A 72089-nucleotide genomic window follows, 5' to 3' on the forward strand; every position below is an offset into this window, starting at 1 on the left:
TATTGCGAATTAGCATCCTATCACCTTCAAGCTAATGGATAGGCTAAGAGCACAAACAAAATCTTATGCATAGTGCTCATAGTGAAAGAATTTCAAGATCAACATGTGATTAATAAGGAGTTGAAAAGGGGAGACTATGTGTTTCATCAAGGCAAGTGTGCATCACAGTGCATGTGCAGCAAGGCAAGGTTTGAGCACACATTTGTGACGATAAGGACAATTGAAGCATGTCTTGCATGGAAGATGATGTAAGCAATGAGCACGGCAGCTTTGCGAGGCACTCAACAACTTTATTTAAAGTTGACTTCTGTAAGAATGCGGTTCCCACCACCAAGACATACAAATACACGAAGTAACATACACACATCCCTAAAGATAGAGGGGTGATTAAGTGAGCTAATGAGCTCCAAAAAATCAGGGTTTAGAAGTTAAAAAATAAGCCCAAGAACAAAGAATTTAGATACATAATTGAGGGGTCAAATTTTGCAGTCGAGAGGTCTATGAAACGCCCTCAAGAAGTGCTTCGCACACACAAATTTCACAAGGCAATGATGCTTGCAATCAGATCGATTGTGTCGTAAACAAAGATGAAAAATGGACACAAAAGGATGTACACAAATTGAAAAATTGCACAGAAGGTCAATGCTAAATACGAGTTTTTCATCACCTAATCATCAAAAGGTAGTAGAGCATGCTCTTGCCCAAGTGGTGATTCACATAGACCTACCAAAATGGAGGGCCGCTGAAATTGAAAGGCCCTCTCTTGAAAACTAGACCAGTCCCATAGGCCAACCTTTAGCAAGTTGGTGGGTGGGCCAATTGTTTAAATAACAGAAAATGACAAAGTGAAACTTTTGATTGTAGGTGGAAAGGGATAGTTGACTTGCACTAGCAAGTCACTTCCCATTTAGAGGGCCTTCTAAAATGTAGAGGATGGTTCAAGAGCCCTCTACATTGGAGGTGCTTCTAAGATGTGCATCACATTTAATGTTGTGTGGAAGGTCAATGAGAACACATTTTTTAGTTAGGAAGGCCCTATAAAACCACCACTATCGGGTATATGTGGCTACTCTCTTGAGTGCATAAGTGAAGGGTGACATTAGGAAATGAAAAGACCCATGAAAGTGGAAAGTCAATACTTTTTGTGTCCATATAAAAGAGATGGTCGAGTGCATAATGATACATTTGTGTTTTTCTTTTGCTTATTTTTCCCTATAGCGTTTTCTTGGTGTCCTTGCACTACATACATTGCATAAGTAGTGATTTTTTCTTTTAAAGCCATTAGGAATACCTTACATTATAAAATTATACAGACCTCTTATTGCATTTCCCACTTAATGCTTTGTAGAGCTTACCATCAATTTAGTGTACTGAATAAGATGAAATAATTCGATGCCCTTATCTTGATTGTGTGCTCTCTTGGGTCTAGAGTGCACGCTTGCGAAAGCTCCGAGGACGATAATAAAATCTCTCATCGTTTTTTTACTTATATGTCTAAAGAAGAAGATACGCCTTTTCAAATTAACTTCTGGAGAACACCGCTATTTTGCCAGCCACATCATGATGTAAATTAACTCAACATGTCATTTGGACAGGCAAATCTTGCTCAAAAGAGCAAGCGAGTCAAGGTAGCCTTCTTTTTGTATCATGGTGATATGCTCTATGAATGGTTTGTCCATTTGATGCACTTAGATATATGTTTGTACTACAAATGCCATCAATACTCCTCTCAAGACTTTGAGAAGGTTCAAAGCTTTGGGGTGATCAAAGACCACTTTTATCCACAAAACACAAAATGTACTGCTATTAAACACCAATCATAGTTTACAGCCTCGAAGTGTTTCCAATTAAAGCAATTAAACGGATATTGACGGTATATATTTATATTGACACAAAATACAAGTGCATATTTCTTTATATAAGTGGCCAAAATTTTATTTATTGGTTCCTTGGAGATAATGGTGTACAATTGCAATAGGGTCTGTAGTAGCACGTTTATTAATCTTAAAAGAATTTATCTCCATCCTCCTAAAGTTCCACGAGCATTTTAAATTATAGGATTCATGCTACTCCACAGTCAGTGGAGATGAGGGGAGGAACCCACTGTATGAAAGGAAAAGCTCATCTACAGTGAACTTCATGACAATCTCCATAGAAATTTGCACAAAATGCTTGCAAAAAATACCAGTATAGTGTCATTTGGTTGGTCATAATGATAGTTTCCAAGCTTGCCTTACAGTAAAATCTGAAAGGTTTGATGGTTTTTTGCACGCTTTAAAGAAAAAACCGTAAACCTATTTCTTTAAAGTTGAGGTAGATAAAGTTGAGGTAGATATGAAATACCAAAGGAAAGGGGCAGAGAGAGAGAGAGAGAGAGAGAGAGAGAGAGAGAGAGAGAGAGAGTCCTAAATTAGCAAGTAGGCTCTAGCGCGGGGTAGCTTCAAAGGATAGTGCAAAGGTCTTGCATGAATGAGGAGTATAAGGTGAGTGAGAAGGGGATGATACGGTTTGCACACCCACAGTATACGATTGCCAATTCGCTTCTTCAAGTGATAAACCTACATCAATATTGCAAACACTCTCCTCAACGACAAAGGGTGCTAGCTCAGCTATCTCCCAATTTGACAATCTTAACAATTGCGGTCAACTTCATACAACACTCTTTGCCAACGACAAAGAAATGTTCCACCCATCCAAGAGTGATGACCTTACTCTAAATGCTGCTTTGTGGATTTTGATTACAGAATACAAATAACAAACTCTTTGCCAATACACATTTTTCTCATGCTCATGACAATAACCACAAGTCTGATTACTCTGTTTCCACTATTATACAAAGAGGCTTTCCTCCAAGTTTTTCCCTTCCCTGCAAGAAATAGGAGAGAGCAATAATTACAAGCCGAGACCAGTCACAAATGCAACATAATCAGCAAGCAAGCCTCTTGTCACAAATGCAAGATTATCAGCAAGTAAGCCTCTTCTCTGAACCTACCTTCAGTTCAGGAATTTCAACAATGCAAGCACATTCAACCACCTCTGCTCCAGCCCTCTCTACATAACAGGGGGGCAAAATATCATGACAGGAGAAAACCCCTTTTCACATCCTTCCTCAAAAAATAATATTTCCAACAGTTATCAAACAGAAAACCCATTCTGGCATCTTTCCTCGAGCAATATTTACTACAGTTATCAAACAAAACAGCAACCAACAAGACGAGAACAAGTGTAGTTCGACATACCAAGCAGGCTGATAGCAGCACAAAGAGTGCCACCAGTTGCAATAAGATCGTCCACAACAAGGGCCCGGTCACCCGCTTCCACTGCCCCTACATGCATCTCCATACGATTTGTACCGTATTCAAGTACATACTCCTCAAAGATCACTTCACCTATGCTCATGAAAGACGACCCTTGTAACTATCCACCTGAGTCAAGCTGGGAGAAAAGAAAAATTCACCACTCTACATACATGGCAGCATGCTTGGTTTCCTCATTGGGACAAACTTGGCACCAATTGCCAAGGCAATGGGTGGTCCAAAAATGAAGCCCCGGGCTTCAATACCTGTTAGCCTAAGGGCGTTAAATCATAACACTCCCACATGGTAGCATCAAGCGAACCATATACACTCATAAGCTCCAAAAAAATCTATCATACACAAAATTAAAAATGAAAAAAGAAAACAGAGCAAGAACGCAACCTCTACAACGTGTGCTGTTAACAAACATGTGCAGTTAGGAGATGACCACATGTATGAAAAACTCACGACGTTGCATATCAGCTACAAAAATGCTAAATGGCAGGACAAAACTAAATTAGACAAGAACTTCAATCACCAGCAAACACCCAAGTTTGAATTCACATCAAAAGCCTTACACCAGGGCATATGCAAAAGTGAAGAATCCTTTTCCAGATTTTACACAATCCTTTTCCAGGCAGCAAAACTGAAAAAACAAAAGAAACAGGGACTGATTTGCACTAAGGAAGGGCAAGGCTACGGCCTAGACATTGCTCCCTATTGAAAGAGAGAGGCAAATATCAAAAATCAAGATAGGTAGGTTACACAGATTCTTGTGTACCAAAGCTACGGCATTTACATGTCAAGTATTCATGTCGCCAACAAATTGGAACCCTGTGTAATATGCATAAAGGCATATTACACAGAGAGCAAAAAGACTTAATTATGCAGCACTATGTGCCTAAATACTTAACTCCACATCTGATAAAGTTTAAATTTAGTTTATGGCAAGTTTAAAGTTCTATTCCTCAGCTTAGCTAACATACATGATAACCAGACAAGGTACCTAAATGAGATCATTACTTGCCTACGCCTACAAACAGGTAAAATTTGTAAGAAACTTAATAACGAGTAGCTATCTGCAGAGTCATCCCTTCATGGTTGGTTGGGCACAAAAAAGAAGCCATTTTGATTGTAGAGAAAAGAGTGGCATTAGCAAAGATTTCTCACATAAAATAGAAATTAGAGTGGCATTAACAAAGATTTCTCACGTAAGATACGAATTAGAGTGCACCTGCCACCACAGTGATGTTTTTATCCTTGAATCTCTCCACAAAAATGTCAATGCTGTCCTGAAAGGCCTTGTGATCCAGCAGAAGAGTTGTGATATCCTGAAATAAAATCCCTGGATGCCAAGTACAAAGAAGAGTAACAAAGTTTTCCTCTACACATACGGGACCCACATACATACACATGCCCTAATGATTGCATTCTGTTTTGGGGCAACTATGCCAAACACAACAGAGAGTATATTACTTAATGTGCAATGGAAAGATGGATAGCCCTAGAATGATGGGCGTATATACAATGCACGGGGGGGAAAACCTCCTAGGACGGAAAAAAATGCCTTGGCGGTCCCGAGTGTGTTCACACACATCACTACCACATGTGTATGGTAACAAATCCCCCCTGGAGTGATGCGGTGAACCAGAGCTGGCACATAGAGTAAAGGGAAGTGCCATGCCCAGAGGACATGATCAGTCCACAAAGGGGAGTAAGCCCAAAGCTTTGCGGAAAGCTTCGAACTTCTCACGAGACAATGCCTTTGTGAAAAGATCTGCAAGGTTGTCCTGTGTTGGCACATAAGCCAAGTTGATCTCCCCCGCTGAGAGCCTCTCCCTTACATAGTGGCTGCACCTCAATGTGCTTTGTGCGAGTATAAAAAACTAGGTTCCTCGCAACTGCCAATGCGCTCTGACTGGCAGTGTAGATAGTGTTGGCAGTGTTCAATCCAACACCCAAATCAGCCATAAGACGTCTGTACTCAACCTCACAATTGGAAGTGTCCACAGTAGGTTGCTTCTTGCTCAACCATAATATACATGAACTGCCAAGCATGAAACAAAAACCACTTGTGGACACTCACGTGTCAAAACAACCAGCCCAATCTGAGTCCGAAAAAGCATGTAAGTCTGGCGGCAATGATCCCCCCTTGGGATAAAGCAAGCCAAGATGTAAAGTGCCACTCAAGTAGCGGAAAATCCTGTTGACAGCTTGCCAATGCTTAGACCCTAGGCTATGCATAAATCTCTTGACCTGCGAGACTGCAAACTGAATATATGGCCTCGTGTTGCATACATATCACCAGCATCATGAAGACTCAATTTCAAACCTGTTTCCATGGTGGCAATAGGTTTGCAATCCTCAAGTCCAAACTTACATAGCAATGTCTCTATGTAACTTTTCTGACACAAGGCAATACCACCATCACACTGCTTAAACTGTATACCCAAGTAATGATGCAAGAGCCCTAAATCTTTCACCTTGAAAGTGACATTCAAATCAGCCTTAAATTCAGCAATATGTCTCTCACTTGATCGAGTGATCAACAAATCATCTACATAAAGAACCACAATGAGAAGTACATCACCCCCACGCTTTACATACAATGTGCTTTCTATTGGACTGTTACGAAAGCCTCGTTTGACCAAATGAGTGTCAGCCTTCGCATACCAAGCACGAGGAGATACAAAGCTTTCTTACATCTGCACACTTTATCCTCTTGTCCTTTCTTGACAAAACCGCGAGACTACGTGAAACGAACGAGGAGATGGATCTCCCGGCTACACAGACCGCCTACAGATACGAACCACCCGACCATAGCCCCCATCCAACAGCTCCCCCGTGCTCGGACCAACGTCCGAGGACGTAGGCGCGCACCTGTAAGACCGAGCGTCGCATGGCACCCGGCCTCACCTCCTCGAGGTGACCTCGTGCACCCCTAGCCTCGCGGGCTACCCACTGGCACTCTACCAGTGGGGGTCGATATGTCACAAAACATGCTCACGAGCACTTAGAAATCTGAAAAATAAAATACTTTGCAAATGTGAGAGAAGGGAGAAGATCGACACAGTATTGGGGACCAGAAGATGGGCTCGTCCACCCCCCCCCCCCCCCCGTCAAGAGTATTCTTTATTCAGGGAGAATTCGTATACAAGCACGAGAACCCGAGGAAACCCCTCCGTTTTGTAATCTTAGACCCGAAGGTCGTCTTTCCCGTAAAGGACTTGGGCACAAGGCCGTTCTTTCCCGTAAGGGACTTAGGCGTGAAGCCGTACTTTCCCGTAAGGGACTTAGGCATGAAGCCATACTTCCCGTGAGGGACTTTCCCGTAAGAAGGGAGATTCCTGCAAAACAAACCACACAAAGCAACAACTCACAATGCGTATCAACAAATTATACCTGTCGCTCCTTGCTCGGAAAGGCGACCTCCGTACTAAGTCGTCACACGAACACTTGCAGATTCCCGTCACCAGCACTTGCTCCAGAATCCCCAGCGCTTCAGACTTCTGTTGCTCCTTGCCTTCTTCCAAAAACTGAACGCTGGCTGCCTTTTTATAGGCCCGTGCACCCGGCGGAAATAGGGCATAAAAGCAGAAGCTCTGGCGCTTCTAAAGAGAGGAGAGAGAGAGAGCTCGCTGTTTTCAGCCCATCCGTACAGCTTGCGTGGGTTTTTTTTTACGTAAGCTTTTGGGGATGCTTTATTTTATTAATAAAAGGGACCGGTCACTTAAAAGTGGCCGGCCACTTTATAAAATAAAGTGTGAACTTGTTTAAACTTTAAAAACTCACTCAGTTAGTTAAAACAATGCTACACGAACACATTCCAGGCGTCCCCGGGTGCAGAACACGGCACAGATGCAATGCAGACATAGCTTCCTCGCGGGAAAGCATCTGCCCTCCCGCGAAAGTTCCTGCTTTTCGTAAAAAGCTTCTTTGAAGCCATCTTTATTCTTGTGCTTGCGTTCTTACGCGTATTTTCTTGCTCAGTTCGGATTTCCTCCTCAGCCTACGGAATGTCCCCTTTTTGATGCACCCGTCACCCATCATGTGACGCATCAGGGGCACTCGTAACCCGGCCCTTTCCACCGAACTTACGGAAACTTCCTTCGCGATGTTTACCGTCACCCATCAAATAACACATCAGAGTTGTCCGTTCTTGATGGCACTTCCTGTAGCTACAATCTTTTAACAGTTCTTAGTGTACACAATAAAATATCCTAGAGAAAGAAATTAATCATTAAAAATAAGAAAATAGTCCAATTAGCAACATCCCTCTGGCTTCTAAACAGTTGACCTCAACTGTAGTGCTTGAACATATACCTCCAGTATCTCGGGATAAGCTGCTAATTCCTCCTGCGTCATCCACTGAGCATCTAGATTCGAATAGTTCTTAAACTTAACCAAATACTTCCGTGTTATTTTTCCGATCTTGAGGGGTCGCTCCTGATGACTTACTATCTGCTCCGGTTGGAGTATTTCTTATGTTTCCTCAACCTCAGGAGGTTCCTCAGCACTAGGCTGACTCGGAGGCGGTCCCACATACGGCCGGAGTAAACTGACATGGAAAGCATTATGGATCCTCCAATTAGGAGGTAGCTCTAATCGGAATGTGACATCATTCACTTGCTTAGTGATCTTAAACGGCCCATAATAACGGGTAGAAAGTTTTACCACCTTCCCCTTATGAGACGCTTGTTTCTTAAGTCTTGCCTTCTCAAACTTGAGTAAGACTAACTGTCCGACTATTAAGTCTAGATTCCTCCTGTGCTTGTCTGCAGCTTTCTTATGCTTTTCCTGAGAGCGTAGAATAACTCTCCTAACTTGCTCGTAGGCTGTGCCCAAATCCCGGACAAATTCATCTGCTGCAAAGATCTTATCCTTAGTTAAAAGGATCGGTGGAAGCAAAGGCTTACCATAGAGAATCTCAAAAGGTGCTTTCCCCGTCGATGAGTGTATGGTAATGTTGTACGCATACTCAACAAGAGGCAAATAGTTCTCCCAGTCAGATTGCCGGTCTGACACATAAGCTTTTAACATATCCAATACTGTGGAGTTGGCTATCTCACTTTGCCCGTCCATTTGAGGATGGTAGGCAGATGAAAAATTCAACTTCGTACCAAGATTATCCATCAAGGCACGCCAAAAATTTCCTTTCATGCGAGGATCTCGATCACTCACAATAGACTTAGGCATTCCATGATGCTTAAAGATCTGTGCCAGAAAAACCCTAGCCATATGATCTTCTTTGATCGTTTTCTTGACTGGTATAAAGTGTGCTTGCTTGCTAAACCTGTCCACAATGGTCTAGATCGCGTCATTTCCAGTCTGAGTTCTAGGGAGGTCCATGATGAAGTCCATGGCAATACTTTCCCAAGGTTCATTAGGCACAGGCAATGGTTGTAGCAACCCAAGCGTCTTATGCCGATCATACTTCACTTTTTGGCAAACCAAGCAATCCCTTGACATACTTATCAATGTCTGCTTTAAGGCTAGGCCAAAAGAAATATCTTTCCATTGCTAAAGTCGTAGGGAGAATACCCCGATGACCTGCATAAGGCGAAGCGTGTGCTTCATCCATGATCTTCTTTCTTAATGGTTCCGCCACACATATGGCCTGATGGTGGTAGAGATAACCGTCCCGAATGGAATAGGGAAACTCATTCTCTCCACAATGTAGCTTTCCCCAAACAGTGGAGAAGTCTGGATCATTCGGATACAAATCCGGTAGTGCTTCTAATTTTTGGTGATACACCGAAGTGATAGCGTTCACCCTTGGCCGCCTAGACAAGGCGTCCGCGACCACATTCTTACTCCCAGTCGTGTGAAGGATCTGGAAGTGAAACATAGACAAAAAGTTTGCCCATCTGATCTGCTTCTCAGATAGTTTCCTTTGCGTAAGAAAATACCGCAAACTCTGGTGATCAGTATTGATCACAAAATCCGCTCCTAAAAGATAGTGCTTCCAGTTGGATAAGGCGTGAATCACAACCGTAAGTTCCTTTTCGTAGATTGATGCATGCAACTTTGCATCCTTAAGCTATCTGCTTTCGTAGGCCACTGCATGGCCTTCTTGGTTTAACACTGCTCCGATGCAATCGCCTGAAGCATCGCAGTGAACCTCAAATGGTTTCCTTAAGTCAGGCACTATCAAAATAGGTCCATGGCTTAGCAAGTACTTGAGCCGATCAAAAGCTCCTTGTTGTCTCGATCCCCATCTGAAAGGAATCTTCTTCTTCTATCTGTTGTCCATAAAAACGCTATGGCTGAAAATCTGGGGCTGATTCGGGTGGCTGAAAATGCCTGTTTTGGCTGCGTTTTGAGAGGCTGAAAATGACTATCTTCTGCAAGTATCTAGGGCTGAGTCTGCTGCTGTCTTGAATGCTGAAATCGCCGGTACAATTGTTCATCGAAGGCTGAAAATGAAAACGCTGGCAGCCCCTTGTAGCGTTAGTGAAAACGCTAGGTATCTGGGTATGTTGGCGATGATTGCAAGGCTGAAAACGCCAGCTTGGGAGAGGTGATGGCGATGACCAAAAATGCTAGTGCAATGAGAAGGAAAACGCCAAGGCTATGGTGCTCTTGATGGTTCTTGCTGAGAAGGTGCCTGTCGAGCGGTGGAGCTCCTGCTGCCTCTTCTGCCATTTAGTGCTAACTTGGGTTCGCTTATACACAAACTTAGCAAAATTGCCCTACCTACTTTTGTTGGAAAGTCACTTAAATTAATAAGTGAAAAATGTCAAAAATAGAGAAAATAGGCTAAAATCACTGGAAAATTCCCCTGACTGATTCGGATGGATTCTGATGGGAATGCTTATCATCATGCTGTGTGCAACCAGAGGATATGCATTTATACTAAGTGACTGGGCATGCACGGTCTACGAATAGACTCACAAAAGTGCCAGATCACTTCTAAATCTAGGTTGACTGGACTGAATGAACCCTGATCATGCTGTAGCTTGTCCACGGACACATAGGGTTGGATGTGTCACGTAACATCCCTTCCTTTTCAAAGTGAGGTACTGGTACCGAACTGTATGGCGTCGAGGGAGATCGCCAATAGCATCCGAAATCTTGGAAGGGACTCTTCGCCGGCCCACTCTGATGTGTGGGTCGTGCGGTACTTGAACTTCATAAAGGTCTGCAATGCCTTCTTCTTTGGGCCGCGCCGAAAGCGACACAAAGTCTTCTGTGGCTCCATCGATGCGTCAACTTCGACTAGAGTCATGCTTCTTTCTTCTTCAAGAATCTCCATGGCTGAAAATTCTTGAAACCATTTCCAACACAAAAACATGAACATACCCATTCCATGTAAAGTGAGTGGAAAAAATCTTGTCTTCTTCAAAGACTGTGCATGCAATGTAGATGAACTGTCACGTGACACATCCCAACCCTATGTGTCCGTGGACAAGCTACACCACAGCAGGGTTCAGTCAATCCAGTAGAGTTTAGATTAGCAGTGATCTGGCACTTTTGTGAGTCTATTCGTAGACCGTGCATGCCCAGTCACTTAGCATAGATGCATATCCTCCGGTTGCACACTGCATGATCATCGGAATTCCCATCAGAATCCATTAGCATCAATTAGGGGAATTTTCCAGTGCATTTAGCCTATTTTCCTATTTATTGGGATTTTCACTTATTATTTTTAAGTGACTTTCCAACAAAAGTAGGTAGGGCAATTTTGCTAAGTTTCTATATAAGTAAACCCAAGTTAGCACTAAATGGCAGAAGAGGCAGCAGGAGCTTCCCGCTCAACAGGCAGCTTCTCAGTAGTACCCCCCAACACCCCCAGCGTTTTGGATTCCATCCTCGCCGGGCCACTTCCCACCCTTGGCGTTTTTAGCTTTGCCGACATCGCCATAGATCCAGATCCCTCATCCCTTGCAGGATCGCCCCCCTAGCAGAATTCAGCCTTGGCGTTTTTCCCTCAGCAAACCAGATCAGCCAGCGTTTTTCCCCAGATCAGCATGGGCGTTTTTGCAAGGATCATAGCGTTTTTGATTTGCAACTCCAGATCAGCACCAGCATTTTGCTAAGCAGCCAAAAGCCTCAGCGTTTTTGATTCTCAGCCATACCGCAGCAGAAAACGTAGATTTTCAGCCTTACGAACAGTAGCAGATTCCACAAGTTGGTTGCAGATGTTTCCCCATTTTCAGCCATAAAAACGCAGCCAAAAGTCATTTTCAGCCACCGAAACAGTCCCGAAATTCAGCGATTAGAAGATCCCAGATTTCAGCCATCAAGTCACCGTCGTCATCATCGTCGTCGTCATCGGCATAGTCCAACTTTCATCAGTCCATTGCATACGCCTTGTACACCTTTGTGCAATCAAAGTAGACCACTCTCGCCGACGAAAGTGGGGCCTTCGGAGGAGGGTTTTACAACCTCTCGGGTGTCGTATCTCTTCTCTTTCCTTCTCTCAGTCTCATTCACTTGCACGCAATATCCACTCACTTTGTTCGTGATCATAGCATTCTCCATCAGACGGAAAGCTCTCTCTTTCCCTAAGAACTAAAAGGAACCTTGAGCAACAAAGATCACTAATCTTGAGAAAATACAACATTCATTCCACTGCACCTAACATTGGTATCAGAGCTTTGGAAGTGTTCTGCATTACTCAAGGAAAGAACCACAAGAATTTTTTTTTGCTTGTTGTGATTGCACGAACCCAAGTTCGCTTGGGCGTGGCGATTCCTAATCGTGTTTTGTTGAAGAGTGACAGGAATCCCAAGAAATAAGGGCTTGTCCAGCCTCCCCTTGTGTCTCTTTTCACTCATTGAGAGCGGACCGTGCACTTAACGGCCGACCAATCGACGTGAGGTGGGAAAAAGAAACTTTGGTGTGAGCGCAAGGCCGCCAAGGGGTGCGCCCGCAGAAAAGGGTAGAACTCGGGTGAAGAGAAGATCCTTCTCCAACGCGATTTGCAAGCGAAAGAAAACCTCAAGAACCCAAGACCCTCAAGACTCAAGACCCGCAAGAACCCAAGTTCCTCATGGACTTAAGAACCCAAGAACCCAAGAACCCACAAGAACCCACGATTGCAGAATGGTCATCACTCGAAGCGGAATGGATACTTCGCTTGGAGGTGATGAGCATGAGAGAGGCGAAGAAGAATTTTCCCCACCAGGAGGTTTTTCCGACCCTCCCCCTTTTCCATCTACGACAAGGATTGCGCTAACTCTTAGGAAGGAGTGGAACAAGAAAGAGAAGCAGACAGAAAAGCCTACGAAGAAGACATGGCAGCCATCGAGCTTAAGTACCAAGAAAGAATGGCAGCCATAGAGTGCGAGAGCAAAGCAAGACAAGCAGATTTTGATCGCAAGATCAAAGCACAAAAAGAAAAGAGCGACCAACACATGAAAGAGTTCTTGCGACTCTTTTCTATTGTGCAGGCGCAGTTCGCACAAGATCAGGAAAAGGAGACTCTCTCAGTCTCTACTTCTCCACAGCATGACACACAGGATTTGCATGATTGTGTGAAGCATGATGAATTGAATGACTCTTTGCGTTCATCATCCGACTTGCGTAATTGGGTACCTAGCTGCAAAACACGATTAGAAAAAGACATAATCGGCATACCATTTTGCTTGAGAGCGCGCCAATCGTTCTCCAATCGTGCAAGGTACTGAGGTGGCATAAACCGCGCCTTGAGCTTGTCTTGAAAGTCAGCCCAATTGAAGGAAAGGGGCGTGAATTCATCGGCCTCCTCTAGGTGCGCAGCTAGCTGTGCCTCTTGCCATGCGTGGTACCAATTGATGGCATCACCGGCAAGGTACATAGCTGCCGTCAAAACTTTGCTATTTCCTGTCTTCTTAGTTGTTGCAAAATAAGCATTAAATTGATGCAACCAAGAATGAATAACCGTAGCATCCATCTTACCATCATACTTCCTGAAAGTCAACTTCTCAGTGGCTGGGTTGTTGGAATCCGCATAGTGGCTTACACCACTTGAGGAACTCCCACGATCTTTGGGCGGTTCGGACTTCGAGGCTAGCACTTGTTGAAGCAATTCTTGAGTGCGTAGCTCTCTTTGAACTTCACGTTCGGCCTCCCTTTCTGCTTTTTGTTCATTTCGTTCATCGCGCTCGCATTCGAAAGCAAGACGATTTGTTTCTTGTTGTGCCAACGCAACTCGATTCGCTTCTTGTTGTATTGCATTTCTTTCATTGCGTTCCAAATTAATGCGAGTCGCTTCTTGTTGTGCCAGCATCATGGCCATCATTGACTTGACCATCATCTCCATAGGAGTTAGTACAACTCGTGGCCTAGATGGCGAAGGGGGAGGGTCAAAAAAATCTCCTGGTGGGGAAAATTCTTCGTCGTCTCTCTCATGCTCATCACCTGTATGCGAAGTATCCATTCCGCTTCGGGTGACGACCATGCACTATGATCTTTTGTTCTTAAGTTCACGAGGAACTTGGGTTCTTGAGGGTCTTGAGTTCTTGAGGTTTTCCTTCGCTTGCAAATCGCGTTTGAGAAGGATCTTCTCTTCACCCGAGTTCTACTCTTTTGCGCAGGCGCACCCCTTGACAGCCTTGCGCTCACACCAAGGTTGCTTTTTCCCACCTCACGTCGATTGGCCGGCCGCTAAGTGCACGGTCTGCTCTCAATGAGTGAAAAGAGACACAAGTGGAGGTTGGACAAGCCCTTCTTTCTTGGGATTCCTGTCACTCTTTAAAAACACGATTAGGAATCGACACGCCCAAGTGAACTTGGGTTCGTGCGACCGCAACAAGCAAAAAAATTCTTGTGGTTCTTTCCTTGAGTGATACAGAACACTGCCAAAACTCTGATACCAATGTTAGGTGCAACGGAATGATCGTTTGAGCAAAGCCATTTGCAACAGTAAGCACAATCTTTCTAACTCCCTGAGCCGGATAAGAGGCATTGTTGGCACAAGTAACCGAATTCCCATGAGGGACCGACTCAAGGGAGGTGAATAAATTATGATGTGAGGTAATGTGCTTTGTAGCACCAGTGTCAAAATACCACATATGTGAATCTACAGCAATTGACATGCATGCATCATGGACATCAGGATTATAGGTACACTCTGCACTAAAAGCCCATTCTGCATCAACATCAGCATCACAATCTCCTTTCACAGAAGACTCAACAATGGCTGCATTTGTAGTGGAACCAACATTTGCAGTGGAACCACCCTCTTTCTTCTTAGCCTCTTTGGCCTTCAACTTAGGACACTGCTTGATCATGTGATCATTAGCTTTACAATAATGGCAACGCGTCTTCTTTGTGCCCTTATCACCAAAATTTCCAGACGAATTGCTGCCTGCAGAAGCATTAGGAACAAGTGATTTTCCACTCACAAAAAAACCATACGAAGTGGCTGCATTGCTGTCACCACCTTTTCCTTGAGCAACAATAAAGGCCTGTTCAATTGCATGTTGTCTAACCCTGTTTTTTCTGGAAAGCGACTCTTGCAACAGCAATTTGCATAATGCATCAAACTTGACAACTTCAAGATTTTCTTGGGTCATAAAGAAAAAGTCTAGTAAGAATCTGACAAGGCATCAAGAACAGTCTGCAAAAAGGGACTTTCTGAGATGACTTCACCTACAGAAATAAGTTGCTCATTGATATCCTTGACACCAGCAAGGAAAGTGTCCATATCATCTTCCTCATGCATAATCTTCGACTCCAGCTCTTTACGCAGCAATGCAAATTTTGCCTCATTGCGACTTGCATAAAGACGAGCCAAAATATCACAAGCTTGTTTTGGAGATTTTGCTGAACGAATGTGAGGAGTAATAGTGCGAGTCACAGACAACGCAATCAATGCATGAGCCTATGCATCTTTTACAACCACATACCTTGCAACTTGTGGATAGCGATGTTTGTGGGCCCATGCAAACTCCGTCCTTGGGCAATTACCTTTAATTCGTGACTTTCATTGATAATTAGTCCAGGCATGCATGGGTATTTCTGCCTTAAGCGAAGTTTGAGGTTTTTATGCGCTTCAAACTATTTTTGGCTATGGCTGAAAATGTCTCGAAATGTACTATGGGCACCCTCCGTTCCGATCGAGGGGGGGAGTATATGTCTCATGAATTTAATGCATTTCTGGCTAGTCGTGGGATAAAACACTAATGTACATTGCCTTATACGCCTCAGCAAAATGGTGTTGCCAAGAGGGAAAACATGCTACTTATAGAAATGGCACGATATATGGTCAAAAGTCAAGCTTTGCCGCATTCGTTTTGGCTTGAGGCCATCATGTGTGCCACTTATGTACTTAACAGGTGTCCTACGAAAGCTTTGTAATCTATTACTCCATATGAAGCATGGCATGATAGAAGCCTTCTATTGAGCACATGCTTGGTTTTGGTTGTTTGGCATATGCTTTGGTGCCACAAACACAGCGCAGAAAATTGGATGAGAAGCTTGTCAAATGTATTTTTGTCGGTTATAGTGCTGAAAGCAAAGGTTACAGGTTGTATCATCCGCAAACAAAGCGTATCTTAGTCTCACGGGATGTTGTGTTTGTGGAAGATTTTGTTCAGCCCTTGCTGTCATGATTTGTTGCCTCTAAGTTCAAATGTAACTTCCAATGAGGCAAATGTATAGCCTATGGGGGTTTCTGAAAATGTTGCAGATCAGCCTATTACTGATGCAGATATACATGATGTACTTGATGAGGAAAGGGCTGAGAATGAGCAGGTTAGAGGTATCCGTAAACGACTGGTGCATACTTTGCGTGACAGTAAATTGGATGCACCTTTGCCTAGTCGTACTCGTTCAAGTTCTTGCCATGCATCTTATGCATCAGATTGTTATGCTTTGGCTGTGTCTAGCTTACATGATGTTGAGGAACCTCTATCTTTTGATGAAGCACAAAATTCAGAAAATTGGATGGCTGCCATGCAATTTAAATATGATGCACTTATAGAAAATGACACATAGATTTTATGTGATTTGCCTCCTGGCAAAAAGGCCATTGGTACAAAGTGGGTTTACAAGTTGAAACGCAAGCCGGATAGTAAGGCTCGACTTGTTGCAAAAGAAAATACACAGCAAAAAGGCATAGATTATGAAGAAACTTTTGCTTCCATTTGTCGTATGACTAATATGTGTTTTCTATGCGCATTGGCAGCTCATTTTGGTTGGGATGTACATCAATCTGACATTGTTACTGCTTTCTTGAATGGTGACATATTTGATGTAACGTAGTGTTATGTCCCGCTCACAGGAGAGGGGATCTAGCCTAGATACCGTCGGGATGGGCGTCCAGTGTCCGAGTATTTGAGGAAGTTTATGTAACGTAGTGTTATGTCCCACTCCAAGAGAGGGGAGAGGGGATCTAGCCCAGATACCGTCGGGATGGGCGTCCAATGTCCGAGCGGACGTAGTGTGAACCCGGCCAATGTGGCCGGCCATTATTATAAAAGGGAGGCTAAGGCCTCATTTGCAGTTATCGACCCCCACTGGCAGAGTGCCAGTGGGTAGCCCGCGAGGCTAGGAGTGCGCGAGGTCACCTGGAGGAGGTGAGGCCGGGTGGTATGGGACGCTCGGTCTTACAGGTGCACGCATACGTCCTCGGACGCTGGCCCAAGCACGGGGGAGCTTCCGGATGGTGGCTATGGTCGGGTGGTTCGTCCGACGCGTATCTGTAGGCAGTCTGTGTAGCCGGGAGATCCATCTCCTCGTTCGTTTCATGGTATCAGAGCCGGCTTGGCTGCACGAAGGACTGTGTGCACACCTACAGACTGATTTAAGTCGGATAGTCTTTATTTCATGCAATTTTCGATGATAAATTGTTTAATTGACTATTTTCTTCTCATGAGTATGTTTGCAGGTGTAAAGGTGGGTGAAACTGTTGAAATTGGAGGGTTACTCATTGATTTTACTGGTTTTCACTGAAAATCAGTATATTACTTATTAATTGCTGATTTCGGATTAAATTCAGCATACAGTAAGTTTTTTTTTTTCAAAAAAAACCCTCTCCGTAATCTCCTTATCTGTGCGAAGCATAGAGAGAGAGAGAGAGAGAGAGAGAGAGAGAGAGAGAGAGAGAGAGAGATTGAATTATCGTCCACGGAGGTCAAATATGACCCATGGGACCAAAAACAAAACATTACAACCAGTTCTTCTAAGTGCGGGCAATCGATACATATCAGTTAAGGACTGAGGGTCCATCAAAAGAAAAATAAAAGCCTAAGGAGAGGTCCTATGGGGTAGGGGCCAGTTTAGGCGTTCGAAACTCCTGAATGATGGCCTTCCCTCCGCGGTATACTGCCCACTTGCCTTTGGCTCGTGCTTCACGCACTTTTTTCAACTCTTCACCTTTGTGCTTGACTTGTGTCGGGGTGAGTTCTTCAGCGATCCAAAATCCGGTGTCTCTAAGGAGACGCGATTGCTGGAGTAATCGGAGCCGTTCCTCCTTGTCTTTGAACTCAAGAATGGCATGTCCACTAGGTGTGCGCTTGGTGTTGAACTTGTTGACGATACATTCCATCGGATCGTAGTCAATATGGACCGGTTTAAGAGTTTCGTTGAGGAGGTCGATTAACTTGCAGAAGTCTTGTTGGCACTCATCCCATGCTTGGGGCAGCCCTCCAATGCGAAGCTTGAGGGCATTCTCTTCTTGAGGCTGACGTTCCCGCAATTCTGTCTTCACACAAGTTTCCACTTTGGCGAGTGCAATCGTATGAGCTTGAGTGACCTTTTCTTCGACTTCCTTCACCTTGTCTGTTGTGAGGCCGATCATGGAGTCAAATCGTGCCTCGAGCGTGCTAAGGGGCGCTTTGAGGTCGCGGTTTTCTTCCATGACCATGTCGAGAGCAGCTTGCAATTGTCCGATGCGGTCTGTCTTGCTAGGAGCTGCGAGGACAGCGGCAAAGCTAGCCCGTGCTCTCCCCGATGTTTTGGGGCTGTTGGTGGCCATCTTCTTGCTTGCTGGAGGCTTTGGCGAGAACATGTTCTCAGAGCTCTTGAAAACTTGAAACAAGTTCACCTTCTTGTTGAGGGTGTGAGTCGAAAACTGTTCGAAAACAGAGACCTAACTCGAAAACCAGAGACCTGAGGGGTGCTCTGTGTAGGCGGGAACAGAGGCTTTTTAATTTAAGTTGAAGCCTTAGGGTCGGCAGCAAATGTGCTTGCTGTATAGTCGGCAGAGAAGCGCTCTGTGTAGTCGGCAGTTGTATAGTCGCGTCAGCAACAGCAAATCTATGTTGTATGCAGAGAAGCCTCAGGCGCAGTTGAATTCGACAGGAGGGCGCAGTTGAAGTCCCTTTGTGGCGGGTCGGCAGCAGCAGGCAGCGGGCTTGTATTGAGCTTGGGTTTTCGAGCTAGGTCTCTGTGAGCTCTGCTGGGTGCATTGAAGCGAGAGAGAGAGTGTCACAAAAATACGGAAGCGTAAACTGACGTTTAATTGCACTTCAAATACTCAAGAGAATTAGAGGGAGCGAGAAAACTTGACACTTCATTGGGGACCAGAAGATGGGCTGGTCCCCCCCCATAAAGAGAATATCTTTATTACTAAGGGAGAATCTTTACAAGCACAGGAACGGGGCATACGCCCGTCCTCTATTCTTTCTTCTGTTCTGTTCTGACTACTGACTGAGAAAGTGTTTCCACTTTCTTACTGCTTAGGGGATTTCCCCTCTTCTGCGAGACTGGTTGGAAGCTCTCGAAAAGAGAGTCTATCTTCCGAAACAGCTCATCGGAAGCTCTCACAGAGGAGAGTCCATCTTCCGTTATGTGTTGCCTTCATGCTCATTCATTCATGCATCGAACACAAAAGAGAAACAAGCAAAATGCACACGCACATGCTTGCTGTAATTTTCTGCACATAACCTGAAATTCTTACCTGTGCACACCCCTACGCCGAAACAGAGGTCTTCTTCGCGATGGAATCGCGCCAAACTTGATATGGACTTAGGATAAGGAGAGAGAAGAGATTTTCTATGGCTGATCTGCTGAAAACAGCCCTAATCGAGGTGATTAGGGGCTGAAAACAGAGAATTACAGCAGCCACACTCTGCTAAGAGAGCGTCTACGGCAGCTTCTCGCGATGAAACTTCACCAAAAGGTGTCTATGACTGTGAGATCCCTTGTTCTTGACAATGGGAGCACAAGGCTACCACATATGTCGCAAGGGGCTGCTCTCAAGCTTCAATGGAGGGCTCCACCGCGTAGAGCACGCTCACATTGGGGGGGGTAGGTGCACTGCAAGCCCTGAAAATGGGGGAGGGGGGGCTCCTAAATAGCCATCAGGGAGAGGGGGCGCTAGGAAGAGAGAGAGGGTGAGAGTGAGTGAGAGAGAGTTCATTTGCATTGGTAAGTGTGCCACTTGGCACACTTACTTTAAAAACCATTCAACTTTTGACTTTAAAAACTTCTAGCTCATTAATTAAAAATGTGCAACTAACTAACAAATGCTACCAATGATTCTTTTATGAGAACACCAAAGGTCTGCCGGCGCAATGCCGTACTGGCACTGCACCGCCTTTACCTGTTCACACTTGTCCGGCCGCATGCCCGGGCACGGACCGTTAAATATAATTTAACGAAACTTACCCTAAGGCTTTATTAGCCTTAGGGTCACTGTTCTAAGGACCCCATCTCATTTATGTGCTTATACTGACGCGCGTATTTTTCTGAGCCTAAAATCTGAGGCTACTGCTTACCCCTTTCTGAAGACCCGATTTCCCAATCACTAGGGCTTCAGGGTAATTTCTGCTAAGGTCCCTCTGAGGTGTTCTAGCCCGCATTTAGGCTCACCTGAGGCCTTAGAACTGCTAGGTCTATTCTGGTGTGCACACAACTAATTAGATAATTCTTTTCTCGTAAATAAATTAATTATTTACAAAGTCTGACTTAGTTACAGAGAGAATCCTTGCGCAAGGGATTTGCCATTGTGGATACCCATTCTTGCCGACGTGGGTGTTGAATTGGAGGTTGGGCGCGTGTGTGGCACGGGTGAGCGCAGGCAGTGCCCCCTCCCAACAACGCGCGTGCCATGCTTTTCTCTCAGCGCACGCGGCATCTGTAAAGCAGGCTAGCGTTCGATTTCTTTTATGCTGCCTTGTTTTAAAACATGACCAGGGATTTTTTTTTTTTAAGTGACTTGGTCACTTCAGGTTTTTTTTTAAGGTATGGTCTGGACACTTTAAATTTTTTAAGTTAAGTGTGAACCCTGCATATTATCATTAAGTCATTTACAGAGACTTAAAAAGTCTGCAGAGATCTCTCTTTTGACTCCTTTGCTCGTCACCTAAGCTCTCCCTCTCTCACCTGCTCGCGCTCCCGCCATCACCTGCTCGCCTTCAGACGCTCACGCCGACGCGTGGAGCTCTTCGAACTTCAACTTTTTGCGATCGAAAAGTGCAAAAAAGGTCCAGTTTCGCGTGAAATTTCCAATTTTTCACGCACTTTGCCATGGATTCCTCTAGCTCCGATGTGCAGCGTGACGACGCGCCAGGTAATATCCAAATTCCATTCACACATGCTCTCTACACATGGATTACAAGTACTTTCCAGAGTTTCGACCAACATGTTACCGCTCTGGAAAACACGAATGTTCAGACGAACCTTCGCTTGGCCTCTCTCGAAAATATGGCTCAGTTCTCGACTCTCTACTCTCGAAAATATGGCTCAGTCGACGACTGCGCGTATTTCCGAGGGCGAAACCCATCTCCAACAATTGCGGATACAAATTGCTGCTTTTGGGCGTTCACAGGGTGGTTCGACTACCACGATTCCGTACAAAACTACGAATTTCTAAGGCAAAGAGAAGGAATGGATGGAACTGGCCGTAAATAACTGGCTGCACCAATGGACCACATACTTTGATCTCCATGGGGAGCATGATGAACGGAGGATTCAGACGATTCCTCTCTATCTGCGCAGTAAGGCGCTTACCTGGTGGCACGACATGACAGAGAAGCCTACGACGTGGGCTGACTTTTGTGTGAAATTCAAGAGGGATTTCGCCAAAATGGACCCTTTGAAAGCTTATGCCAAACTGCAGAGTCTTTCGATGAAAACTGTCTTTTGATAAATATACGACAGCTTTCAAAGAGGCGCTCACCTTCTGCAAGGTCCAGATTCTACGCACGCTGTGCACATGTATCTACTGGGATTGCATGAGGATTACTGTTGGGCCTTAATCAAAGACAAAGCCTCGACTGATGTCAAGGATGCAGTGGCAAAGGCCAGGTTGTTCCATTTAATAAATGGAGAAAATTATGAGAAGAAAAGAACCGCAGACCATCAATCCGGTGAGGGTGCTTCGAGGAAGCGACCCCGATTCCAGCATAAGTCCAAATCACCGTCGAGATCTTCTCAGGAGAAGAAGAAAGCCAGAAATGCTTCAGTTGCTGATGCAGTGAAGAAGAGGCTTGTTTCGGATGTGGCTAGACGGGTCACCAAATCAAGGATTACCCCAAGAAGAAGAAGACGCAAAAACAGCAAGGTCGTCCTTCGGTTCAGATTCACGAGATCTCAGGTAACTCTGATATCATTCAAGTTGAAATCCATCATTTAGTGCACAGTTCATGCACTAATTGTACTTTTAGTACCAAAGTGTTTGGTAAGCACGATCTTCTCCGTTTCCTCGGGAAGATCAATGGTTACGATGTGACCGTACTCCTTGATAATGGGAGCTCACACAATTTTCTGGATGCAAAATTGGTGCAAAAACTGAGCCTACGGACGCAGGACAGTGACCATGAGTATCGCGTGAAGATGGTTCGTGGAGTGGATACGGATGTATGGAATCAGATGGTTCCAAACTTGTCGCTCGAGCTGGCTGATTACAAAGAGAACCTGGATTTCCACATCATGCGCCTGGACAGAGCAGATGTTATTTTAGGAATTCCATGGTTTTATGATAAACAAGACTCATTGTATATTGTTAGGTGCAGGGGAATGATTGTTTGCGCTTTGCTCAAGATGAGTGCTACGAACTGTGCTCAAGGTTCCTTTTGTTCTTATGGAAGGTAGAGCCTTCCGTTCTTAATGAGAGAATGCTATGATCACAAACAAAGTGAATGGACACTGTGTGTACAAGTGTATGAGATTGTGAGAGAGAGAGAGAGAGAGAGAGAGAGAGAGAGAGAGAGAGAAGAGAGATACGACACCAGAGACGTTGTAAAACCCTCCTCCGAAGGCCCCACTCTCGTCGGCGAGAGTGGTCTACTATTGATTGCACAAAGTGCTACAATGATGATACTGATGCAACTTGGGACTATGTCGGTGATGACGACGGGGACGACGACGATGACCTAGGGGCTGAAATCTACGGTCTTCTATCTGCTGTCCATAAAAACGATATGGCTGAAAATCTGGGGCTGATTCGGGTGGCTGAAAACGCTGGTTTTGGCTGCGTTTTGAGAGGCTGAAAATGACGATCTTCTGCAAGTATCTCGATGAGCACCACGCATGGGCATTTCCATTGTAATTTGGCACAGTTGATTGATTTCGATCAAACAGAAAAGATCCATTGTTTGCATGTGCTTGATGAACGGGTTGTCACTCCGTCTCTATGTTCATCTACATTGCATACACAGTCTTTAGAGAACACAAGATTTTTTTCCTTCACTTTACATGGAATGGGTATGTTCATAGTTTTGTGTTGGAGATGGTTTCAGGAATTTTCAACCATGGAGATTCTTGAAGACGAAAGAAGCATATCTCTAGACGAAGTTGAAGCAAGGAAGGAGATTCAAAAGACTTTGTCGCTTTCGGCGCGGCCCAAAGAAGCAAGCGTTGCAAACCTTTATGAAGGTCAAGTACCGCACGACCCACACATCAGAGTGGGCCGGCAAAGAGTCCCTTCCAGGATTCCGGATGCTATTGGCGATCTCCCTCGACGCCATACAGTTCGGTACCAGTACCTCAGTTTGAAAAGGAAGGGATGTCACGTGACACATCCCAACCCTATGTGTCCGTGGACAAGCTACACCACAGCAGGGTTCAATCAGTCCAGTCAAGTTTAGATTAGCAGTGATCTGGCACTTTTGTGAGTCTATTCGTAGACCGTGCATGCCCAGTCACTTAGCAGAGATGCATATCCTCCGGTTGCACACAACATGATCATCGGAATTCCCATCAGAATCCATTAGCATCAGTTAGGGGAATTTTCCAATGCATTTAGCCTATTTTCCTGTTTATTGGGATTTTCACTTATTATTTTTACGTGACTTTCCAACAAAAGTAGGTAGGGCAATTTTGCTAAGTTTCTATATAAGTAAACCCAAGTTAGCACTAAATGGCAGAAGAGGCAGCAGGAGCTTCCCACTCAACAGGCAACTTCTCAGCAGTACCCCCCAGCACCCCCAGCGTTTTGGATTCCATCCTCGTCGGGCCAGTTCCCACCCTTGGCGTTTTCAGCTTTGCCGACATCGCCATAGATCCAGATCCCTCATCCCTTGCAGGATCGCCCCCCTAGCAGAATTCATCCCTGGCGTTTTTCCCTCAGCAAACCAGATCAGAAAGGGTTTTTCCCCAGATCAGCATGGGCGTTTTTGCAAGGATCATAGCGTTTTTGATTTGCAACTCCAGATCAGCACCAGCGTTTTGCTAAGCAGCCAGAAGCCTCAGCGTTTTTGATTCTCAGCCATACCGCAGCAGAAAACGCAGATTTTCAGCCTTACGAACAGTAGCAGATTCCCCCAAGTTGGTTGCAGATGTTTCCCCATTTTCAGCCATAAAAACGCAGCCAAAACAGTCATTTTCAGCCACCGAAACAGTCCCGAAATTCAGCGATTAGAAGATCCCAGATTTCAGCCATCAAGTCGTCGTCGTCGTCATCGGCATAGTCCAACTTGCATCAGTCCATTGCATACGCCTTGTACACCTTTGTGCAATCAAAGTAGACCACTCTTGCTGACGAGAGTGGGGCCTTCGGAGGAGGGTTTTACAACCTCTCGGGTGTCGTATCTCTTCTCTCTCCTTCTCTCAGTCTCATTCACTTGCACGCAATATCCACTCACTTTGTTCGTGATCATGGCATTCTCCATCAGACGGAAAGCTCTCTTTCCCTAAGAACTAAAAGGAACCTTGAGCAATAAAGATCACTAATCTTGAGAAAATACAACATTCATTCCGCTGCACCTAACATGAACCAATAGACGGAGTGCTAAACCGTTCATCAAACACATGCAAACAATGAGATCGAATCTCTCTTATGATCTAGAGCAATTGACTGTGGCAAAACACAATGGAAATGCCCACGCTTGGTGCTCATACTTTCATGTGCTCGTTCGGAAACTATGTCATGCCAAGGAAGAGATATGGAATGTGAATTCCTTACATACATACTTTTCAGCTTTTCATGAAATATCCGCATACATTCGTGCTCATCCATGAGAGAAACGTGCTCAATATACAATATGTCATGCCTAAGAAAAGGGATCACATAAAGATGCTGACTAGAATACAGGAAACGATCACGAATGAAACATTCGAACAATGGGTGCGTATCAATCATGCGAACACGTAATACTTCCTGTGAGGGTTCTTTGGACCTAGGCTCGAGAGCCAAGATCGATCCTTCCTGAATGATCGAGTCGTCTTGTGGTGGTTCTTTGGACCTCGACTCGAAAGCCAAGATCGGTTCTTCGTGAGTGATCGAAGCTACAACGATGTTAGCTTCGCTAGCAAAAGCATCATCTAGCACATCATCCTTGTGAACAATCACATCTTCTTCATGCAACTCATCATGCTTGTGAGAAATCACATCTTGATCATGCAAATCATCATGCTTGTCTTTATCATCCAAATCATCATGCTTATCATTGTCAATCAAATCATCATGTTGCTCACAATCATACAAATCCTGTGTGTCATGCTTTGGAGAAAAAGAGACTGAGAGAGTCTTCTTCTCCTGAATCCGTTCAAGCTTGTCCTGCATATTAGCAATGAGAGATGGAGAATGAACAATGTCCTCTCCATGAATGACAATGGGAGAATCACTTTTGGCATTGAGAGTGAAAGAGTTAGCCTCCCAATCAATGAGAGGGTTAGCATCACGAAACCATCGAATGTCTAAAATCATATCACATCCTGAGAGAGGAGAAACAACAAATCTTCTAGTGAAGGCAGCTTTTTGAATTGCAAACACATCAAGGCACTCCTCTGTGATGAGAGCGTCCATACCGCGAAGAAAGCCAGAGACCTCAATAGGAGATCTCTGACTAACTTCGAGGCGGGCTCTCTCAACAAGAGAGGGACTGATCACATCATGTATACTAACTGGGTCAAACAATATGACAAAACCCTGCCCCGACGTACGACCATAACATTTAATGAGAGAATCATCAATGGGAGGGTCATGAGAAACTTGGGGCACACTCGTGTTATCATTAATTGCATTGACACAGGAAGTGGGTTCTGTGGAGTCTTTAGATTCATTCAATTCAAGCGTAGGACATGTTCTTTTTATGTGACCCTTAATGTGACAATGAAAACAACGACCTTCCTTAGAATAAGTGCTTTGCTCTTCCGACGTGATGTATCTTCCTACAATTCCTTGTGCTACCTTTTCATCTGGAGTAAGCTTAGGTTTAGCAATTGTGTTAGCCTTACCCTTAGATTCATTGGAAGAATTCTTTTATGAGAGACTGGTGTAAGATTGGTTAGAAGAGTTACCATTCTTACTATTCTTACCGTTCTTAGGGTTCTGAGAAGTCTACGAGGTATTTGTGGAAGTCTTGTTCTCCTTAGGCTTTTCCTTGTTGTGCTTCATCTCCTGTGCGAGAGCAATCACTACCGCCTTGTTGAGATCGATTGGATCGAGCACCCTGACATCGTACTTGATATACTCGTCCAATCCAAAAAGGAATGCCTCTGAGCTGATCCTAAGTGATTGCTAGCTCGCTACTGCTGCCCGCTCCCCCCCCCCGCTGCGCCATCGCTGCCCCCTCCTCCCCCCCCCCGCGCCCTCGCGCTTCCTCCAGCCCCCGCACTGCCCCCCCCTCCCCTTCGCGCTGCCTCCTGCCACCCCGCGCTGCCCCCCCCTCGCCCTCACGCTGCCTCCCTCACCCTCGCGCTGCCTAGCCCAACCCACCCCCCACCCCCCCCTTGTGCGTTGCTGCCAGCCCCCCCTGCCCGTCCGCTGCCTTCCCCCCTTCCCTCCAGCCCGTCCGTTGCCCTCCCCCCCTCCCTGGCCGCTTCTCCCCCACCCCGCCTACAGCCTCTTGTCTCTCGCTCGCCGCTCTCTCCCCCCCCCCCCCCGTCGTCCTCACTGTTCCCGAAGGTCTTCTACACCTGGCTCTGCAGCATTTCTTCTTCGGACGAGTGCTCGGCGTACTCGGTTGCAGACTTCCTTCACCGTCCGCTTCTTCGACTCAACAGTAGACACAGATGGAGGCTCCAGCTCCGCCACAGAGGGACTCACCTGAAGCCCCCTCGCCCGACCCAGCTGAGCCCACCATTCGACTTGCTCTTTCGCCGACAGAGCAAGCGAGCCTTGCCGCAGAGGTAGAGCGCTTGCAGGCGACTTCTGTCATCTGCAAGGTTCTCGGCACCCGTCCTAGCAGAGGAGAGCTGCGAGACCTTCTCCAGGCCCGCCTTCTCGCAGAGGTGGGCAAGATCTTGGATGTCCAGATTCTCGGACGGGGGTACTACCAAATCGAGTTTGAGACTTCCGAGGTGGCCTCCAAGGTCATAGCTATGAGTCCACTGGCCATCCGAGCATCACGCGCCCACTTTCGACAGTGGCGACATGGTTTTGACCCGACTTCGGATGTGCTCGTAGAGGAGGCAGACATCCCCATCTCAGTTTGCTTTCCGGGTTTACGGAGGGAGTACCTTCCACTTATCTCCAGGATTGGCTCCGCCATCGGGACTGTCCTGGAGACACCTCGTACGGCAGCATCAGTAGCTGCCAAGGCGGCTGGCATCCCTTCAGTTCGAGTTTTGGTCAGAGATACCCACACGCTCCAGAAGGTCATCCTTCTGCCTATGACCTTCTGCCTCGGGTGAGTGGGGGTTGGTTTAGACAGGGTGTGGAGTACTCGGGTCTCCCGAACCAGTGCTTCATTTGCAGACAGATGGGCCACCTAGCGAAGCCCTATCCACGCAGGATGCCACGACCTGCACCTCAGCCTCAGCCTCAGCCTCAGCCCCAGCCTGCCAAGGCTGGGCCGCAGCCACAGCCAGCGGCACAGCGCACAAATTCAGAGCCATCCTCCGAGCCTGGGGCTCCAGCGGAGGAGGGGTGGCAGCAGGCTCGTGGCCGTCGACGCCAGGAGCCACAGCGACAGCCTGGCACTCAGAGTGGCCCTCAGGTGCCTACTCAGCAGCAGCGGGTTCCCACGGGGAACCGCTTTGGTCCTCTTGAGCAGGAGGAGCCCCCTACACCAGCCTCCACCTCAGCTTCACCCTCGCCAGCCGCCCCACCTTCAGATTTCCCCTCCTTCTCCACATCCCCTCCCCCGCCCTCTGCTCCCGCCTACTCCCCTCCTCGCCCTCCTGTCTCTGTCGCCCCACCCCGCTTCTCTTCTCCTCCGCCCCCCCCCCCCCCCCCAGCTCCTTCTCCCCCTCCTCCTACTCCAGTACCACAGTCGACTCAGGAGACTGGTCCCTCGCCAGAGGCTAGGAGATCTCTTGGCAGCGCCTTTGCCACAAGTCACCTAGCGAGAGAGGGTCAGCCCTTCTTGCGGCCCCCTCTGCAGATTCAGACATCTTCCCTTGCAGCTATCCCTCGTGGTCTGACGAGCATTGACCTCCGACGCCGCTGGGATTTCTTCGAGTACGGGTTCACTCGCTTCCTCGGCGATTCCGCAGCAGACCACGAGGCAGCCTACTTCAGGGTCCACGCTTTGTTCCTACCCGCTAGGGGAACAGAGGCCTTGGACTCAGCAGTTGGTTTCTCCTTCCCCCTCTGTGGGAGGACCGAGACAGAGTGGTCCCTAGACTCAGTGGTGGGATGGTTGCATACACAGGTTCTCGAGTTCTCTCTCCACATGGGAGAACTTGGAGTTACAGATTTGCTGCAGACTTTGTGGCCATTGGCTAAGTTTGCGGTGACACCCCCAGACTCAACAGGATGTAGGCACATTGTGGTGTACTTTTTTGCTGATACGCAGTGTTTGCCTTGCTTTGTATACATTCATGAGGACTCCTGGACAGAGGAGGTTGACCGTTGCTTTACGCACGGCTCGCTCTGCTTGGGCTTGGGCTTGGGCCAGGCACTCACTGCAATCTCGCCTATCTAGAGGACGCTCGGATGCGGATTACTCCCCATCCAAGCCAGCCTCGAAGATAGCCCGTCTTGCTGCTGCGGCAGCATCTGTTCTCTATCGCTCCCCATGAGGATCGTCTCGTGGAACGTGCAAGGACTAGGTGGGCCCTAGTTTCAGCGACAGCGGGGCCGATTGCATCAGGAGCTTCAGCGTTGCCTTGTGGGAGGAGAGATTGATCTCCGTATGCTTCAAGAGCACCATTTGTCTGAGAGCCGCATTCGGCGATGTGGTCAGATTTTGCGTGGACGGTATGATACCTTTTGGTCAACTGCTTTTGGACCTGGAGGCATCCAGGGTGGGGTATGTATGACTATTGCGGACTCATTGCAGCAGGCCATTGTGGGCAGAGGGATTATTGTGCCAGGCAGGGCTCAGTGGATTACTATGCAGCTTCAGGGTGGCCTTGTGGGCTTCCTGAACATCTATGCGCCCAATGTGGCGAGTGCTCGTGCAGAGTTTTGGTCACAGATTGTCGAGTCTTTGCCACAGGTTGACCATTGGTGTGTAGGAGGGGACTTCAACATGTTGGAGGACCCTTCTGACAGGATCGGAGGCAGCCATGCTACTATGCATGGAGTCGAGTTAGCAGCTTGGGAGAGGTTGTGTATGACTTTGAGGGTCTCGGATACATGGCAGCATTCTGGCTTTGTGAGGCCTCCAGAGAGTCTTGCCTTCTCTAGATCGGACCGCAGAGTGGGAGGAGTGAATCTATCGCGGATAGATCGCTTCTACACTAGTGACCACTTCAGTGACTTGGGGGGCTCAGTGGGCATCCTGGCAGGGACATCCTTCTCGGACCATGCACCAGTGATCCTCACAATGGCAGACAGGCAGAGGAGTGGGAGCACGATGCTTCGCATCCTAGAGCGGGTCTTGTTGGACTCAGCACTCAGAGAGAGGGTAGAGGCTCTCTAGACAGAGGGCATGGACAGCCAGGCTCTACCTGCAGACAGAGTGGCCTTAGGCCTAGCTCAGCTTAGCCACTTTTTTCTACAGGAGTCTCTGGCTCGACGGGCTGCAGCGAGAGAGGAGGAGCAGCATCTCAGACGAGGCATTGCTTCACTACAGATATGCAGGAGCAGCATCCAGACAGTCCATGGTTGGAGGAGCAGTTACAGCAGGCTCGACAAGAGCTTGCTTGCACAGAGGAGAGGCGCCATGAGTTTGCCTTTCACCGACAGGCATCTCAGTGGACTCAGGTGGGTGACAGAGTGGCAGGTGTTTTTTTTGAGACAGTGGGACCTCGGCACTCGCATGCCAAGGTCAATCAGTTAAGGAGACCAGATGGGTCAGTTGTTTGTGAGCCCGAGGATATGCATGCCGTTGCTACTGACTTTTACCGTGAGTTATTGTCGGCCGAGCCCCAGTCAGAGAGACAGGATGCATGCAGGGAGCAGGTTTGGGCACAGATGCCTTGTCTTGTGACTGAGGAGATGCGCCAGAGGCTAGAGATACCTCTTCAGCTTGAGGAGCTGCGCACGGCTCTTAGGGCCCTCCCTCGTGGTAGCTGTCCAGGTCAGGATGGGCTGACTCCCAGTTTCTTCTTGGAGTACTGGGACCTGCTTGGCCCAGATCTGTGTAGTGCCTTTCAGTACATTCTGCTCACAGGAGTGATGCCGGATAGCATGAGTGAGGGCCTGATTTACCTCATTCCAAAGGAGGGTGGCTCCTTGGATGAGATTCGACAGTGGCACCCCATCACCATCCTAAACTCAGCCTACAAAATACTTGCCAAGGCTCTGAGTTTGAGGATTCAGCCACTTTTGGAGAGCCTTATACATGGGACTCAAACAGGTTTTGTCAAGGAACGCAGTATCCTTGACAACGTCTTCACCTTCTGGGAGGCTTCTGCCCTGGCACGACTCCGAGGGGAGGACCTTGTGATTCTTCTTCTCGATTTTGAGAAGGCATACGACAGAGTTGACTGGGACTTTCTAGAGGGCACGCTACGCAGGATGGGCTTCTCAGATGCTTGGATCAGAGGGGTGTCAGCTTTGTACAGACAGGCTCACAGTCAGGTTCTTTTGGCAGGCGGTAGAGGTGAGCGCTTCATGCTCACACGATCGGTCAAACAGGGTTGTCCTCTTGCCCCCTTTCTCTTTCTATTTTATGCGGAGGCGATGAGCAGATTTTTGGTGTCACAGCAGGTTGGTCTGAGGGGCTTAGCACTCCCTATACGGGGAGATGAGCTTCTGGACGCTGAGTTTGCCGATGACTCGGCCTTGTACTTAGAGGGCCAGGAGGCCAATTTACACAGATGTGAGTAGGCTTTGGAGACCTTCTGCTGTGCATCGGGCACACTGATCAACTGGAGAAAGACAGTGGCTTTCTCGGTTGGCAGTGCTCCTATGCCAGATTGGATGCCAGGAGAGGGTTTCAGGTGGATTCCTCCAGGGACTGCAGTTCGGTACTTGGGTTGTCAGATTGGTTTGAACTTGTCCCCCGAGCAGCAGATTGCTCCTCTTCTCCTGTCCATCAGGAGAAAGCTGTTGCATTGGAGCTCAGCACGACTTTCGCTGGCTGGTAGAGTAGTAGTTGCCAACCAGGTGTTGTTGGCGACTATGTGGTACATCACTTCTTGCTGGATCTTCTCGAGTTCTTGTATCAGCCAGGTAGAGAGGCTGATCAGGAACTTCCTTTGGTCAAGTCACGACACTCAGATTGCCCGAGCCAAGGTGGCTTGGTCGGTCATCACACTTCCTTGTTCTCAGGGAGGGCTTGGGATCATTGATCCAACACAGCAGAGCAGAGCCCTTCTTGGGAAGTTCGTCGTCAGAGGACTTCTTCCAGGCGAGGAGCCCTGGAAGGAGTTCTTGCTGCAAAGGCTTCGTGCCAGGGTGCCTCAGTCAGGAGGCCCTTGGCAACCTTCGACCAGATGGATCTTTACAGAGCTGCGCCGAGTTGGTTTGAGCAGGAGACTGGAGGACCGATTTGTTGTGAGTTTGCTTCGATCTTTGGAGCTCTTACGGCGTGGCCTAGAGCAGAGACCGCCGACGTGCACGGAGGAGCGCCTACGGCAGCCCCTCGTCTGGAACCCCACGGTTAGCACTCAGAGAGGCCACTTGGTTGGGAGTCGGCCTCATGTTTCTTGGGGTCCCATGGCAGCTGGTCCAACGCGCTCTCTAGGTGACTGGCTAGAGTTCACGGGTTTGTCGGAGGAGGTGCAGGCTGTCCAGCTACAGGGCATGAGAGGGGTGCAGAGCATGTGTCAGGACATCTCAGAGTCAGTTCCAGCTGAGTGGCTCACGCCTCTCAAGCCAGTAGCACCCCGGTGGATGGGAGCCTTCACACAACTGGAGGTTCTCATTTCAGTCAGGGCTTACTCAGAGACTGTCCCAGCCTGTTCTTCGAGCTTCAGGGTGGGGGACGCTTACAGCCAGTTGCAGTAGAGGCCCCACAGGTAGCCGAGTGCTGTTTCCAGAGGATCTGAGTTGTGGGCATCTGTGGGAGGACTTGCGTCTTAGACCCTCACCCAACAGCTCTTGAGACAGGACACTGGAGGCTATGGGCTTGGGAGTGCTGTCCACTGGCACGAGTACAGTGGGATCCTGGTGAGTGGCTATGGAGGGACCCCTTCTCTTCTACAGACCGCCCAGGAGTCCCCTTCTTTCAGTACACTGTTCGGCTTGGACGTCATATACTTGCAGCACAGAGAGAGGCCCGCCCCGCTGCAGCACGTCATTGGCAGGAGGAGAGCCTCACAAACGAGTTCTTGGCAGCTTTTTGGTAGAGGCTATGGGACTCCAGACAGCCGAGGCGAGTCACCTTGTTTCAGTGGCTGGTCGCACATAGAGCCACAGCAGTAGGGAGCTGGCTTGTGCATAGTGGTCTCTCGGCCACATGTGCAGCTTGTGACCATTTGGTGGAGATTCAGCGTCACTGTCTTTGGGACTGTCCCTCGGCCCAGCAGGTGTGGCTACGAGTTCTTCGGCTGATGCCTGCTCTCTCCACGGCTCGACAGTACACTTGAGGGGCAGCGGCTTGGTCCACCCTCACAGGCCCGGCACTTCGGTTTGAGCTATCTTCCACCAGCAGGATGATAGTGATACAGGGGGGGCGACCTACACTTCAGCCTGCTACAGAGCTTACTCCACTGGAGTGGTGCAGTGAGAGAGAGGAGTGTTGGGAGCTCATCAGTGGCCTGACACTTTGGTTCATTTGGCGGGCCCGTTGTTTCCACATCTTTGAGGCTCGCCCTGTGCCACCAGCAGAGACTGTTCGTGACATTTGGCTAGAGCTGATCCATACTCTCAGAGAACAGCTTGAGGGACTACAGGGTAGCTCCGACCGCATGCGGGAGCGCCGCGAGGCTTTCCTTCGACTCTGGCGCCCCGGGCCTTTCTACACCATAGTCCAGGGGGTGCTCACATGGCACTACTGTCCACCTGTGTGGCTTTTCCCTCCTCCCATCTCTTGATTTAGCCCCATTGTATATATGCTGTTTTTTCATTGGGAGAGTCTCCCCATCATGCTTGTTGTAGCCCTCTCTTGCAGAGGTGGTTGTAGCCCTATGGGCAGTTTTCATTAACTAATAGAAGGATCTTTTTCTCGGGGGGAAAAAAAAAAAAGGAATGCCTCTTTGCTCCGACTTGCGTAATTGGGTACCTAGCTGCAAAACACGATTAGTAAAAGACATAATCGGCATACCATTTTGCTTGAGAGCGCGCCAATCGTTCTCCAATCGTGCAAGGTACTGAGGTGGCATAAACCGCGCCTTTAACTTGTCTTGGAAGTCAGCCCAATTGAAGGAAAGGGGCGTGAATTCGTCGGCTTCCTCTAGGTGCGCGGCTAGCTATGCCTCTTGCCATGCGTGGTACCAATTGATGGCATCACCGGCAAGGTACATAGCTGTCGTCAAAACTTTGCTATTTCCTGTCTTCTTAGTTGTCGCAAAATAAGCATTAAATTGATGCAACCAAGAATGAATAACCGTAGCATCCATCTTACCACCATACTTACTGAAAGTCAACTTCTCGGTGATTGGGTTGTTGGAATCCGCATCGTGGCTTGCACCACTTGAGGAACTCCCACGATCTTTGGGTGGTTCGGACTTCGAGGCTAGCACTTGTCGAAGCAATTCTTGAGTGCGTAGCTCTCTTTGAGCTTCACGCTCGGCCTCCCTTTCTGCTTTTCGGTCATTTCATTCATCGCGCTCGCGTTCGAAAGCAAGACGATTTGTTTCTTGTTGTGCCAACGCAACTCGATTCGCTTCTTGTTGTTGTTTCATTGCGTTCCAAAGTAATGCGAGTCGCTTCTTGTTGTGCCAGCATCATGGCCATCATTGACTTGACCATCATCTCCATAGGAGTTAGTACAACTCGTGGCGTAGATGGCGAAGGGGGAGGGTCGAAAAAATCTCCTGGTGGGGAAAATTCTTCGTCGCCTCTCTCATGCTCATCACCTGTATGCGAAGTATCCATTCCGCTTCGGGTGACGACCATGCACTATGATCTTTGGTTCTTAAGTTCACGAGGAACTTGGGTTCTTGAGGTTTTCTTTCGCTTGCAAATCGCGTTTGAGAAGGATCTTCTCTTCATCCAAGTTCTACTCTTTTCCGCGGGCACACCCCTTGGCGGCCTTGCGCTCACACCAAGGTTGCTTTTTCCCACCTCACGTCGATTGGCCGGCCGCTAAGTGCACGGTCCGCTCTCAATGAGTGAAAAGAGACACAAGGGGAGTCCGGACAAGCCCTTTTTTCTTGGGATTCCTTTCACTCTTCAAAAACACGATTAGGAATCGACACGCCTAAGCGAACTTGGGTTCGTGCGACCGCAACAAGCAAAAAAAATTCTTGTGATTCTTGTGGTTCTTTCCTTGAGTGATACAGAACACTGCCAAAGCTCTGATACCAATGTTAGGTGCATCATGATTGTTTGCGCTTTGCTCAAGATGAGTGCTCCGAACTGTGCTCAAGGTTCCTTTTGTTCTTATGGAAGGTAGAGCCTTCCGTTCTTAATGAGAGAATGCTATGGTCACAAACAAATTGAATCGACACTGTGCATGCAAGTGTATGAGACTGAGAGATAGAGAGAGAAGAGAGATACGACACCAGAGACGTTGTAAAACCCTCCTCCGAAGGACCCACTCGTCGACGAGAGTGGTCTACTATTGATTGCACAAAGTGGTACAACGATGATGCATGGAAACTGATGCAACTTGGGACTATGTCGGTGACGACGACGGGGACCACGACGATGACCTAAGGGGTGAAATCTGCGGTCTTCTATTTGCTGTCCATAAAAACGCTATGGCTGAAAATCTGGGGCTGATTCGGGTGGCTGAAAACGCTGGTTTTGGCTGCGTTTTGAGAGGCTGAAAATGACGATCTTCTGCAAGTATCCAGGGCTGAATCTGCTGCTGTCTTGAATGCTGAAATCGCTGGTACAGTTGCTTCATCGAAGGCTGAAAATGAAAACGCTGGCAGCCCCTTGTAGCGTTAGTGAAAACGCTAGGTATCTGGGTATGTTGGCGATGATTGCAAGGTTGAAAACGCCAGCTTGGGGGAGGTGATGGCGATGACCAAAAACGCTAGTGCAATGAGAGGGAAAACGCCAAGGCTATGGTGCTCTTGATGGTTCTTGCTGAGAAGGTGCCTGTCGAGCGGTGGAGCTCCTGCTGCCTCTTCTGCCATTTAGTGCTAACTTGGGTTTGCTTATATACAAACTTAGCAAAATTGCCCTACCTACTGTGAAAAATGTCAAAAATAGGAAAAATAGGCTAAAATCATTGGAAAATTTCCCTAACTGATTCGGATTGATTATGATGGGAATGCTTATGATCATGCTGTGTGCAACCAGAGGATATGCATCTATACTAAGTGACTGGGCATACACGGTCTACGAATAGACTCACAAAAGTGCCAGATCACTTCTAAATCTAGGCTGACTGGACTAACTGAACCCTGATCATGTTGTAGCTTGTCCACGGACACATAGGGTTGGATGTGTCAAGTGACATATATAGACTATGTACATCACTCTCTTGTTTTTGTTAAGCAGAACATGCCTCATGTATCTGTGTTGCTTTGTAATCAGAAGTCTGTAAATAATGGTTTTGCAATACTAGTTGTTACTGCTTTGGAAATGTATAAAGAAATAAAGTCTTCTGATGTTGACTTTTATCAATGTGTACAATCTGCTTGGTTTGATTCACTAGTGCTTGGTACTTCTGTCACTGAATTTCGTAAAAATGTTTCATGTTCTTCTGTTGAACTTTGGGATTCCGACGAATCGAACCTTGTCCGAGGAATCATGACGGATTTCGAGGATGTTTTTCCTGATGATCTACCTCCTGGCTTGCCGCCTTCGAGAGGAGTAGATCATGGCATTGAGTTGGTGGCTGGTAGCCAACCCTTCTCAAAGCAACCCTATCGGTTTAGTAAAACCGAAGAGGACAAGATTCAGCGGCAGCTGAAAGATTATCTCGACAGGGGTTTTGTTCGACCAAGTAAGTCCCCATGGGGAGCGCCAGTGTTAGTTTCTCGAGAGAAGAATAACACTATGCGCTTCTGCGTGGATTACAAGGGGTTGAATAAGCTCACTGTCAAGAACAAATATCCGCTCCCGCGCATGGACGATCTGATAGATCGGCTCCATGGAGCGTTGTATTTTACGAAGATAGACCTGCGATTAGGCTATCATCAGATACGGATCAAACTGGAAGATATATATACCTAAGACAGGCTTCCATACGCGTTATGGTCACTACGAGTTTTTGGTCTTGCCTTTTGGTTTGACCAATGCTCCGGCTACGTTTCAACAGATGATGAATGATCTGCTGAGACCATTTTTAGGCAACTTCGTTGTTGTATTTCTTGATGATATCTTGATCTATAGCCGAAGTTTGCATGAGCACCTAGCGCATATACGCACTGTTCTCGAAGTACTGAGAACTGAGAAGCTTTACGCTAAGGCTTCTAAGTGTGAATTCTTTAAGAAAGAGCTTCTGTACTTGGGTCACATCATTACTTGTGATGGAATTCGCGTTGACCCTGAAAAATTGGATAAAGTGCGAAATTGGCCCATTTTGAAGAATGTACGCCGAGTAAAGTCCTTTTTAGGCTTTACTAGATTCTTTCGCAAGTTTATCAAGGATTACTCTAAATTTGATGCTCCGCTTACGCAACTTTTAAAAGGAGGGGTGAAAGGGCCGAAGACTTCGGGTCCTCATTCCCCCTGTTGTCTGGAATGAGCGTCTCGATGAGAGCTTTCAGACACTAAAGCACTTGGTGACTACTGCGCCAATATTGCACATTGTGGATCCTAGCAAACCGTTTGTGGTTGCAACGGATGATAGTGATTATGCTATTGTGCGGCATTATACCAGGATGGACGTCCTATTGCGTTTGAAAGTAAGAAGCTTTCTGACGCTAAGATGCGTTATCCAACAAATGAGAAGGAGCTTGACGCCGTAGTCCACGCCCTAAGGAAATGGCGGCACTACTTGTATGTCTCTACGTTTGTTGCATGGACAGATCATTACTCCTTGCTCTATATCTGTGATCAGGGTGATCTCACAGGCCAGAAGGTTAGATGGGTTGAGCTTATGCAAGAGTTTGACTTTGAGATCCGTTATAGAAAAGGATCCAGCAATCAAGTTGCCGATGCGCTCAACAGGATTCTTGAGGTCAATGACTTGTCTATGGCTGAAATCTCGACGGATTTCTCTCTCGCTCTTCGAGGGCTATGTCATTCAGATGGTCATTTTGGCAAGATATGGAACGAGGTCGAAGCGGGGCATGACTCGTATACAGGCTTGGGTGGTCTGGAGACCCAAGTGAGTCGTGCTGGAGAGACGAGACAGCGACAATATTCCATTAGAGGTGGACTATTGTTCAGAAATGGTAAAGTCTGCGTGCCGGAAATCGATGAGATTCGACAAAGGATTTTGTGCGAATGCCACGATGTTCCTAGCGCTAGGCACCGAGGCATCCAGAGAAGTTTGGCTTGGTCAAGCGATATTTCTATTGGCCAAGAATGCGCTCTTACATAGAGCTAAGTGAAGAGATGCGCTCAGTGTCCGGTCAATAAGGCAGAGCGCCTTAGAAAAGCTGGCTTGCTACACCCATTGGAAATCCCAAACGCCAAGTGGCGGACATAGTGTGAACCACGCCAGTGTGGCCGGCCATTATTATAAAAGGGAGGCCAAGGCCTCATTTGCAGTTATCGTGTTGCTAATTGGACTATTTTCTTATTTTTAATGATTAATTTCTTTCTCTAGGATATTTTATTGTGTACACTAAGAACTGTTAAAAGATTGTAGCTACAGGAAGTGCCATCAAGAACGGACAACTCTGATGTGTCATTTGATGGGTGACGGTAAACATCGCGAAGGAGTTTTCGTAAGTTCGGTGGAAAGAGCCGGGTTACGAGTGCCCCTAATGCGTCACATGATGGGTGACGGGTGCATCAGAAAGGGGGCATTCTGTAGGCTGAGAAGGAAATCCAAACTGAGTAAGAAAATACGCGTAAGAACGCAAGCACAAGAATAAAGATGGCTTCAAAGAAACTTTTTACGAAAAGCAGGAACTTTCGCGGGAGAGCAGATGCTTTCCCGCGAGGAAGCTATGTCTGCATTCCATCTGTGCCGTGTTCTGCACCCGGGGACGCCTGGAATGTGTTCGTGTAGCATTGTTTTAACTAACTGAGTGAGTTTTTAAAGTTTAAACAAGTTCACACTTTATTTTATAAAGTGGCCGGCCACTTTTAAGTGACCGGTCCCTTTTATTAATAAAATAAAGCATCCCCAAAAGCTTACGTTAAAAAAAAACCCACGCAAGCTGTACGGATGGGCTGAAAACAGCGAGCTCTCTCTCTCCTCTCTCTAGAAGCGCCAGAGCTTCTGCTTTTATGCCCTATTTCCGCCAGGTGCACGGGCCTATAAAAAGGCAGCCAGCGTTCAGTTTTTGGAAGAAGGCAAGGAGCAGCAGAAGTCTGAAGCACTGGGGATTCTGGAGCAAGTGTTGGCGACGGGAATCTGCAAGTGTTCGTGTGACGACTGAGTACGGAGGTCGCCTTTCCGAGCAAGGAGCGACAGGTATAATTTGTTGATACGCATTGCGAGTTGTTGCTTTGTGTGGTTTGTTTTGCAGGAATCTCCCTTCTTACGGGAAAGTCCCTCACGAGAAGTACGGCTTCACACCTAGGTCCCTTACGAGAAAGTACGGCTTCACGCCTAAGTCCCTTACGAGAAAGAACGGCCTTGTGCCCAAGTCCTTTACGAGAAAGACGACCTTCGGGTCTAAGATTACAGAACGGAGGGGTTTCCTCGGGTTCTCGTGCTTGTATATGAATTCTCCCTGAATAAAGAATACTCTTGACCGGGGGGGGGGACCGGCCCATCTTCTGGTCCCCAATATTGTGTCGATCTTCTCCCTTCTCTCACATTTGCAAAGTATTTTATTTTTCAGATTTCTAAGTGCTCATGTACGCTCCCGTTTTGTGACAGTGGTATCAGAGCTCGGACTCCTCTCTTTCTCTGCGTAGAAGGACAATTCCAGGAAGAACGGGAAGGACCATGTCGAGCCAAGGGAGAAGTGTTGAAGAGGAGCTTCAACAAGTGCGAGCTCAGCTTGCGGATTTGCAACAAATCTTACTATTGCCAGATGTCCAAAAGCTTTTGGGCGGAATAAAGAGAACGAATGGACCGATGCAGCCGAGCATCCAGACCACACTATCGGCGTGAGACCACAGGAAGAAAGAGAAGAAGAACGTGCCGAGGTGCACAAAGGATCTTCAGATCGGAATGAACGGCCTACTCCAAGGAAAGGCCAGGAAAAAGCGCTCTCTTTGCTGGACGAGAGCAAGGACATCTCTATCTCATCTCCATCTTACTCTCCTAATTATACTTCTACTTCTCAATCGTCTCGCCAGAAGAAGGAAGCCGCTACTACTACTACCCTACATCAACCTAAAGATAAGCCTCGATTCAAGAAGCATGGTCGCAAGTCTCAACATCGCATGAGAGTCTTCAAATCAGGCGACAAGGACATCAAGTTCGAAACCTACAACGGACGGAGAGATATCTCCAAAGCACTGTCCTTCATCAGACAGTTTGAAGTCGCCTTTACCAATGGGCACTTCACAGAAAGATCCAAATTGCGCCATGTGGGAATGCACCTCAAGGAAACGGCAAGTAATTGGTGGTTAGCCAAGATTCTGGAAGTTTCTCAGGCCAGAACTTGGGAGAGATTCAAATCTGAATTTTATGAACAATTTCTTCCGCCTGACTTCGAGCAAGACATACAGAGGAATGGGACTGGCTCGCCCAAAAGGAACATGAGAGAGTCACGAAGTATGTGGACAAGTATTGGTCGGTTCTTCTGAAGGTCACTCCCTTCATGAAGATTGCCGACGAGGAAAAGAAACGAAAGTTCGAAGCTGGTCTCCAACCGCCCGCAACTACGAAAGAGTATGAAAGTGTATCCGCATGACACTCTTCAGAGGATGATGGAGTCAGCAATTATTGCTGAGGATTTGCACTCAACTGGGACGCCCAGAAAAATGGAGCATAGCACCTACCGTGCGAGACAAAGAGGTGTCTACAATGACCAAGGGGGCCAAGGAAGAAAACGTCCTCCATCTAGGGGCCATGATCATTCTAAGAAGCCAGAGGGCAATGGCAAGCGAACTAAGTATCTCTCTCCTCAACTCCAAACCTTCAGTGAGGAAGGAAGATGCTTCTACTGTGGAGAGAAAGGACATATGAAGCCGGACTGCCCTCTAAAGCAGCAACGGCAAGAACAAGCCTCTACGAGGCAAGATAAGCAAGGAAGGAACCCGCTCCACCAAGCTCAAACTCAATTCCACATGTTCAAGGAAACATAGAAACGGAGAAAGGGAAGCACTGTCCTTCATCAGACAGTTTGAAGTCGCCTTTACCAATGGGCACGGACGGAGAGATATCTCCAAAGCACTGTCCTTCATCAGACAGTTTGAAGTCGCCTTTACCAATGGGCACTTCACAGAAAGATCCAAATTGCGCCATGTGGGAATGCACCTCAAGGAAACGGCAAGTAATTGGTGGTTAGCCAAGATTCTGGAAGTTTCTCAGGCCAGAACTTGGGAGAGATTCAAATCTGAATTTTATGAACAATTTCTTCCGCCTGACTTCGAGCAAGACATACAGAGGAATGGGACTGGCTCGCCCAAAAGGAACATGAGAGAGTCACGAAGTATGTGGACAAGTATTGGTCGGTTCTTCTGAAGGTCACTCCCTTCATGAAGATTGCCGACGAGGAAAAGAAACGAAAGTTCGAAGCTGGTCTCCAACCGCCCGCAACTACGAAAGAGTATGAAAGTGTATCCGCATGACACTCTTCAGAGGATGATGGAGTCAGCAATTATTGCTGAGGATTTGCACTCAACTGGGACGCCCAGAAAAATGGAGCATAGCACCTACCGTGCGAGACAAAGAGGTGTCTACAATGACCAAGGGGGCCAAGGAAGAAAACGTCCTCCATCTAGGGGCCATGATCATTCTAAGAAGCCAGAGGGCAATGGCAAGCGAACTAAGTATCTCTCTCCTCAACTCCAAACCTTCAGTGAGGAAGGAAGATGCTTCTACTGTGGAGAGAAAGGACATATGAAGCCGGACTGCCCTCTAAAGCAGCAACGGCAAGAACAAGCCTCTACGAGGCAAGATAAGCAAGGAAGGAACCCGCTCCACCAAGCTCAAACTCAATTCCACATGTTCAAGGAAACATAGAAACGGAGAAAGGGAAGCGTCAACTTCTGAAGGGCTGGGGGCCTCTGAACAACCAACGAGTACGGATTCTTTATGAGGTGAAATGGCGGCCCGACTTGGAATTACGCCCGATAGAATGGAGCCACAGGTAGAGGAAGTTCTAGCGACACCCGAACGGGATGTTTCCATTACATCTATCATTGGCAAACTCCGTTTGCATTGTCAGAGGTATTTAGGGCACAAGGACTTTTACATCATGTCTTGGGAAGGGTGTGACGTCCTCCTAGGAATCCCTTTGTTCCATAAGAACAACGCCGTGGTTGATTATCAAGCCAGTAAAGTGTCATAGATCTTGTCGCGGAAGTACAATTGGGTACCCGAGTTTACTTTCCCCCGTTGCGATATGTTTACATGTCAAAATTCAAAGAAGACGTCCACGTTCCACATACGTAGGGGGGGCAATGGGGTTAGGACACGTGGCTCTCATCCCCCAAGTTGTGGGTTCAGTCCTCCAAGGTGGGAGGGGAGGCAAGGGGGACGAAGTTCAGGTACCCAAGTTTACTTTGGCCAAAATCTACAGTGCTCAATCATCCCACCGTAGATCCCATCCCCTCCCATGCCCTTGTGAGATATAGCTGAGGCTAGAGACTCGTAGGAGCCAAGACTCAAGTAACAGCCTGCAATGATTGGCATCCCATATTTGAGTCCGTAAGGCCAACCTACAGAAACTTCCATGGTTAATAGCCACATGCATCAATGCAAGTATACATGTATACAGTAAATAGGTATGTGCATTAGTTAAGATGTAATTAGTTGTGCAAAGAGACAAACAAAGTGTTTCTGTTGGCCAAAAATCAACTTTGTAGCTGCTCACTAATCAATATTTATATAGAAATAGAAAAGAATTTTGGAAACGGAAAGAAAACGTGAGTTTAGTTAAATACAAAAGATGAAAGGTGCAAGTGTATGCAGAAAATTCTAAGAGGTGTGCATATCTATGACAATGTAAGCATAGGTCATCGGGACTATTAGAAGCAAAGAAAGAAAAGCTAAGTTTGTTGGGCAGGGCGAAACAAGGCTCCTTGACAGCAGGCCAAATGGTCTGCTTATGAGGTCAAGGTAACGCAAAGACATCATAATGAGAGTCACGTACCTGGCTTGGGAAAATCCGGCACGACTCGAATAGTCGAAGCAATCCTCTTCACACGGGGATCTCCTTCACAGCTTGCAGACATTTCCATCTGCTTCCTGCTTTCAAGGCAATCTGCCTTGCAAAGGAACCGGGACAGCACGGGTCGGCTGTGGTTAAATGACAAAAGTGGTATGCCACATGCAACGGGTAAGATGGGCCTGTGAACATGCTTGAAGGAGGGGGTGGTCATATCTGTGAGGCCAAATTTACAGAAGATCATAGCGCAGGATTCAGAAGAGAAGCCTCTTACAAGTCGTATCTCACAATTTAAGGAAGAAGATGGCGCAGACTTCAAAAGAGAACCCTTTTACAATCCTATTCCCTCTTGTTGTTTGTCCCTCAAAGGGTGCGTACATGAGGACGTCCTCAGTCCATCGGCCTCTACCCCTGCAGCTTCGGACCCTGCCGCCAAAGCTGTCGAACGCACAAAGACGCAAAAGCTTCTCTCTCACCATGGTCCCTGTGCTGTTGCCGCATCAGTCAACTGTGTCCTACCGTCACGCAAAAGCGACGGCTCATTTTCTACTCCATGTGCCGCGTGCGAAGTGACCCAGTGCGGAAAGATTTATCGAAAGTAGGTTTTAATAAGTGTTATAGTTGTATTGTTTTAATAAGTGTTATAGTTGTATTGTTTTAATATAAAATTGTATCGTTCACATACACATAATTACAAACTATGTCCAATCAGATTGAGAGATTAGTGCTCTGGTTGACCATGGGAGGTCGATACACTCTTGAAAAAAGTGTGTCGTTGAGGTAGACAACCAAATGAGCTGTGGAGACATGGGCAACGATCGATTGACAGGTGACTCCGTCGACAGAGCAATTGATTGCCCCAATGTGACACGAGTTCCAAGGGGGGTGTCAAATAGTCCTGAGGGGTACCTTGTGAAAGGGTTTGCTGTTCGGGAAAAATTAATTTCCCAGAAATACAAAATTCATTTCTTTTTTTTCTATTTTAGGGCGGAAATTTTCCTTTTACCCTTGCCCTCAAACGGCATTTTTGGCATGTGGAAGGCCATAGGGTTCATTGTGCAAGGTTGTTGCAACACCAAGGCCGTTGGATTATTTGGCTGGATGAGCGCCACATAGCAAGGGTCTTTGTAAAATAACTTTGTTGTCTCTTCAATTGTTTCCTTACACCCTCTTTGAGAGACAAGTGTCCCTAAGGGATTCAAAAGTTTTGTGAATAGAAAGTTAAAAATTTAATATAGAAAGCTATTCTCCACGGTAGCATTTACTTTGGCTGCATGCTTGAAAATGACTTTAGAGATCAAAACATTAAACAAAATATTCATAGGAGTTTGACTTTATAATGCAGTCTTCGAGAAAGTCTTTTTGTCTAAGCGGCAAGTTTCCTCCTTATACAAATACAAACTAGAAATACTATTAGAAATTTTCAAAATATTCGAACTATTTTCTAGTATATTTTATCGAGTTTTTTTTCCTTTACCATCCTTTGCAACCGGCTAATCTCGATTTTCAATCTGCTTAAGCCTAAGCTCAGACACACCTTTCTCAAACACTGAGGTATTGATAAACGATTCTCTCATTTGAGGTAAACGGTCTTGCAAAGAAGCCCGCAACGATGGCATGAAGCATGGACTGTCCTTGATCGAAAGGCATTAGGAACAATCCGGCTAAGCTTGGCGTCAACGGTGGCCTTCAACGTTTCAGAGATGAAGACCACGGAGGACTTGATGAAGTCACTTGACAGCCTCTACGAGAAACCATCGGCATCCAATAAAGTATTTCTCATGAAGCGCTTGTTCAATCTAAAAATAGTAGAGAATGGTTCATTTGTAGAACACCTAAACAACTTTAACACCGACATAAGTCAACTTCGATCATTGAAGGTCAATTTCAACGATGAAGTGAGAGCCCTCCTTATACTATCATTTATATCGGATAGTTGGGATAGCCTTTGTGATGGCTGTAAGTACCTCTGTCTCTGACACAAAGACTCTTAAGTTTGATGATGTTGTGGGTGTTCTTCTAAGCGAGAAAATACGGAGGAGAAGCACAGGTGAATCATCAAGTGATGCATTGTCAACGAAAAGAAGGGGAAGATCGAAGGAGAGGTTCAAAAACCAAAAGGGTCGTGATCACTTAAAGCGGAGCAAGTCACGTACAAAGTCAGTTCTAAACTGCCGCAAAAAGGGCCACATCAAGAAGGATTGCTAGTCCATAAAGAAGAAGGAGTCGGGGTCTCAAGACAACAAGCCAACATCGAAAGCCAATGTGGCAAGTAAAGTAGCTCAAGACACTCTAATTCTCTCATTAGACAATGTGTCTAATTCTTAGATAGTAGATTTTAGAGCTTCATTTCATGCGACACCATACAAGCAACATTTCCAAGATTACACCAAATGTAATTTTGGGTATGTATACTTGGGAGATGATGAAGCTTGTGAAATTTTCGGCAAATGTATACTAATGGAAATGAACGGAAGCTTAAAGATGTTAGGCATGTTCCTTCTCTTCGCAGAAAATTGATCCCTACAGGACAATTCGACGATGAAGGCCACAACATTGCATTTGGAAACAAACGCTGGAAGAGCTCAAAGGGATCTTTGGTGGTTTCCAAAGGAGAAAAGGTTGGTACACTTTATTTGTGTATTGACAGCACGCAATCTTCAACTTGTGCAACAACTACAGAAGTCGATAGTGCGGTGTGGCACTACCGGCTTAGGCATATGAGTGGCAAAGGAATACAAATCCTTTAATCAAAGAAGCTTCTACCAGGTTTGAAAGAAGTGGACTTAGAGTTCTCTGAAGATTGTGTTTACGGTAAACAAAAGAGAGTAAAATTTCAAAAATCAAGAAATAAAAGAAAAAATAAAAAACTTGAATTGGTTCATTCTGATGTTTGGAGTCGTGCAAGTGCAGCATTACTTTGTGGCTCATTGTACTATGTAACATTTATAGACAATACGACTAAAAAAACATGGGTTTACGTAATGAAGAACAAGTCCAATGTGTTTTCCATATTTCAAAGGTGGAAAGCCTTTGTGGAGAATGAAACACGTACCAAGCTTAAATGCTTCAGATCCGACAATGGAAGCGAATATTGCAGCCAAGATTTTGAAAGCTTTTGTGCTAGCAATGGCATTCGGAAGCAAAGAACAACCCCAAGGACACCTCAACAAAATGGAATTTTGGAAAGGATGAACAAAAAAATCATGGGGCGAGCACAAAGCATGCGGTTTCATGCAGGCCTACCGCTTCAGTTTTGGGCGAAAGCACTAAGTACGTTTGTGTACTTAATCAACCAGTCACCCTCAATGGCATTGGATGGGGTAGTTCAAGAGGAGGCATGGATAGGTAAACCGATGAATTATGCATTTCTCAAAGTGTTTGGGTGTGAGGCTTTCATGCACATAGATAGAAGCCTATGGTCAAAGCTAAATACAAAGTGTTTCTCCATTGGCTATGGAGAAGCTGACTTTGGGTATCGCCTATGGAATCCTCACGATGGTAAAATCTTTAGAAGTAAAGATATAATTTTCAACGAAAAAAATATGTAACATTTAATGGCATAAAAAATTGTGTGTAGCGGAAATTAGCATGAACATAGTGGGCATTTTCATTAGAATAGATTCCTAATGAAAATTACAAGAGTGCTTGAGATTGCAGAGAGCAACAAAAAGCATAACACCTAGTTAGGATAGCATGAACAATACTTTCAAAAGAGAGAGAAATTAAGCTATTGACAACAGTTGAGGACCGGATTTACATGGAGCCGGTCCCCCCTCCAAAAGGCTTTGTATTATGGTTTCTCCCATCAAGAGAGACATTGTACAATACAATTCTTTGTGTTCCTTCAAAACTAGCTAGTGCAATGAAAATGAAAGATTCATGCACTAAGCAAAACACTTATCAAACACAACATCAATTCTCTCCAGTCTCAGACCCAAGACCTCACACACCTTCGAAGATGGTGAGAGCTAGCGAGGTATGAGAGTAGATTGAGAGGAAGAAGGAGTATTCTTACGAGAAAGATGTACATCTCCTCACATAATCACTCATATTAGCATAGCTTAGCTTAGTAATTAGCATGATAGAGGAGATGAGCATGCATTGAAGCTTCACTCTTGGTTGGATTTGCATCACAAAGCCAAGAGTTGTTGGTGTAGGCCTCCCTTCTCACAAGCTTGGAGTAGATGATAAGCTTTCCATTAAAGCTTGAGAAGGAGAGAGAGTCTTCTTTTCTTCACACATGAGATGGTGTGAGTGTGTGTGTGATAATGCCTTGCAAAAATCAGCCCCCTCTCTCTCTTGGTCGACCCCTCTTGCTATTTGCTCATGCTCCACTCTCATTGGACCTCCCTAGGGGTAGCCAATGATACTTAAGCAGTATAAGTGATAGCCTTCTGACATGTGTCTCCCTTTCCCCTTTTGTGAGAGATTTATGTAATTAATAAATGCACTAAACTCTCATTGGACCCCTTTGCCTCTTGGCCAATAGAAATCAGGCAAGCCATTGTGCTGCTGAATGCTCATTGGACCCCTTGGGAGACTGTCAAATAGTCTTCTAGAGAGCTTAATTCTCATTGGTTCTGTTATTAAGTGTTTTTAAATTAATTAAACTAGGTTTACTCTAGCCTAATTCTCATTGGTCCACCTCCAAGGCCATCCAATAGAAATTGGGTACACCTTGTGGGTATCTGGGCTAGGGAGTTGACATGTGTCCCTCATTCCCTTTGTGTAAAGGGAGCTTGTGTGTGTGTGTGTGAGAGAGAGGGAGAGTTTCTCTCTCATCCCCTACTCCTAAGGCTCGCCCCCTCCTATGTAGGGATTGTTGATAAAGACTTTTCGGGACACACACAAAGCATCCAATTCCCCCATGCTTGACCTTTGGACACAACCTTTGAATTTTGGAACCTTAGCATTTTGGAAGTCTTAATGGGCTGAACCTTAGGTTCTTTTAAGCCCATTGTTGCACATGGCTCTTTTGCAGATGGCCCCCCCTTTGGATCCCTATTTTCCCTCCTTTGGATCCCTACTGTGGCCGGTCTGCTAGCTTAACCAATATTCTAGCTTTTTCTCCCCTGGCACTTCCCCATATTAAATGATCAGTTTAACATGAGAAAATCATTTAGGAGAATTAGATATTGATTATTATGACAAAATATGTACAAAGATTACTTGGAAAGAAAACAAACAAAAGATACAGGTGATGAGTACATGGAGATTGAGGATGGTGAAGCCTCAAGGAGTGCAAATGGTGACAACGTGCAACAACATCAACCAAATGAGGAGCCTCAACCTATGCCCCGAAGATCTACGAGACCACGTAGACCTCCAGAAAGGTTTGTTCCTTCCTTCATGAACCATCTCTTGATCTCAGATTCTGGAGAGCTGAAATCATATGAAGAAGCTATGCAACACGAATCTAAAGAAGAATGGATGAAGAGCATGAAAGTGGACATGGACTCATTACATCGCAACCAAACATGAGAGTTGGTTGAGTTGCCTAAAGGTAAGCATACATTGCAAAACAAATGGGTGTACAAGTTAAAGAAAGAAGAAGGTGGGAAGAAAAGGTACAAGTCCAGGCTTGTGGTAAAAGGTTTTTCTCAAAAGAAAGGTATTGACTTCAATGAAATGGTTTCTTCTATTGTAAAAATTAACCTAATTAAGATTTTTTAAAGCCTTGTGGCTGCTCATGACTTAAAACTTGAGCAAATGGATGTAAATACGTCATTCCCTCATGGTGACTTGGAGGAGGAAATTTACATGCTTCAACCAAACAGATATGAAGTAAAGGGTAAGGAGAAAATGGTTTGTAGATTAAAGAAGAGCTTGTATGGTCTAAAGCAAGCATCAAGACAGTGGTACTTTAAGTTCGATCGATGGATGCTAAATCATGGATTCAGAAGATGCAACTCAGATCATTGCATCTGCACAAAGAATTTGGGAGATGGGAAATTCATCATCCTAATGTTATATGTTGATGACATGTTGATTGCAAGTGCTAACATGCAGGATATCAAAGACCTAAAAGGGGAGTTGTCTAAATCTTTTTCAATGAAAGATTTAGGTGCTGCAAAAAGCGGATACTTGGTATGAGGATATCAAGGGATAAGATGAAAAAGATAGTAAAGCTATCTCAAGAGGATACATCAGGAAGGTACTAGAAAGGTTTGCAATGCAAGATGCAAAATCGATTTCTACACCTTTGGCTAGTCACTTTAAACTAACCAAGGATATGTGTCCAAAGACACAAGAGGAGATAGTCTATATGTCTAAAGTTCCATATGCTACAATGGTAGGTTCTCTAACGTATGCTATGGTCTGACAAGGCCATATATTGCACATGCAGTGGGAGTTGTGAGTAGCTTAATGGATAATCTAGGTAAAGAGCATTGGCAACCTGTGAAGAGGATACTTAGGTATCTAAAGGGGACAACCACAAAAGCTTTGTATTTTGGAGGCACTGATATTTTCTTGCAAGGGTATGCTGATGCAGATATGGCAGGTGACAAAGATACTCGAAGGAGCACTACTGGCTATGCCTTCACGATTGGAGGCACAATAGTAAGTTGGGATTCAACGGTGAAGAAAGTGGTCTCACTTTCTACCAAGGAAGCATAATATGTAGCAATGACGGAGACAAGCAAAGAAATTATGTGTTTTCACAGATTCTTGGAGGAGCTTGGATACAAGCAAGAAAATTGTGCCTTGTACAATGACAGTCAAAGCGCCATTCATCTGTGTAAGAAAAAGCACTCGTTGGAAAACCAAAAATTCACGCCCAAGTTTGTTGGGATATTCCCTTTTTGCCGAAATATTATGGCAGGACAGCGATCGAAAAGTGGTCAAAAAACGATCGATAGATCGGCCGGATGGCTGGATGGATGGTGGATGGTAGTCAATGCCGGTGGTTGGAAGTCAATGGTTGGTGGCTGCTTTCAAGGCAGACTTGTCTTCTCAAGGGAGGCCACACATGGACACATTGGAGAGTCCAACTTGGACTTGTTTACACAAGGGCGGCTACACACGGCTGTCTCTCATGAGAGAGGGCAACCTTTTTGGCCTATAAAAGGAGGCCTTTTCTACACACAAAACGTATTATGGTGCATTGTTAAGTTGATGCAACAAGGTGTGTGTGAGGTGGTGAGAGTGAAGCAAGGCAGGAGATCTATTAAGGGTATAATCTCTTTGTAACCTACTTCTTATTTGAAGTACTAAAGCCATTGAGTGGTTGCTTTCCCGTGGATGTAGCCCACATTGGGTGAACCACGTATATCGTGTGCTCTCTCTCTCTCTCTCTAATCTCTTGTGTGTGAAAATTATCTCTCTCCATTAAGTAAACTACTATAATATCTACTTAGCTACGCCCTATTTCCTAACAGGATTGTCGTTACAACAAGGCTATTATTGGACTTAGTCAATTCCATTTCTATTAAAAACATGGTTGACCATTCAAGTAGCATTGCATGTGCACATACAGTATGTTTGCACATCAGTTCAAACAAGCATGGCTTGCAGCCAGACTCTTAACCCATTAAGTTGTTCCTCAATTGATGCAAGAATTGATACGCAATTATTGCAACATCTCTACATAAGCAAGCACGGATTGAATTTGTAACAACAAGGCCATGCATGGTTTAAAAAGAATAATCTGTAGTAGCTGGCAGGAACATTTTTTGGCTATGACCATATCGGTTCCATCCTACTTATTCTATTTTTTGGACAAACTTATGTGAGCAAGGATTCCATTTTAATTGCTGAGGGCACAAGAAAGGCTTGTGTCAATTAGCTGGCAATTATTGCAACATCTCTACATAAGCAAGCACGGATTGAATTTGTAACAACAAGGCCATGCATGGTTTAAAAAGAATAATCTGTAGTAGCTGGTAGGAACATTTTTTGGCTATGACCATATCGGTTCCATCCTACTTATTCTATTTTTTGGACAAACTTATGTGAGCAAGGATTCCATTTTAATTGCTGAGGGCACAAGAAAGGCTTGTGTCAATTACCATAAGCACAAAATTTTTTTACAAATACATTGGTAGAAAAAAACAAAGATTGGTTTCAAGACCATAATTAAGCATTACGCAAGGCCTGTTGTTAGGCTTTCTCCCTGGTACAAAGAGGTTCGGCATGGCCGGCTCTTTGCAGCCTAAGAAGATGGCAGAGAGCACGGCTCCCTATATTTATGCATTGGGGACACGCTTATTCCAAAGCAATTAAGCTTGCTAGAGTGCATGCAAAATACGTACACAAAGTATATTTGAAAGCACATTCATGCCACAGGATGCTCCAACTTGTGATGCTAGGGGTGGTGGTTACAAATTTGGTAAGTATCTTAATTCTAAGTTTCAATTTTGAACTTATTTCATTTTGCAAGATTCTGCAATGCCAATTTGACAAGCAGATGTTGCTTTGACGAAGTAGAGTTTGGCATTTAGACACATACATTTAGTGTAGATGCATTTGAAACATGCCTTGTACAAGTGGCTAAACAAAATTAGGACTCTAAAGACTCAACTAGCAAGCACAATTTTTGTAGATTCCTAGGTACATAATCAATTGATGCATTAAATGTGAGGGTAACTGATGCAACTGACATAGTGATGCGCGAAAAATAACACCAATGCGAACTCTAAACATTAAATGTGCATTGATGTGACACATACATTTAGTGTAGATGCATTTGAAACATGCCTGTACAAGAGGCTAAACAAAATTAGGACTCTAAAGACTCAACTAGCAAGCACAATTTTTATAGATTCCTAGGTACATAATCAATTGATGCATTAAATGTGAGGGTAACTGAAGCAGCTGACATAGTGATGCGTGAAAAATAACACCAATGCGAACTTTATTACCAAGTCATGCTATGGGCCTTAACCCATATCTTTTGATCCCTTTTCATAACACCTTTTGCATTAGCAATCATATGCGTGCTAGTCTTTGACACATACATAACCCCTCCCTTCAATCATATAGCCCCCAAGCTCCACACAGCAACTAGGATCAACCAAATGTGAAACCCTACCATAGTAAACAGTGAGGAACTCAAGTTTTGAAAATTAACTCCCTTTTCAAGAGCCTTGTGAGAAACTTACTTGTATTCAAAGGCAACTATTGACAAGTAAATTTGGCCTATGTGACTACTACCGAAAAAAAAACTCTAAATATTGATGACTAATGAACATTTATCTAACCCTAATACCTCTCATTGGCATCTTCACATGTATTCAATAAGATTCATATTCTTTTAGTGCTTTATCAGTGAAAGGATATGTTTGCAGGTGTCTATCATCCTTTCACTTTCTAAATTGGTATAAACAGTCATAAAATTCTCCCTTGTGTAATAGTTTCGAGTTTTTCATATATATACAGTTATATCACTCTAGACATTAAGTGGCACTGCTATTCTTTTTACGTAATTTACTTGGCATAAATTGATTTATTGTAGGCACGATGACACATTGTTTTTATCACATAGAAGATTATTAGCACAAAATTGACACATTTTTTATTTGTTAACTATACTTTGATGCGAATTTGATACTGGCAACCCTCCCCTACTTGTATCTCTCTCCACGCACACAGTGCTATAACATCAGCTCAATTGATTTTGGGATGATCGTCAGCATTTGGTACATACTTCAACATTCCAATCTACTCCAATTTGGTACGAGGTAAATGTTTTGTAATTTTTATGTCTCGTCTAGTCCATTGGTCACATGCACACAGATTCACCAATTTAGGCAGTGTGTAAATGCTCAGCATGGTGTAGATTCTCCGATTTAGGCAACACAGTTGTACGTATAGATCCATTCATTTTGGTGGCATACCAACACAATATAGATTCACTATTTCAAATCACACCACATGTAGATCCACCGACTTAGGCATCACTAATGCAAATTCGTTGATTTAGGTAGCACATCTCATTGGTGTAGATTCGTCGATTGGGCAACACTGATCACAAAATCATGCTGCAATGGTGGCTGGCCACCACTGTAACTAGTAGGATTTTGTTAACCCATGTATATAATGACAGTGCTATGTATTTGGATTTGTATTTTGGATTTGGAATTGAATTTTGAAATTGGTATATGATGATTTCGTGTCACGACAATATTTATGGAATTGTAATTGACATTGATGAGAATTGACTTATTGAACGATGAGTGTGACCAATGATATCCTAATTTATCAGGGTATGGCATATAATGCTTATTCTAGTGGTATGGAACACTAGAATATGTAATATGTGGATGAAGGCATGCATAAGCAATGTTGTTTAGTTTCATTAATTTTTTCTTTTACTATGTGCTTATCACACAGATATTTAATCATTGTTTTTGACAAGTATGGTTTGCAAATTTTTATATTTGCAAAACTGAAGATAGTTGCTTTCCAATGGAGAGGTATGTAATGGTAATTGATAATCATCTATTTATTGCAGCTGATAGGTGGAAAAAGAGTTAGCAGCTAATGGATTATGCAAAAGGATATTACAATTTATGTATATTTGATTTTTTAAGTGCTCCTTATGAGCTTTACGTGAAAGAGGAAAATGCTCACTCTTACACGGGGGGAGATTGCACCCAGTGCTTGTGTCTTTGTTCTATGCTCTCCTCTCTTCTCTCTCGCGGTGTCGGTGTAGCACTCCACTTTAGCAGGTGCACCTGCCCGCGCTCTTCTACTTTCACTCTCTCATTGTTTCTCTCTATTCGTGTATAGCTCGATTACGTACTTGTGGATTCGCTAGTTATGGAGATTTGTCAGTTTTAGGGCTTGGAGTATGTTGTTTTTGGTATTTTGCAGGGACGTTGCGCATCCGTTTGTAGAAAATCCTTGTTTGTGAGAGAACCTAAAACTCACGGTTGATGAGTACACCAAAAACTTGAGATATCATGAGAGTGATGTAGTTCGGTCTTGAGGGGGGGATTGTTAGGTTTCAAGCCCTAGTTGGTTATTATCTACCCGTGGGAAACCCCCTGTTGAAGAATGCAGGCAACCTTAGTTAAAAGTTGAGTTTGCATTGAAAGAAACTGTATATGTAGCAATACTTTTAATCAAATAGAATATGGCGTTTTATTGTGGTGTCACTCTCTCTCTCTCTCATTCTTCATTTCTTCACCTGCACGTCCTAAAGCACCATGGCTCCTAACAAGCTTCACCCACCATAGCTTCGATCTTAACAACATACTTGGCCTCATTGTTAGAATGAACATTTGGAAGGGTGATACCCTTCTTGACTATTACCTCCTTTTGTGGGTTCAAAATGATGATTTCCCTTGCTGCTTTGCCATGTTGGTGTTGGTAAGCCCCGTCAAAGCACAAAGTATGGGCATTGTCAATCTCCTTCTCTTTGAACTATTTTGAGCCTTCCTCTCTTTGTTGTTGGGATCCTTTCCTTTTTCTCACTTTGTAGGTGAAAATGTCTGCAAGATAGGTGAAGATATGATCGAAACTTTCTTACAACAAACAAGATTGCAAATACCATTTTCTCCATGTCAATGTATCCCTTTTTTTTGGGAGACATCAATTTGCTTGCAAAATAGACTGGAATGAGGTGGTAGGTCATGAATGCTACACCATGTGTGATGGGTATTTGAAACATTTTCAAATTAGAATAGTAGCAGAAGACCACTAAAAACCACGTTCATTACACCTTGAGGATGTTTTGCATTTACAGTAATGCCATTTGGGCTCACCAATGCTCCTAGCACTTTCATGAGATTCACGATCTTTGTATTGTAGCCATTCTTTGGAAAATCCACTAGAGTCTTCATGGATGACTTTTGTATTTATAGTTGTAGATTCCTTTCTTGCCAAAAGATTGAAGAGGGACTTCAGAGGCTCCATCAATTTGGGGGACAACGCAACCCAAAGAAGTGTCACATTGGTGAATCTCAAGTGGTTTCTTCACAAGGCATTCAAGTGGATCCCTCTAAAGTAGAGGCCCTTTTGTCATTATCTCCACAAAAAAAAAACCAAGGAACTGATGTCCTTCAACCACAAAGTGAGGTACATGTCTCACTTCATTCATCTTCTAGCAGAATCCATTGCTCTCTTGCATAGATTGGTAAATCAATCTACATTTGAATGGAGTGAGGAACATTAAAAATTCTTTGAGGAAGTGAAGGGCATTGTTAGCTCTCTTCCAACCATAATTCCACCAGATCCAAAGGGCACCTACTATGTCACTCCAAGTGTAGGTTTGGAAGAAATTGGTGTTTTTTTAATGCAAAAGAAACCATAAAAAATTTCATCTCAGAAAGGGAGAGGGAAGTGGTCTCTTTTTGTTGCGGAATTGAGGGGTTTGTAATCCACACAAACCCTTCTCTTACCCTTCTTCTTGGGAGTGACTATGCTTGGTGATACCCAGTTGGAGTTGGATACTAGATAGATGAAGCGAGCCTTCAAGAGTTGATTCACTTCTTGTAAGAGAGCCTTTTGTTGCATAGATCCTAGCCGCCTTAACTTTTGAGCCATGGGTTTGGTCCCTGGCTTCAATTCAATCCGATGCTCTATAACATTCACACCTTTTATTTGTGAGTAGTTAGTGATAAACAAATTGGAAATACCTCTTTACAATATTGATGTAGGACTTCTTCTCCTCAAAAGTGAGATCTTCTTCAACCATCTTCTCAAAGCCTTCTTTAAGCTAGTGGTCTCCTTCATCCCTTTGTGTGTGATTTTCTTTTGGTTTTTTTTCTATGGAAACATCTTGGGTGTTAGTGTTAAAGACAATTACTTTTACCTCCAAATAAGGCTCCTTTTCATTGGTTGATGCACTAGTTGACACTTCCTCATCACTTGAGTAATGACTCTCTTCACTTTCTACATCTATCGTAGTTTTGTCGTTGATATCTAGTTGCTTTTCTTCTCGCCAATCATACATTACCAACTGACCCTTATTAAGGATCAATCAACCACCTCCCCATTTTTGATTTGCATTCACAACAATAAGCCAAGGCCTCCCTAGGATAATGGGATAGCCCTCCCCCTTAGCTAGCATGACATACATATCTACCCATGTATATATGTTACATAAACTTTGTAATTTCAAGCCCTAATCTATACATAACCTTCTCCTTGATCACACACATTTGGGCTCCACCATCAGCATATACATTAGACACCTATTTGCCTCTTATGTAAGCATCCACAATGGGTTCCACGTCTTTTTGTAGCTTTGAGGACACAACCTTAATGGAAACATTTCCTTTCTTCTTTGAAATTCTTGTACTTACCAATTTTGGCCACTACCTTCTTACATTGGCTGATAGACGTAGAAGTTGTGGGAACAAAATGTTGGGCTTTTGGGTTTGCAGATCCTCCAAGATGTTGTAGGTCTCTAGCACCTTTCCCCCCTAATGGGAAGTTGTTAATACCAATTTCCCTTCACTTTGATCTTTTCTTTTTGCTACTCTCAGCTATTTCTGTCTTAGACTTCTTCTTCTTGTCCCTCCTAGCTGAATTTGTCCCTTCACTTCTCATGTATTCATCCTTATCATGTGCTCTTGTGTGTTTTTCTACTGGCACAACATCAAAGTTTAGAGTATTCTTATCCATTACCTCCTCTAGCTTGATGATGTTGACTCCTCTTTCTTCTTCCTCATGTGGGATTGAGGGTATGTTTGCTGGTGGTCGATAAATACAAAACGATGCTTTCAATGCAAATATGCAGTTTGTGGACTTGTTTTCACCTTCTCGCACAAGAAAAACACATTAGATATCTACACTCCTCTTCTCTTAAGTACAAGCCAAAGACCATATGCACAAGACTTGCCTCTCCAACAAAGAAATCACTTGCAACAAACTAGAATGCTTTGCATAGAGAGCTCATCTCCATCTATGCAATGCCACAACAAATACAACCACTATGAGAGTGAGCCACATGCATATGTGATGAAACAAAAGAGATTTGGAGCAATAATATTCCTTAAACTAGTTGAGTGAGTGTGAAGAGACAAACCAATGGAGAATTGATAATAAACACTTACTTGATTTCCATGCAAATTGAAGGGGAGAAAAGACCTTGACAAACCATCATGAATTGCAATTCTTGATTGTCGAAGAAAAATAAAGGCTCATTAATGATAAGAATTAGAGAAATCATGATGTCTTTAGGTATTATTGAAGTGTTACAACATATATTGGATTGATTAAGAGATTGTAGAATAGAGAGAAGGGAGATAGAATGGCACTTCCTCCAAAGAGGAGGGCTAGGGTGGAGGGATTGAGATGTGAGTGAGAGAGAGTTGGGGTTTTCTCTACTATTGGTAAAGAAAAAAATAGAAAATGGGGTTGGGATAGGTGTATGTGTATTTGAGTCTTTCCAAAAGGAGCTATTTATAGTTGTGCTAGAGTCGGATTATATTACACTTAATTAGGATGAGTGACTAGCCCTTATTAAGTGTCATTTGACCACTTATTGAATCATGGAAATGAAATGGATTATTTACTAATGAAAAAATAGCATTTTAGGCCGTGAAGTCTCCATAGGGGTGCATAATGTATGTGGGCCCCACCATGCTACCCTACGTGTGGCTCTTGCAGGGTGACTCCAACTTATTTGAGACCATCTCTAAAGTAGATTTGTAATGGAATTAGCCTTTTAACTTGAGTTGGAGCCGAAAGTGAATAACATATTGAGCATTCTTTTGAGTATAGATTAATAGTGAGAAAGAAAGTACTTGGATGGAGAAAGCAACACTAACACATTACTTCATTAACATGGAATGATCAATACTTGTAAAAGAGAGTGAGAGTAGAGAAATTGACACCAATAGAGGACCGGATTAGTTGGAGCCGGTCCCCCCTCCAATAGGCATTTCCATTATAGATTCTTCCATGACGGAAGACTTGTTTACAATACAACTGTTTGTGTTCCTTGAGACCTTCTGGAGAGGAAGATGGTAAGCTTCATTCACCAAGTATAACAACAATAAACATGATTAGCATGAACTTGGAAAATGCCCAGCCTCAATCACAAGACCTCAAACACCATGAAAGGTGAGGAGAGCTGGCAGGGAGTGAGGAAGAAGAGAGAAGTAGAAGCAACTCTACGAGAAAGCAATAACCCCTTGCACATAATCACTCATAGCTCTTGTAGCATAGCTTAGCATAGTGTTAATGGAGATTAGAGAGATTGATAAGCACGCATAAGTATTCTCTTGTGTGGATTTGCATCCATAGCCAAGAGCTTGTGGTAGTAGGCACTCAACTTCTCAAGCTTGGAGAAGGAGATGGAATCATTGCTTCACAAGAGTGTGTGAAGGGAAGAATGAGAGTGAGAGAGCTCGTGGGATGCTCAAATGAGAGAGAGAGAGAGAGAGAGAGAGAGAGAGAGAGAGAGAGCTAGCTAGGTTGACCCTCTTCCCTAGGCTTTCCTTGAAGCTTATTGGGCCATGTAGCCCTCTAGCGAATGAGAGCTTGGCTCCCTTTGGGGCAAGATGTGTAGTCTCTTGACAAGTGTCCTTCTTTCCCTCTTGTGAGGTTAAGCTAGCACCCCCCTTGTTTAAGCACAACCCTTGCTTAAGCAAGATGCCCCCTTGCCTGCTTGAGCAATGTGCCTCTATACTTGACATGTGGCCCCTTTCCTTTCATAAGAGTATGGATCCTTGGTGAGGTGCTCACATACTATCCACCTCCCTCCTTTGTAGAGCTCACCCCCTCATTAGTAGCAAGTACTTTGAACTTGGTAAGCAAGCAGGCCCCTTGCTTAAGCACAGCCCTAGCTTAAGCAAGTTGCCCCCTTGCCTGCTTGGACCTTAGTGACTAAAGAATAAAAATATAAAGACTATGTCTTAAGGCTTTTAACACTTACCTTTGGAGGCTTTAATGAAGACAACCGTAAGGTCTTTTGCTCCATTGGTTAACCTTGCTCTTTGATAGACCTTTTCTCATTTGGGCCCCTTTTCCATTGGCCCCGTGCTGAAATAGATCTATAAGCACATCTATATCTTAACCCCGTGCTGAAATAGATCTATAAGCACATCTATATCTTAACCCTTATTCCCGTTTATTCTCCCACATCAAGTGATCAGTTTAATATAAGAAAATCATTTGGGTTGGTCAAATATTAGATTTTATGACATTACCTCGCTCTTGAAATCATAATCGTCCTCGACTATAAGGTAGAAGAAATAAAGTCGTAGTCATTAGTCAATTTTACTTAGCGGGTAGAGGATCCCTTTTTACCCTATGACATCTTTCCAAGATGGATGACTAATACATTTGGTGCTTCGGAGACATGGCTGCCGCAAGCATGTCTGCTCTTTAGTCCATTTCATTCTCCCAAAGTAGAGTGACAAATTCTACTTGGTGTTTGGAGAGACAACATGATTCTAAGCATGCATACTATTTAAATTTGTGCACAAAAAAATGAGAATTAGTCTTATAAGACAAAAACATGAGTCATTTAAAGGAAATTTGTACATTTGCTTACTCTAATGTAGCATTGCAAGCATTGACAAGGTTCATACTATCCTTAAGTTGTATTCCTTGCATCCATCTAACAAAGGATAATTTTTGAATTTAATAAGATACCGTCGGATAATCTTACCATGTCTTAGTACCTTGTCTTCATGCTGAAGGATAGCTTCGGGTTGTAGCACCTCTTCTTGGTCTTCAACTTCGAGAGGGTCTTCAATAATTGGTTCACTTGGTGGCTTTCCTTTGTAGGGCTTAAGTAGGCTTACATGAAAGGCATTGTGTATGAGCCAATGGTTGGGCAACTTGAGTTGATAATTCATCTCATTGATGGGCTTCAAGATTTGGAAAGGACCATAGTATCTTTTTGCTAGTTTAGCATAATACTTTTGATGGCCCGTAGGATTTTTGCCCGTCCTTTGCCTTAATTGAGCCTTAGGAAACTTGAGTAAGACCCAATCATTTTCTTTGAACGTTAAGGTCCTTCTGTGCTTATCAGCAGCAGCTTTTTGCCTTTGTTGAGAGGGGGATATAGCCTCCTTAATCTTTTGAAAAGATTCTTGTAGGTCACACCTATACTCATCGGCTTCGAAGATCTTCCCATGTACTTTGAGTAGCAAGGGACTTTAGGTCTTCCCTCAATGATCTCAAAAGGTGCCTTTCTCATAGAAGTATGTACAATATTATTGTAAGCATACCCTATAAGTGGTAAGTACTTTTCCCATTGTGAGCGTTGATCTACTTCTGTAACATAAGTCTTTAGTAGATCGAGTATTGTAAGATTGGCTATCTCACTTTGGCCATCCGTTTGTGGGTGATAGGCCGAAGAGAAGTTCAATCTTGTTCCTAGATTTTCAAAGAGACCTTTCCAAAAATTACTGGTCATTTTAGGATCTCTCATGATGGATGTGGGTAATCCATGGTGCTTGAAAATCTGAGATATGAAGAGAGTTGCCATTTGATGTTGCCTTAATAGTCTTTTTGATAGGAATAAAGTGTGCTTGTTTGCTAAACCTGTCGACTATTGTTCATATTCCTGTATTCCCATGGATAGACTTGGATGAAATCCATGGATATACTCTCCCGTGGTGAATTTGGGATAGGTACTGGCTAGAGTAATCCAGGTTGCTTCCCTCTATTATATTTGGTCTTTTGGCATACTACACATTTTGAAACATACTCTTGTATGTCCACTTTCATGCTAGGCCAATAGAAGTATGTCTCTACTCCTCGGAGAGTAGGTTGAATACCTCTATGACCCGCATATGGAGGAGCATGGGATTCATACATAATTTTGTCACGAAGGGAATGTGTAACACATAGCCTATTGCCATGGAGAAGATAACCATTGTGCAAGGTGAATGGTTCCTCTTTCTTCCCCAAAGCAAGGGCTGATATTATGTCTTTAAAATCAGGGTCAGTGGCATACTTATCTATCATAGAAGATAGATCATTGTGAGTAGCAATAGACACTGCATTAACTTTTGGTCGTCGTGAAAGTGCATCAGCCACTTGATTGTGCTTACCAGCAATGTGAGAAATATGAAATTTAAATTGCGAAAGAAAATTTGCCCACCTCATTTGTTTGTCGGAGATATTGGTTTGCGTCATGAAATACTTGAGACCTTTGGTGGTCGGTTTGCAGAATAAATGGAGTCCCCAACATGTAGTGCTTCCATGTGTCTAGGGAATGTAGAACAGCTAAACGCTCTTTCTCATAAATGCCCAAGACTCGTTCATCAGTATTGAGTCATCGGCTCTCATATGCTATGGCATGCCCTTCTTGAAGCAAAATTGCTCCAAGGCAATCACCACAAGCATCACATTGGACCTCAAATCGTTTTGAGAGACCCGGAAGCATGAGGACTGGTTGGGAGGTAATCTTCTCCTTGAGCTTATCAAAAGCATTTTTCTCTTTAGCAGTCAATACATACTTAACGTTCTTCTTAGTTAAGTCATGTAGTGGTCCTGCTATTTGAGATAACTTTGCTATGAAATGTCTATAGTATGCACACATACCAATAAAGCTTCTTAGCTCATGTAGATTCTTTGGGTTAGGCCATGCTTTTATTACCTCTAACTTTGATGGATCCATACGGATACCATCTTGAGAGATAATATGACCTAGGTATTGAATCTCTTGAAGTAAAAATTTGCTTTTCTTTTGGTTGAGGAAAATCTTATTCTCCCTCAATGCTTGAAAAGCCACATGGAGATGCTGCTTATGTTCCTCCAAAGACTTGGATAGATGATGATATCATCAAAGAACACTGCAGTGAATTTGCGGCATGGTCGAAAAAATTTCTCAAGAGTAACAGAGGCTTGTTGTCCCTTGAAAGCTGCATCAGCCGTTACCATATCTCCCAATCCGAAAGCTTGAATGCCCAACTTGGTGGCCAACTCTGTTGATATGAAGTTGTGAGTAGAGCCAAGGTCAAACAAATGAATGCATCATGATCTCTTACCTTTCCCCAAGCATAGGAGAGTGGCGAGCCTTTGCAATGAGCATCCTCTTTTGGAGCTTTGATGGTGGAAGCCCTAGGAGTCTCACTGCGAGTATTCTTCTTGGGGCAAGAACGATAGCCATGTCCTTGCTCCCCACACTTGAAACACTTATGATCCTTGCGAAAAGATTCAAGCTCTTCACGAGAGAGTTTGTTTTTACCTTTGTAAACTCCTTTCTCCTTGGACCAATTGTTGTTGTTGTTGGAAGTGCGTTAGGGAGAATTTTGAGCATCGGTCTTCCCCTTTGCATCATTTTTGCCTTTGTCTTCCATGGGTTTGACATTATGTCCAGCCCCTTGATGGAAATTGATACGTGAAGCAACCATGGTGTGATGGATTACTTTGCTAATAGTACCAGGCCGTTGAGAGTTGATGTATTCGGCCATCTCTTCAGGTAATCCCGCACAAAATTGCTAACTTTGCTCGGCAAAGTCTATCTTTTGAAAGACAGTAGCCTCGAGATGTAAATCCCAAAACTTGTCTGCATACTTGTGGATAGACTCATGAGGGAGAAGCTTCAAGCTACGCCATTCAGTAAGCACTTTGTCCTTTGCAACGCTTGCAAGGAATTGATTCATGATGGAAACTTGTAGAGTTTTCCATGTCTTTGGGGCTTCACCGTTGCCACAAAGGCTAGCCCACCATTGACGAGCTGATTTTTGAAAGTTCATAGCTACATGGTGTAGCTTGGAGGACTCTGTAAAGCCCTCGTCTCAAAAAGCCACATCAAATTGCTGGATGAAGGCCAACACTTTGTCAGTAGCACCAAAGTTGCCATCATAAGTGAGAAAAGAGATACTCTTTCCTCCCTACTTGAACTTCTTTAACTTTTGGGACCGTCTCCATGCAGGGAATGATTTGCGATGTCCTACCCTCTTGTATTCTCTAGGAGAATATCCATAGCTTTCATTGGAAGAGGAGGAAGGTGAAGATGAAGGAGAAGAGGGTGACCTCTTCCTAGCCCTTTTCTTCCTTTGTTTCCTCTCTTCTCTTTCGGAATGATGAGGAGAAGGACTGTGTGTTGATCGTTTCCTCTTGCGAGTAGTACGCGATCGTCGAGACCGCCGTGTTCATGGAGCCACATCTTCAGAGGAACTTAAATTTTCGTTGCACTTGCAAAGAAGGGTTGCCCATAGCTTGCTGCAACCTAGTGACTAGATAATTCACAAACATGGGAGCATCATTATTAGCACCTTCATGTGCAAATCAAAGCTATCAATGTTCATTCTACTCTGTTGATTATTGTCAGCCATGTTAACAAAATTTATGTATGTACTTAGTGTATGATTTGGCAATTCAAAACCTTAGTTGCCACTCCTCTTAGCCTTTGAAAATCGGCTCTTAAGTATCTACACGCACGGCTCAAACTGGTTAATTATAGAAAGTAGAGGAGTAGGTCTAACATAGCAGAGTTGCCGAGGGCTAGCTCCTTTTGGACTTCTTATGGCTCAATAATGGTAAAGCCGTAGGCAAGTCTAAAAGGACTCCATTATTAAGTCCAAAGCTCCCGAGGTGTGCACCATACCCCAGATAGTGGGCTCAAGAAAACCGATAATAGATCCCAGTTCCACTTACCCGAATATAATTAACAACATCAGCCATTTATAGGATACTTAAGGACTGCTCTTCTTAAGCAAGAAAAGAGAAACCAAATGCTCTGATACCAATGTAATCATAATTAGCCTTTTAACTTGACTTGGAGCAGAAAGTGAATAACATATTGAGCATTTCCTTGAGCATTCTTTTGAGTATAGATTAATAGTGAAAAAGAAAGTACTTGGATGGAGAAAGCAACAGTAACACATTACTTCATTAACACGGCATGATCAATACTTGTAAAAGAGAGTGAGAGTTTAGGGAAATTGACACCAATAGAGGACCAGATTAGTTGGAGGGTTTCCAATTCAAGAGCAAAAAAAAATGAGCAAAGCCAATTTCTGAGCAAATATGAGCAACACCCTTGACAAAATGATGCAAGCGCAAGGTATACTGAAGAAATAATCATGTCATGCAAGATTCAACCACCCAAAATCTCAACACAAAAGGTTCATACAACTAAAATCACCACAAAGCAGCAGAGGCTTCAAAATCTCAAACCTTCTTACATGTTGAGTCTGTAACAAGTCACAATATAAAGTGCTTAATTATGGATGCATCCAGAACACCAAAAAAGGTTAGAGCTAACAAACTTCCACCAACAAGTCTATGAGGCCACTCAGGTACCTACCAAGGCTTGAAACAACTCCAACTTTGTGAGTGTAACATGATGCCCAAACTCATGGGCAACAAAGTTCAAACCAAGGACGCAAAAGAATACAAAGAAGATGTGTTTATAAGAAACAAATGTAGCATGTTTGTTGTACCACATTTGGAAATTCTCACACGACGTGCAACGAGGGAATTTTGCAAGGGTGACAACATAAGTAACTTCTTTCTCCAATGACCCAATTGTACTCACATGGAACACATGTGATGTGATGGGGACGAGTATTACCTCCTGCAGCAATGTCGCATCCATGCTTCTTTCCTATGCAATTCTACCTTGAAAATCTCTTGCTAGCTTTGATCTCCATCTAACAAACTTACTGTCCATGAACTTGGGGTGAACCACACTCGATACAGATCCATCAACTTTGACATTGTGGTTGCACTTTATGCTTGCATCAATGTCTTTAAGAACAAACCCATTGTACTCTAACATTACAACCTTGGATGGTTGCGTGTTAGTGCCCTCTACCACTACCCAAGTTCTAGGAAACCATGGCATCCATATTCTGACTATGAGTATTACTACTATTGCAGAACCATACAAAATTCTCAACCAAACCTCTTGGATTGGATCTCTTAGCGGGATAGTTCTGCCTACCCCAAAAGCACGATGCAGGGATTCCATGTCTCACAGTTGCTTCCATCTCATTAATGAACCTACCACAACGAAGATTTTCCTCCACAAGAACACCAAAGCATGTCATTTTCCTTCCAGACTCTGTATCCATAATTGCCCACACTGTTTGGGGCACAAGTATGTCAGGTCACATATGCTGCCAAGTGCAAGCTTCACGCTAACCACTCCTAAATACACTAACCTCTCTTGGGATTGTAGTATACTCAAGCATGTGGTTGTCCTCCTTCAATATTTCCCTAGTTTCCACTAGTATTGGTCTAGATCTTCGAACACTTTTCTCCCTCACGGGTTCTCTGTTCATTTCTAGACTTGGCATCTCATGCAAGAAATAGTGGTCCATGTTTATAAGCTTCTTTCCCAAGCCACCTACTACCCGCTGGCTCATAAACTTTGCAGCCAAATCTACCACAACTGGTGAAGTGCATGTGTGAGTTCATTTTAAGTACACATTGTACCTCGCACTTTGCAATGCAGGTAAAACCATATCTGCACATGTCGCTTCATACAAACCTATCCTATACTTTTTAAAGTCTAATGGACATGTTATTTTTTACTTGTAAGCCAAGTGGGTTTTCTTGCAAGCTGGTGACAATAGTCATTATTGAGGGAGCCATCTGGATGAGCAGCTAGCTTTCTTTAACTCTTTTTGGGCTTGCAAATTGCAACTTTAATGTACCTATTGTACATGCAGGTGCACCCACAGAGAGAGAGAGAGAGAGAGAGAGAGAGAGAGAGAGAGAGAGAGAGAGAGAGAGAGAGAGAGAGAGAGAGAGAGAGAGAGAGAGAGAGAGAGAGAGAGAGAGAGAGAGAGAGAGAGAGATGAATGTGTGTGTGTTTTTGTCTTCTTTGGGAGAGTGAGACATTGGGAGAGACTTGCTGAATCTTAAACGCGAGCATGGCTTGTACGAGCTCTCTTACTTTCTCGCTAGATTTTTCTATGAATGATGTAGATAAGTCATCCAACAATACTATTACTTTTTTTCTTATAGGGCACATGGATATCTCTATATCGACATGCACATTGTTTTTTCCCATAACGAAGGAAGGAGATTCTAAAGCCCAACATGCATGGTTTACCTTGTTATTTAATCTTCCACAATATTCTGACTAGCATGAACCAATGCTTTCTCTGTGTCAAAATTCTCTGCAGGGATGGCCGAGGTAGCTTCGAGGAGGACTGGGATTCCTCACATGATCACCATGGGAATGATGAGAGATGGAGTTTCCCCTAATTTCCTAGATTTTCTTTTGGAGCCGATCAGCCATAGCGTCAGTAAGAAAAGAATGAACTAAAGTTAAAACTACTAATTTATGGAGCCCAAACTGATGTCGTTTTGTGACAGCCCCGAAACTGACATCGTTTTTGACAGCGTTTCTAGCAAGCCGCTTTCCACCGGGTGGAGAAGAGAATGGCCGTGACAAGGGTGCAAGCAGTTTAGGCTTGAGCTACGCACGACATAATAATGGAGCTTAGGCTTGAGCTATGCCTGCACGGCAGGGTCGATGCTGCTTTTCACCAGCGCCATCATCATGCACATCACCAACAAAGGAGCTGGGATCAAAAGGAGAGTATACCTCACCCGTTCTGGAGCCGAGGGTCGAATACAGGCCGGAGCTGCAAGTTTTTGACTGCAGAGTCTAAGAGATCACACATAGTTATTTTCGCTGCCAAGTTATCCTGTACTGTAGATGCAGCGTGGGCTGTGTCCATATTAGCTCATGATGATGGGCCTAGCCCCACCCCCACTCCACTTTGTCTCTACCCTGTGAAACCTGTTGAAACTAGTCTGCGCCGGCGCGGACTGGTTCTAGCAGGTTCCAGCAGAAGAGAATGATCGTGACGAGGGTGTAGGAAGAACTTCAGGCTTGAGCTACGCACGACAGAAAATTGGAGATTAGGCTTGACCTATGCCTGCATGGCAGGGTCAATGCTGCTTTTCACCAGCGTCATCATCACGCGCATCACCAAGAAAGGAGCTGGGATACAAAAGGAGAGTATACCTACGTGTTCCGGAGCCGAGGGTCGAATACAGGCCGGAGCTGCGAGTTTTTGACTGTAGAGTCTGAGAGATCACACATAGTTATTTTTGCTGCCAAGTTACCTGCACTGCAGATGCAGCGTCGCCTAGCCCACCCCAGTCCACTTTGTCTCTACCCTGTGAAACCTGTTGAAACCAGTCCGCGCCGGCGCGGACTGGTTCTAGCAGGTTTCAGCATGCTATACAAATTCCAATACTATGACTCGCTCCTCATTTCATTATCTAGAATCTTGGTAGATCCCCTCTTGATCTTCCCCATGGTTGATGCCGACGATGACTAAAATCATCTATGCGCGAGCAGGACATGAACTCGAAACTTCACCGGCAACCTAGCGAACCATATCTCTGCGCTAACCATCCTAGCACCACGAAAATGCTGCCTACAATACAATTTCTTCAACATACAAATAAAACCCCCTCGCCTGATGCTTGCACACTTGCGCTGCTCAGCTGCACTCCTGGCCTCTCATACAGTACTATCACCCTCGCCACCATCTGGCAGTAAACACATTTTCCTTTTCAGCCGGGAATGGGTATCTTTTCAGATTCACGTTAAAAAAAATGTTTGAGACACTTACTCAGCTCATCTGCACACTATTCAAAGCAAAAATATTGTTTTTTTAAATTTTAAAATTAGCTCCAACAAGCTATACAAAGCCAGATAACCACCACATATGTCCTTGGTGAAAGTGGTCCAAACCATTCCGCACTAGCGCGGACGCCGCCACCGCCGACGGATCCGGGCAGTACTATGGTAGATTAAAAAAAAAAAAAATCGGCTCCTTGGTAAACTGGATCACTTTTGTATTAAAATGAATTAAGATGCTTTTGTTTTCATATAGTAGATAGTGTTGATATTGACATAAGAATGAACAAAGTGACAGTTTTCGGATATGTGGATAGGAGGAAAGTTTTGAAAGCTATGAGGAGTAGAGGAAAAAGGGCAGAGTTCTTGCTAGAAGCATTTAACAGGTTTCACAATCATTCATCATCTGATGCAGATGATGGGAGTACTTATAGCCCGACGAGCTACCATATCAACAATTACAACTATAGCAAACCTTCCTCATAGTTTGGTAGCCATATCCTCACGCATCATCCATTCAAACACACCTACAATCATGTGAAGCATGATTACAACCATTATAATTACTAATACGGCCGGTCGCATTTGGTGGCCTCTCTCTCTCTTTTTCTCTCTCCCTCTTTATCGCGTGCACATGGGCTTCTCTCAATTTTGGAGTTTAGCCTTCATGTCGCAAATTTTGACACGTGTAAAGGGCTCCCCCTTCCGCCATATTATGTTAGTTTAGATAATAACCTCAATGATAAAGCCATGGCCCACTACAATTATGGTACCACATCAATCGAAGCCCCATCAATTACAATTATAATTACCTCAATGACAAAAATACATACACATAAATACTATGCCACTAATATGTTTAGACAAATTTTTGACTTCTCCAAATGTAATCCAGTTTCTCTCAAGTTTAATACATTCATCCATTATAAATACATTCATATAAATGCATTCACGTTATTTACCAAATGAAAGTGTATCTCTCACACACATAAAAATAAAATTTTGTAACAATGAGGGCATTTAATTATGTAGTCTAGCAACTAATCATGGTTCCTGGGGAAGGGCTTCCTTGATTGATGATCCTCTTTATAATGATCAAGTCAACTTAGTGTCTATTTCCACAAGTTTTGATGATTTTGATAATCATGTAGATCAGAGTGAGAGTACAAACACTGAGTTGGATTCAATGGATGAAGTTCCAAAGACAGCCAGTCAAAAAGCTACTTTGAAGCTTGTCCCTGTTCACATAGTGCCTGAGGTGGCTTCGTGTGTGGATGAGGGGGATGATAGACACTTAAATGTGGACAAAGATGAGGACATCCTCAAGTCAACAAGGTCTTTAGCTACTTGGAGTGTCTAAGTGTGTCTTTATGCATACTTAATCCATACGCGTGTGCTCGTGGTCTCAGATCAGATGTTTTGGGTCTGAAGATAGCTTTTGCCAGATAGTGTTACATTAAAGAGAAAGGAGATTTTATTGTTTTAGTGCACAGATGTCAAAAGAAACCCCATTGATAGGTAATCAATAATAAGCAAATAAAGGTGCTAGCTACAAATAGAAGTGTTGTTCTCAGAGTTGGTTGAAAAGAGATAGAATCTTAGATAGATCTAGCAAGGTCCTTGTTAACTACATTGATTTTCCTCAAGGGATTGATATCCCGCCTAGCTTCACCATGGAGATGTACTAAACCGAGATATTGCTAGTTTACTAGAGAAAACTAAGTCGTCTCTATCTATCACTTGAGAGTTGCATAAATTTGTACTTGTTTTTTATACTTCCATTGTTTTGTTGGATATCTCCTTCTTACATTTTATTTCATTCTATAATTCATTAACAGACATTGCTATCACCAATTTTAAGTGTCTGTACATTTCAAGTTGTGAGTGTGGCAGCCATGTTCTCTTAAAGTGTATGCCGTGTATTTCGTTTGGATGAAGTGCATTACAAATATACCTATAGGCAAATGTAATCCACATGATGTCGGACCCACTATACGATGATTTCTTGAGAGATAGGCCTCGAAGGCGGCATCTGTTTATTGATGATGGGTGTGATTCAAGTTAAATTATGTGGAGCCATAAACAACGATGAGATGATTTGGGATGGTAGTCTGTTTTGCAATATCTTGTGCTCTATAGCTCTTATGTACTAATGTTTGAAAATGCGTTATCATGTGACTTAATATACATTGATTTTTGTGTAGGTCTCTTTTGGTATGTATTTGTGGTTTGCTATATCTCTTGAATTCTCTTCATCATACTCTATGACCACTTATCACAATGTTATCACACTTGTTTTGTCTCTTTTTCCTTATCACTTTTGAAAATGTCTGTAATTCACAAATAACTTTATTAAGGGACTGGCTCATTTTTTTTGTTGCTCGAAAAAACACGCTCGCCATCTTGTAAGACTCATTAGTTGGAGCCAGTCCCCCCTCCGATAGGCATTTGTATTATAGATTCTTCCATGACGGAAGACTTGTTTACAATACAACTGCTTGTGTTTCTTGAGACCTTCTTGATTAGATGAAGATGTTAAGCTTCACTCACCAAGTATAACAACAATAAACATGATTATCATGAACTTGGAAAATGCCCAGCCTCAATCCCAAGACCTCAAACACCATGAAAGGTGAGGAAAGCTGGCAGGGAGTGAGGAAGAAGAGAGAAGTAGAAGTAGCTCTACGAGAAAGCAATAACCCCTTGCACATAATCACTCATAGATCTTGTAGCATAGCTTAGCATAGTGTTAATGGAGATTAGAGAGATTGATAAGCAAGCATAAGCATTCTCTTCTGTGGATTTGCATCCATATCCAAGAGCTTGTGGTAGTAGGCACTCAACGTCTCAAGCTTGGAGAAGGAGACGGAATCCTTGCTTCACAAGAGTGTGTGAAGGGAAGAATGAGAGTGAGAGAGCTCGTGGGATGCTCAAATAAGAGAGAGAGAGAGAGAGAGAGAGAGAGAGAGAGAGAGAGAGAGAGAGAGAGAGAGAGAGAGAGAGCTAGCTAGGTCAACCCCCTTCCCTAGGATTTCCTTGAAGCTTATTGGGCCATGTAGCCAGCCCTCTAGCCAATGAGGGCTTGGCTCCCTTTGGGGCAAGATGTGTACTCTCTTGACAAGTGCCTTCTGAAGGGGATCGGGGAGGACCACAGACGGAGAGTGAGAGAGAGAGAAGGAGACAGACACGATGTGGGTGGGGAGACTCAAAAGAGTGAGCAGCCCCCTATACACTTATGCTATGTATAAGGTATACAAGTCAGTGGGCGCCCAGACTCTGGGCGGCCGGGCAAGGCACAAGCGCCTATACCCCAACAACCTCCCACTTAAAGGCGACTGTGCCTTTAAGCAAGGGAACCTAGTCTAAAGACTAAAAAAGGTGAGAGAAAACCGCTCTCAACCGATGCCCACTGGCTGGCTGTGATCGTGTGCATCCGGCTGTCCTGCTCCCGTGTAAGTCCATACACCACCAGACGTACCGCACACGTACTGCAAGTATGTACACAATACCTGCATATCTCCCTCGTGCACTATGCCATCATCAGTCAACAAACGACTGACAACCCCAACTACATATGCTCCCACTGTAGCTGCGATATCCGGTCTCAAGATCAATATCTCATACATGAGACCACCGAATGCCGATGCAATGCTAGCGGGCCCTGCTAGCTCTACGGAGCATGCATCAACATATATGTCCCTGGCAATAGGCATCTCTGACTGACAAGGCGTGTCAACCACATGCATCTCCTGACTGTCCACAAAAGACGCATCAACCTGTCGTGCAACCTCAGAGCAAACCAGCTGCTCTAGGTGTCTGCTGGAAGACATATCCTGCACAACTATATCCCCATGCTCACTGTCGAGCATAGAAAGGAATGACTGCATAATCGCTGACATCTCAGCCTCCTCTGCAATCATCCAGTGCAAACATGACCACTCAATCTGCTGTGACTCACTAGAGCTCTCATGCTCTAACTCCGTATGCATAGACTCTTGCACAACGTCCTCCTGTCGTGACTCACTAGAGCAAGACCACTCTACCTGTCTATCCTGCATAGAAGTATCTCGCACAACTGACTCTCTGCTTTGCTCAGTCACTAGCAAAGCATGCATGTCTGACTCTGTCACCTCTCTGTGTGACTGCTCAAGTCGTGCCCCAACCGTGTGCACAACGATCTCACTACTCTGCACTCCATGCAAAGCATCCTGCAACCCACAAGCAAAAGAGACTCGCCTGCTCTCTCGCTCTCTACCTGGCTGCATGATCACAGAGACAACACCGTCTCTCGCGTGATCCACATGCAATGGGTAACCTGTACCACTCCTGGCACCTCTCGCAATCACTAGCGAACCCAAATGCATCACAAAATCTCGCTCTCGTAGCGAAATCTGACATCCACTATCCCGTAACTGTCTGACTGAGATCAAATCCCGTCTCAGATCTGGCACATAACGCACATGACGCAGGGTAAATCTCATACCACTGGGCAAGGACAAACATACATCTCCTGTACCCTCAATGTCATACATAGCACCATCAGCCATGTGCACACAACCAAGTCTCCCACTAGAAAACGTGCTAAACCACTCACGATGCGACGTGACATGGAAAGTAGCATCTGAATCTAGTAACCAATGTGAAGACAATGTGCAATCCGATATGCAATCCGTAGACATAAGATTGTCTGAAGACAAGCTAGATGTAAATGTGACATCGCCATCACAAGCATACTCAGTAACCACCGTACTGATCTCACTAGCATCTGTCATGCCCAAATCTGCATCACGCATCTGTCGCCTCCGTTGTCTCAAACGCCTGAAACATCGACGCCTAATGTGCCCTCTATGTCCACAATGCCAACATGTTACCTGTCGACGTGCTCGTGAATGTACATGTCTCACACGAGTCCGTGATGACTCAGATCTATCATACATATCATGTAATCTGCGCCAAAGTGCTCTCGAAGTAGTCTCATACATAACAAGAGCATATACAGATTCCGCAAGGTGCAAAGAGAGCGTAGATAGTGCCATCTCCTCTAGCTCCTGCCACTGATCGTCAGACATGTTTGAAGGTCTACCTGCATCACCACTCAATGGTCGATGCAACCCTCGCTGTGTCAATGCATCAAGCATACACTCTCTCCATGCCGCAAAGTCTGACCCATCAAACATGCGCATCTGTGAGAGGTCACAATCTGATCGATCACCTGTCTCTGCCATGAGCACAATGTAGCAAACTAGAAAGCAAAACCA

At 44.6% G+C, this 72089-nt stretch overlaps 2 protein-coding genes across 3 annotated transcripts; both read right to left on the reverse strand.

Annotated features, from left to right (window-relative positions):
• Positions 1 to 2610: 2610 nt before the first annotated feature.
• On the reverse strand, positions 2611 to 42910 carry LOC147446425 (adenine phosphoribosyltransferase 3-like). Of its 2 annotated transcripts, XM_086525649.1 has the most exons (6): positions 42345 to 42909; positions 4531 to 4641; positions 3470 to 3562; positions 3240 to 3389; positions 2993 to 3051; positions 2611 to 2866 (listed from the first exon to the last, which is right to left on the reverse strand). In XM_086525649.1, the coding sequence occupies exons 1-6, from the start codon at positions 42601 to 42603 to the stop codon at positions 2813 to 2815; spliced, it is 726 nt and encodes a 241-aa protein (XP_086381775.1). In that variant the 5' UTR covers positions 42604 to 42909; the 3' UTR covers positions 2611 to 2812. The 2 variants fall into 2 exon arrangements, with proteins under 2 accessions (XP_086381775.1, XP_086381776.1); XM_086525650.1 differs by lacking the exon at positions 4531 to 4641 and having other exon boundaries at positions 42345 to 42910.
• LOC147446426 (uncharacterized) lies at positions 17483 to 18248 on the reverse strand. The gene has a single exon (XM_086525648.1). It carries the CDS (start codon positions 18232 to 18234, stop codon positions 17485 to 17487), a length of 750 nt encoding a protein of 249 aa, XP_086381774.1. The 5' UTR covers positions 18235 to 18248; the 3' UTR covers positions 17483 to 17484.
• Positions 42911 to 72089: the final 29179 nt, after the last annotated feature.

The sequence above is a fragment of the Adiantum capillus-veneris genome, chromosome 12, assembly GCF_014529385.1.
Source record: "Adiantum capillus-veneris isolate H3 chromosome 12, ASM1452938v2, whole genome shotgun sequence".
In the NCBI taxonomy this organism is placed as follows: domain Eukaryota; kingdom Viridiplantae; phylum Streptophyta; class Polypodiopsida; order Polypodiales; family Pteridaceae; genus Adiantum; species Adiantum capillus-veneris.

What these genes read in the sequence shown, in the direction of transcription:
- LOC147446425 (XM_086525649.1), bottom strand. Translation starts at nt 42,603, where the DNA reads ATGATCTTCTGTAAATTTGGCCTCACAGATATGACCACCCCCTCCTTC. An exon ending in AAACATCACTGTGGTGGCAG is followed by an intron (nt 3,563 to 4,530) that starts GTGCACTCTAAT and finishes TTAGGCTAACAG; the next exon opens with GTATTGAAGCCCGGGGCTTC. An exon ending in TGCTGCTATCAGCCTGCTTG is followed by an intron (nt 3,052 to 3,239) that starts GTATGTCGAACT and finishes CCTGTTATGTAG; the next exon opens with AGAGGGCTGGAGCAGAGGTG.
- LOC147446426 (XM_086525648.1), bottom strand. Translation starts at nt 18,234, where the DNA reads ATGTTCTCGCCAAAGCCTCCAGCAAGCAAGAAGATGGCCACCAACAGC.